Here is a 72,089-nt window from a genome sequence, read left to right as displayed (position 1 = left end):
GGGGAAACAGGAAGGTAAGAGGAATACTGACCAATCATTTTCTCCTTCACAAGTCCTTGTCTCTTTACTCATTAAGTGTGGGTGTTGCTCCTGCCCTTGGCCCTCATGTTTGACAAATCCTTTAGTCATATCATCTACTCTTGGTGTTAGTGTCTCCTACACATGAACTTTCAACTCAGAACTTTCTCCTGAGCTCTAGACCCATATATGTTCCCTATACATCTCTATTGAGATGCTACACAGATGCCTTGAACCTAATAGCCAAGCTGAACCCAATTATTCACTGATCTTCATAGTTCCTCATCATTCTTATCTTAAAGAATGATATCTTTGTTCATATGCTTCCTAAATGTAGAAATTTAGGATTCATACCACATCTCTCCCTTTCTTTCACTCCCATTTTGGCCCCTGCCTTCAGTTTCCATTCAGCCTGTTTTCTGTCTCCAAGGCATTTTCTGAACACATCACTTAGTAGATCTCATTGTTTTGGGAAAGCCATTTAATTTTTCTAAGCCTCAGTTCCCTGCTCTGAAAGTGGGGGTTTCATAAAGTTGCTGTGAAGATTAGCTTTACTATTCAAATTTTAGGAATGATTACTCATTAAAAGGCAAGTCCTACTGGCAAAGATTAAGTAATATTTGCCTATAATTTCCAAGAAAATTTCCTTTTAAAAATATTTTTATCGGTGCATTATTGTTGTACAAAATGGTGAGGTTTGTTATTACATATTTGTACACACACACAACATAGCAATGTAATTTGGCCAATATCATTCCCAAGCACTTCCCCCACACACCATTGGTCCCCTTCCTCTACTCTACTGACCTCCCTTCAATTTTCATGAAACATCCCCTGCCCAGCATTTCCATTTTCTTTTTCCTTTCCGGCTTCTACATATGGGAGAAAACATCACCCCTGACCTTCTGAGTTTGGCTTATTTTGCTTGACATAATGGTCTTAAGTACCATCCATTTTCCTACAAATGCCATAATTTCATTCTTCTTTATGTCTGAGTAAAACTCCATCATGTATTTATACCACATTTTCTTTGTTTCTTTTTATAGACTGCATTTTGATTCATTGTACACAAATAGGGTTATACCACATTTTCTTTATACATTCATCTGTTGATGGATACCTAGTCTGTTTCCATAGTTTGGCTATTATAAATTATATCCAGCAAAAATTCTTGATGACAGGCTCCTATGAAGGTATTTCAGACATAAGCCATTTTAGAATCACCAATGTGCCCATGATTTCCCCAGAAAGAAGAATTGCACCCCAGGAAAGGGTAAAAAAATATTTTTTAGCTGTCAATTGGTTTACTGAATGCTGTCAAGCAAACATGATTTATATTACAAGTCACTAGACAAATTGCCCAAATGTGCACTGAAGTGGTCTTAACCCAGCACCCCAATACTTACCTAGAGAATAAAACTGAGTCCATTAAATAGGGTTTTTCATATTGTGTGGTCTTTGCTGTCAGCAGCTGTTGCTTCATGGCATTTTGTGGGCAAGTAGTCTGACTTGTAGTGCTCTCTGCACTGGCCAGTTACTGGCCTGATCAGATTACCACTGTGGAAAAGGCTATTGTATATATCCTGAGCTCTACATCTTATTTCCTGAGCATTGTGGGTTCTCTTGTAATCCTTACTTCTCCTTCAGCCTCTTGGCTATCACTAAAAGGGAAGGCACACTCATCCTTTCAGCTTTTAGTGTCTTCTGATGTGATTGCCCAGGTTTTCAGAGCATCCTGGCCAGAAACGTCACTCTGGGAAGCCAGGGAAGTGTAATAATACTGTAATTACCAACCAGATGTCAAGAAACAAAATCTGTGTGAGTGAAGTTCCCCAATGCACAGAGGTCTGTGACATGCTTCAAGAGGTAGAGGCAAGAATAATGATTTCTTGGTTCTGGATGCTGCTTCTTTTATTTCATGGAAATTTCTAATATCCAGTTTAATTGTTCTATGGAAAATGAACTGAGGCTGTTAGGCAAATCATTTATGCTACCAGTGACCAGTCCCGTACATGGTTTGACTGACTGAGAAGACAAGGGTATTAGTATTATAAAGGCTTCAAAAGACAGTGGTGGCTTTGTGATAAGAGGACTGAGATGGGGAAGAATGACAGAGGAAGTACTGTTGAGAGAGTTGGGAGGCCATTTGTTCTGACAGTTCTCTGGACCATCATTTAGGCATTACTCTAGAAATAGAATTCTATCCAAACCTGGATTAAGTGAAGTGTGAGAATGGACTTTCTGTTCCTAGGTTAATCATCCCACAATTAGTTCAATTACTGGCATACCTTCAATGCAGGAGCAAAAAGGGAAATGAAAATGGAAGACTGGAGGTTTGAATTATAAGATGACCAATGAAAAAAGGAAAATTTGAGAAAAAAAAACTGGAGCCTGCAAATGCCAATAGTACAAAATTATGTAATTATAAGATGATCTCCAGATATAAGCTACATAATATTTTAAATCAGTCAGTGACTTCCCCCTGCTCAGATCAGACCTGAAAGCCTGGTGCAGTGATCAAGACTGGCAAGGATAATGACTCAGACTCTGTACCAAGTGGCCTTTACCTTGACTTACTGCTAACTAAATATGTGAAAAATAATTTCTAGGAAATCTTGAGATAAAGGGATACTCTTTCCTGTAGCTGCTTTCATTTTCATAGAGATATGTCTGAGCTCATAAGATCTTAGAGGTCTAGAGACTGGGGATAAGTGCCATCAGAATCCTAGACTCTATTCTATTTTGCTAGTTATCTATGCAGCCAATTCTTTGTGTGCTATACTGAGCACATTGCAGGCTTGTCCATAGCCTGCCACTGCAGTTAAAAAGGAAATCTTACAATTCTCTATATCTTCCCTTTATCTACCTCTCCAGTCTTAGTTAATACTACTCTCTGGTTCTCCATGCCTCAACTCCACTGACCTTTCAGTTTCTCAGCATGCCATGATGCTTCTTCAGGTCTTTGAATTTGCAATCTCTCAACTTCTTCCAACTCTTCCCTGTTTTTCATCCTCTGGGGTTCCACACTGGGATTCCATGATGGTTCTATTTAAAATAGGTATCTCTCAGACCACTAGAATAGAGGAAAGGGAGCAGGGTGAGGGAGGAGGGGAGGGAAAGAAGAAATACTGGAGAATGATATTGGCCAAATTATAATGTTATATTGTGTGTGTATGTGAATGTGTATGTAACATGAATCCTTCCATTCTGTATAATTAAATTCACTGCTATGGTTTAGATATGAGGTATCTCCAAATTTGAATCAATGCAAGAGTTTTCAGAGGCAAAATGATTACATTATGAGAGGTGTCACCTAAATGGTGGATTAATCCACTGATATGGAATTTAACTGGGCAGTAACTGTAGGCAGCTAGGGTGTGGTTGGAGAAAATACATAACTGGGACTATGCCTTTGGAATTTCTCTCTCTCTCTCTCTCTCTCTCTCTCTCTCTCTCTCTCTCTCTCTCTCTCGTGTGTTTGTGTGTCCTGGCTGTCATGTTCTAAGTTGCTTTCTTCTACCACACTTTCCACCTGCCTTACCTTGGGCCCAGAGCTATGGAGTTGGCTAACCATGGACTGAACCTCTAAACCATAAGCCAAATAAACCTTTCCTCCTCTAATTGTTCTTGTCAAGTCTTTTGATCACAATAACAAAAATCTGATTAAAACATGTGCCAATTAAAAATACGGAACAAAATCAGAAATGAATATTTTAAAATACAGTGGGTTTCCCTCATCCCTGTTGCCTTATGATATCACTATTTTTTGATCACCAGAGTTCCTTACTGTTATTGAAATATTTGCTTATTTAATCTTTTCCATCTTCCTGAATAGAATGTAAACTTCATAAGGGCAGTGTCCCTGTTTGTCTTCTTAACTCTAAGTTTTGAGAATTTACCACAGTGCCCGATGCATATTGAGAATTAATAAATGTCTTAGTGTGTTTCTTCTGCAATAGCGAAATTCCTGAGACTGGGTAATTTATGAAGAAATATTTTCTCACAGTTCTGGAGACTGAGAAATTTAACATCGAGGTACTGGCAGGATTGGTTTTCTGGTAAGTGCTACTGTTTCCAAGATGGCCTTATTGTTGCAACCTCCAGAGGGGAGGAACACTGTGTCCTCACATGGCTGAAACCAGAAGGGCAAGAGATCTGAATTCTGTGTGAAACCTCATTTATAAGAGTGACAATGTTATTCAAAATGGGAGGAGCTTTCATGGCCTAATCACTTTCTAAGACCCCACCTTTTAATACTATTACATTGGCAACACATTCAGACCAAGGCAATATGTAAGTTGGCTGATTGCCTTTTCTCCAAGAACCGCAAGAATTAAAAGAGGTGATATACCCCCTTACTGGTAATAGTATTATTCTTTTACATTTTTAAAATTTTATTTAAATTCCAATTAGTTATACATGACAGTAGAATGCATTTTGACACATTATACATAAATGGAGTATAACTTCTCATTCTTCTGGTTGTGAATGATGTAGAATCACACTGGTCCTCTAATCATATATGCATATAGGGTATTCTATTCATTCTACTATTCTTCCTACTTCCAGACCCCTTTCCCTCCCTTCACTCCCCTCTGTCTAATCCAAAGTACCTCTATACTTCCCTAGCCATACCCCCTATTGTGAATTAACATCCACATACCAAAGAACACATTTGTCCTTTGGTTTTTTGGAATTGCTTATATTGCTTAGCATGATATTCTCCAGTTCCATCCATTAACCAGCAAATGCCACAATTTTATTCTTTAAGGCTGAGTAATATTGCATTGTGTATATATACCACATTTCCTTTATCCTTTCATCTGTTGAAGGGCATCTAGGTTGGTTCCATAGTTTAGTTATTGTGAGTTGAGCTGGGTAATAGGACTTTTAAAAGAGTTTTATTTAATATCTTGATGGAAATTTTTCTAAATTTGTTTTGAAAGTAAATTTCAACATAAATATGCATACAGAAATATACTCAAAGTGGTTACTATATTGCAATTTAATTTAACTTACTCTATGCAATTTGGACCCAAAATTTGATATGTTAGTTAAGTTTAAAAAAAGAATTTCTGGTTTATTTTCATGTGTTATAAAGTAATAAAGATCCTCCTTCAAAAGCTGTTAAAGCAGGCATTAAGATCCATGAGCAATTTATTTTTGGTTTACTTCTGAATAATACACAATTTTCACTATAAAAGTTTAAAAGTTGGTGCCCAGTAAAACATTTTGAAATGTTTCAGTGCCAGCTAACATATTGCATAGTGGGGGAAAAGCCCATTTGTAACATGAGACAACTGTGATAGCTATCTCATTTTGATTAATATTATATGTAGCTTATAAATCTAAACAGATCAAAACTAATATACTTTGAACCTAAATTCCGGTGGTTTATACTATCTTGTGACATACAATTGTATATATTTTTTCCTAACTCCACTTTCATTGACATTAAGATAGTAACTTGAAACTGGCCATGGAGGGAGTATTTATACTATGGGAAACAGCAAATTCCACAAATCAGGGCTCTCTTGTACTCCCTCTTCACTCTGAAGCCAATCATTAAACATGTACTGGTATACCATATCACTGGCTAACACAATCAGTTCATCCTCTGTGAGATCAATAAGGAAATTCAACAAAAGAATTTTCAATTCTGGCTTTTATATAAAAAAGACATATGTTTCACTCCTAGGTTTCCAGTACAGAACTAAAACTACAGTACAGTCAAGGAGCATCCTCTGTATTCACTCTGCATTGTTGACAGGTCAGAGTCTATGTGGTTTGAAATTTGTAAGTAAAATCTTCCCAAAGTTCATGGGCAATGGGACTCTATACATAACTTTAAAAATAAATGTGTGCTTCTTGGAAGATTAGAACATAGATTCATAGTAAAAAGAAACTTCATAAAAACCAAAACAAGGAAGGAGCCCCCAAAGAAGAAGCAGCTCTAACAAAGGAGGAAAACATAAAAAAAAGAACTTAAGATATATTGGAAAACAACATAAACACTGGTTCAAAGGAGAGGACAGAGAAATACATTGTCATAAAACCACTAAATATTTGGCTTATACTGAACACTAGTGTTGTTAACTCACAGGCAGTAGATTTTAAAGAACCAATGGGTGTTAAATGACATCTTAATGAAGCTGAACACAAGTGGTCTATTTATTTCACTTTTCCCCCTCCTCTTCTACTTCTTTCTCTTAACAATTAACACATATATATTGGTGTGGGTCTAAACTACAAGTCAACATCTTTCTTTTTCTGTGAATAAATAAATATTTCAGGCTTGGTGGGCTATAAGATCTCTGTCACAACTACTCAACTCTACAAGCGCAGTCTGAAAGCAGTCATAGACAATACATAAATGAATAAGTTGTGGTTGCATGCCAATAAAACATTACAAAAACAAACAGCCTACTGGATTTGGCATGCACAGTCTCTGGCTTGCTGACCCATTGTCTAGACTGCAAAATGTGGGAGTATTCATACTGTTTGAGAAATGCTACTGTGAAGAGCAATGTTCAGCAAACAGGGGATGGGGATGAGACCTTGTATCAGAATTACCAGTCATTGTATCTTGTCTTTGTAGTATCTCCAATTCTAGATTGTTCAAAGATAGAATCCAGGTATTCCCTGCCCAATAACTATTTTAGCATTATTAGAAGGACTACATATGGCCTGCCTCCTAAACATATTACCAGAAGTATCCTTTCTCAAATCCTTCCCACATGATCTTATGAAGCATGACTGAAGAGAAGTTGCAACTGAGAAAATATCCAGGGCCACATGATGAAGTCAATTTCTTTCTGAGAAAACTGTCAGCTGTTAAATTTTAAACAGGAGAAGCTGCAGTTGTAGCTCAGTGACAGAGCACTTGCCTAGCACATGAGAGGCAGTGGGTTCGATCCTCAGCACCACATAAAAATAAATAAAATAAATGTGTTGTGTCCATCTACAACTAAAAGAAATTAAACAAGAAGTAAAACTTCCCCGATAAATAATATTATTATTTGGTGTATACACAAGTGTCCATTTTATTCCACTTAAAGGAACTGGAGGTACACAGTGAAAAGAGGTTAAAAAACAAGGAAACATACATGAATATGCCACAGTGAATCTCACCATCACGTACATCCACAAGACAACAATTAAAAAAAACTAAGTAAATAGCGAAAAGATCAGTAGGGTAGAGGGAAGGGAACAGGGAGAGGGAGGAAGTGGGGGAAGGGGAAATACTGGGGACTGAATTTGAACAAATTATATACCTTGTTTTTATATTTTTGTCAAAATGAATCCTAATGTTATATATAGTATAACTGAAAAGAACCAATACAAATACAAAAAGAGGGAATTAAAAAGTAGTCTTCTTAGAGTTCCAAACAGTGATAGGTTCCCCAAATGACAAGTGTAGCCACTAAGTGAAAGGCAATGTTAACTGGTGCATAGAGTAGAATCAAGTACTTTTCATGACTAAATTTTCAGCAATCACTTACATACAGTTACTGTGTGTCTGTTAATATTCACTTATTTTTCATGAAAGAGAGCTTAGCATTTCTCTTTATACAGCCCTATATCTGAAGCAGTGATTCCTAAGGGGACAAAACTGGGAGATTATTAAAATTATCTAGGGAGCTCACACTGCCAAAAGTCTGACATTCCACCTAAGAGGTCATCTCTTGCTCTCCCAGGAACTGCTTCAGTAAGCTATTATTATAGATGAGAATGTGGTTTATCACTGCATTGAAGAAGAAAACAATGTTAAAAACTGCTGATGGTAAATAGCTGAATAAACAAATGCATACATGAATATGAGGTTATGTCATTGATAAAAGACAGGACACATACTTACACCCACTGCAGGCAGGAAAAACTTTAGTAACTTCATTAAATAATTAAGATATGATGAATATATTAAACTGATAGTTCATTTAATCTCATTTTTTTATTATTACCATAAATGCTATTAAACAGGACTAACTTTTATAGCATTCTGGGAAGGCAATTGGGCCATTATAGAAGCACCAATACTTTGAATTTGGTCAAGTATGCTCAGTTAAGTTAAGCTATTTACCGTTCTTCCTTCCAACTCATTTTGATTTGTTAAGCCAAGATCCCTGTTCACAGGGCATCTGAGAGGGGAAATGAGACACATATGCAAAAGTTAATACAATGTAGAAGGTGACAATTTTCCCAAAATAAATGCAGAGCATCAGGGACATTCGAAGATGGAAGAGATGACATCAGGTTGAGTACAGCATCAGGTAAAAATCCCATCCATTTCAAGACCTCTTACCTCTTTTCCCAAACAGAAGGGCAGTTACTGGTACTTTGTGATAAATTAGACACTAACTTGCAGTAGTATTTATTATTTAAAAAGGTATCATTTACCCCTTTCAATGTGGGATTTTGGTAGTTTCTTTTTTAATGCATTTATTAGTGTATTATAGTTATACATATCATTGGGGTTCATTTTGACATAATCATATATGCATGTAATATAATTTGCCCCATTTCAGTCCCCAGTACTTCCTCTTTCTTCCCCTATTCCCTCCCCTAATCCACTTCCTTTCCTGCAATGTTCTACCTTCTATATTTTATGATAGTTTCTTAAATGTAACTTTGCTACATCTGGGACCCTAAGATCCTTCTGTTGGAGTGTTATCCCCATCAGACAGTGTAAGTCGGTTTGGGGAAAAGACATTTTCTGTCTTGCTCCATTGAACCATAGGTTCTGTCTGTTGTTTTAGCCATTTAGATCTGCTACTGAATTTTTGGTGGGGATGATTTAGGACTTTGAAAGAAAGTTAAGAAGAATCTGTGTTCCTCAGCAGGCATTTGGGCAGCAGGTAAGCAAGTGAGATAGATACACACTTCAAGCATGGGTGCACCTACACACACACACACACACACACACACACCACACACACACAGAGCTGACTTGGCAGCTGTGAGGTTGGAGGTGGGGAACTCAGTACCCGCTAAGCTAGTTTCCACTTCAAGTGCCTGCGTGTCTGAAGCTGTTTGAAGCCTCCAGCGTGGTTAGAGTTAATTCCCATTAGGTTGGACTCCGCCCCTCTCTCTCCCAAAGGTAAAGCAAGGTTTTCAGGCATCACTGCAAAGAGCAGCTGGGATTCCCATCCCTGTCTGACAAGCTGTGAGGAGAAGTTGTTGCTCAGATCTGAGCCCGAAGAGAGGGAACAAGTCAGTCAGTCTTCATGGTCAGAAGGTAAATATGCAACTTGGGCCAAATGCAATTGAAACAGCTGGATAAGAAACTGCTTTTCTCTCCCCTTGCTCAGCCCTCCTTCCCCTCTTCCTTCCTCAGGCTTCCTGTCCTTTCATCTCAAAGATCAGAGAAGCTGTTTTCTTCCCAAGGGCAGCCTGGTGTATTTTTACTTTCTCATAGTCTGTTGTTTGCACAGAGGCTAAGAGGAGTCAGAACTGGAATCTTATTTCACATTGACAAGATTTGAGGACCTAAGGGTTAAATGCTAGCTGGTTTTCCCAGGAGAGTTGGAAACCTGAGGAGAGGAAGCTTACTCTCTGGGAGTGGAGGAAGGGATTTTGTTCTGACTTGTCTATACAAGTCAAATGGATCCAGTTCCCCGATGTGGTAGGTTGATCTCTTAGACTTATTTAATTGGGGCTATGGGACTAAAATGGGGTGATGAGGCTAAACTGAAATGCAGATGTTGAGGCCAGTACAGATGGAAATAGAAGATGGCATTCATTTAGTAAATATTTAGGAGTTCCTACTATATGCTGAGCATGATAATTTCTAGAAGAACCTGAAGTAGTTTAACTATAAATTCATTCCTGCAAATAGTTCTCAGCTAAGTGGTGAGAAACTAAAAGCAGAAAGAACCTAGGAATGAGAAGAAAACTCTGAAAGAGTGAGTGGTCATGTGATGAGAGCATAAGAGGAGTGATGTTCCCCTTTTTAGGTGACTTCAAGTCTTCTCTATTACTTATGAGAGAATGGGGTCTTGTCTGGTAGGAATGGGGAGAATTGATATCCACCCTGGTGTTAGGCACACCACAGACATTATTTCATTTGAACTTATGCTTCATCATCTCCATTTTATAGATGAAACTGAAACTCAGAGATTTTAACCCCTTTGCCTCAAGTTCACATCACCTTGCAAGGGGAAGACCTCAGGACACAGTCTTAGATCTAATTACAAAAACTCTGGACTCTTTTCCATTAAAACAGTATTCCTCAATCATAAGTTCCCATCAGAATCAATTGAGTATTTTGCAAACTCCCATAAGTTCAAATTCAGTGAACCTGGGAGGGAGGGGTTACAGTCTGCATTTTGAACAAGCATCTCGGGTGATTCTGATGGACCGAGTTAGAGCTCCCACTTCTAGAAGCACTCTTTTCATTTATTATTTTCATTTGTTCTTTTAGATATACCTGACAGTAGAATGTATTTTGACATATTATGTATACATGGAGTATAACTTATTCTAATTAGAATCCCATTCTTGTGGTTGCACATGGTGTGGAGTTACACTAGTCATGTATCATATATGAACGTAGGAAAGTTATATCCAGTTCATTCTACTGTCTTTCCCATTCCCACTCTTGATACACTCTGCCACCTGCCAACTCCACTGAAATGATTGAAGAAGCATTCAGCCCGACTTCCCACACTGGCCAGATCTGCTCAAGGGAGACAGTCAGCTCTTGGTGGTATTTTATTTCTAGCTGAGGCCATGGAGGTAAATGAACTATTGAGGAATAATAGCAGCACCAGAACTATGAGCCTAAAGGTGTTGGTCATTCTTTACCAGTTAGTACATTGCTTTTTAAAATATATTTTTGTAGTTGTAGATGGACACAATACCTTTATTTTATTTATTTATTTTTATGTGGTGCTGAGGATGGAACCCAGTGCCTCACATGTGCTAGGCAAGTGCTCTGTCACTGAGCAACACTCAGCCCTAGTGCATTGTTGACAGGGCTTAACCAGGTCTTGCCAGAGCAACTGGCAGGGGGAGTTTCTAACCAGCTGAGGTTCTGATGTTGGACTCTTAGCCAACCAGTTGATCATGAAGGTAGGGGCACAGGTAGACTGTCCACCCAGATTAAAGTCTGAGCTGAAGATCTCTAGTTGGCAAAGAAGTCAGATGGGAGTTCAGGGAGCAGCATTTTGAAGGAAGGGAGAAGATCACGTGAAATTCTGGGAAATCATTGCAGTTCCTACATTTCCAACCTCAAATTCTAGAGAAAGAGAATAGACTTGGACCTGATGCAGAGATTCATTTTATTAGCACTCTCTGTCTCCTTCTAGATTTTTGATTGCTCATTTGGTCCTCTGTTTCCATGTACTCTTTGACTTCCTGACTTTTGGTGCCTTGCTTGCTTGTGAGCATCTCCACCTCAGGATTATGACAGCAAATAAATATATAATTAACTAATACAATGCAACCAGTTTTGCTAGTTTCTAGCTCAGACAAAAAGAGGAGGGAAGTGGAAAGAAGGCCTGGAAGGAGGTTTAGAAAGTTTGAAAGTAAACCTCAAAAGTGAGGTCTTCCCTCTTAAGTGGCAATTAGAGGAGAAAAATGTTGGGGGGAGTAGATTCCATTCTAAGGAATACCATTAGAATGGAAGGAGATGGGATAGGATGGGAGGATGGGAGATGGGAGGTATTGGGGAGTGAAATTAATCAAAGCATATGTGTACACACACACACACACACACACACCACACACACACACACATGGGATTAAACCCAGGGGCACTTAACCACTGAGCCACATCCCCAGTTCTTTTAATTTTTTTTATTTTGAGACAAGCTGCTAAGTTACTTAGGCCCTCACTAAATTGCTGAGATTGGCTTTGAACTTGCAATCCTGAGTTACAAGGATTATAGATAGGAGTGTGCCACTGCACCCAGGCTCAAATCATGTTTTTTATGTGTGTGTAAATAAATCACAGTGAAACCACCATTCTGTATAATTGAGATGTACCAATTTAAAAAGAAGTGAGGTCTTTTAGAATCACCCAGATACAAATGGAAAATAAAGCCCTTTGAGTGACTACATTATGGGATGATTTCAGGCACAGGAGAACTTGGAACAACTCCCATAGTGGAGATATCCAGAGGAGGAAAAACTTCTAAGGGATGCAAGTGGCAGAAAATGTGGAGATAAATTTTTGGGACATGATAGTAGATTTTTTTTAATGGAGTCTAAAGTAGAAAGATCTAGAATGGTTGGGTTGCTAATGTGCCCAGCTTGATATGCTGAGTGACATTGATCAAAGGCATTTCTATGGAGTGGGACTCTTTACATAGTAGATACACATTCTTACCTATCTTGCTTATTCCTAGAGAAGTCTCAACATCAAGATGTATTTGTAACAAGCAATGCACATGGGGGACATGGGAACATAAGGAGAAAGGCCTGTTTGAATTTCTTTACCAACATGAGTGCCAATAAAGTAGCTCCTCACAGACCTGTTCTATGTAAACAGTTTTGCAGCCATGTTTTCCTTAGCAGCTATAAGTCAGAGGCTCCATTCCTGACCACTTCCTGTTCTGATATTTAACTCACTGGCTCTTTTGACTGGACCTTGGTACCCTTGGTAAAGGAGTGCTTTCCTTAACTCAGAATTTATACAATAAGCTCCAGTGGAAACCAAAGATGTGTCTTTTCTTTGGTGGGGGCTGGAGAGAAGATGAGGTAGAGAAAGACTTGGTTTATTTTCTCCACTAAGAAAATTATAAGACCAATGTTTCCAGTTTCATTGACTCTAAGTGCCTACATATGAGTTAGGTACATATGAGAGCATAAAAGTGATGGAAACAAAAACAAAGACTTGGTCATGGGACACCACAAGAAAAGAAGAGTGCTCATTTTGGGTGAGAAATGGCTAAATGCAACCTACCAACAATCAGAGTTAATGAAGGACTCTAATTTGGAGGACAGTGACCAGTTGTTCTCTGTTCTGTCTGAGGACCCAACAAAGGCCTTAAGTTGCAGCAGAAAAAGTTAATAAAGAGATATAACAAGTGAGTTATTGACAGTGAGAGTGATTAAGTTACTATGAAAATTTGTAAATGCCCCTTTCCCTAGCTTTCTTTAAAAGTAGTAGAGTTGACCATTTGATATATACAGCTTATGGCTTAGGTGGGTTTCCTGCATCCTATGGGTTGGGGTGACTACCCATGAGGTGATGTTGGAGTGGCTAGCATATCTCCAAAGATTAGTCAACATTAGGCTTTGAGAAGGTTAGTGAATACAGGAGAAACTCCATGCTTCCGCCCTACTTATTTCAACTCTCTGACAATAGTACATCTCATACAACAACTCATAGAAACAGGCATATGACTCATTGAGCAGATGGAAAAACTGAGGGAGAAAGACAATGTCATACCTAAAGAAGGAGATTCAAATGCAATTTTATCAATGCTTGGTTACTGGACCACTCAGCAGGAGCATTATGGTGAGTTCTTGACTCTCAAAATCCAGTGTGACTGTGAGACTAGACATTTCAGGAAAGAGAAGGAAAGCTATTGCATACAAGAAGCATACACAAGGAATTAGGATACAATGAAGTATTGCATTGTTTGTGATTTTTGTTGATGTGAGTCCAAAAGTGACTTAACCAGTTTCTGGGAATAAACTTCAACCACTTTGACAGACTGTCACAAAGAGGATTACTTCACTGCAGGTGATGGAATAAAAGCATTTGATAGAATGGACCTCCCTGACTAGCACATGTGCACTGGAGCAGTGTGCACGCAGACTCCATATGCCCTGTTGCCTTCCTACTCAAACACGGGAGAAGCCAGGATGGAGCTCATATGCTTAGAAAATAATGAGTGACTGAATCTCTGAAATCTATTCCTTGACCTCATGAGGTCAGTCTGTGCTTCATAAAGGTTGCATTCAAAGTTTAGAAGCCTCATGTCTCCAATGTGGAATTCCATGGTCATTTTAACTTCATAGAAAGAAAACATTAGAGAATTATCTGGGGCAGTGATTCTCATGGATGGTTCCGGTTTACAACATTTCTGGTCCTAAATAGAAGAAACATCTCATCCCAGGTTGTTTGAGACTTTCTGAGTTTACCACTGAATGTCGCACATCCCAGAACATTCTTCAGTCCCAGGCACACTGGCATGGTCGTTCATCCTAGTCCTAAATGAAATAAGAACAATGAGGTTTATTTTATTCCCCTAAAATTGAAAGTACTTGTAATAGTGAGGGTTCTCTAGAGGAACAGAATCAATAGGAAGTATGATTATAAAAAGGGGATTTATTAAATTGACTTACATGACTGGAAGCTGGATAGTCCACAATGACCATCTGCAGCTGGAGAGCTGGAAGAACCAGCAGCTGTGCAGTCCTAGAGGCAGAAGCCGCAGAACAAGAAAGATCAACAGTGCTACCCTAGTTGGAGACCAAGGCTTCTGGAAACAACCTGGAGAATCACTGGAAGAGCCTATTTTGGAAGAGTAAAGAAGTGAGAGTTCGATATCCTCAGAAGATTGAAGCAGCAATCAAGAACCCATTCAAGAATAGATTTATACAAAAAAAAAAAAAAGAAGAGCCGAGCTTGCATCGCATCTGCTTCTTTGTTCTTCCAGCTTTTATTCCATCCAAGCCACCATCCTATTGGGTGGTGCTGCTCACGCTTAGGGAGGGTCTTCACTTCAGTTCACTACCCCACATTCCAATCATTCTAGACACATCCTCATGGACACACCCAGAAGCCTCTTAATCATCATCAGCATCCCTTAATCCAATCAAGTTGACATTCAATTAACCGCTACAGTACCTAATTCAAATTCTGAAGGACAAATAGTTTTCCTACAGCTAAACACATTTCAATTGAATTTTGAAATTCAGCCTCCTATATCTTGGCTTCAGAATGCCACTTATAAAACGAAATCATAGTGAGAGTGGTAGATAGTGTAGTAGTTTATTTAATAGCCTTATTTTCACAGATGAGGTCAACCTTATATCAATCCTTCCCCTTTTTTCTATCATAGTCTGGGTGCCACTTGCTGATATGTAATCTCTTCCTCTGCCTTAGGTTCTCTGCCCCTCCTACTTGTTGTCACGTGGGAACTTTTGATCTCAAGGTTATGAAATACACAGGGGACATATGGGGCTATTTCAGATTACAAGTACTAAACTTGAAAAAGGTAATACTTTTGTTCTCATGGTATATCTGGGGAAAGATATACCTTCTCCTACCTTCCCTGTCTTCTTTTCAAATTCTTCCCCAATTCTTAAAGTTTTTTGACATTCTGGATGGAAGTCATGGAGGTTTTTAATTATAATACTAGTGGGGTGATAATCTAATGCTATTGGGGTAATGCTATGGGGGAGGACTGCAGATGAAGGAGAGGCAGGAAAGTCACCTAGCTTTTGGACCCTCAGTTTATTATTTTGTTAATTGAGGGATAATACCTGCTTTCTTACCATCCTAAGAAGATGGTTCAGCAGAGCACATGAAATAATGTGTTCAAAAGGGATTGTGATGATGCTGCCAGTAACCATTTATCAGCCTTTTTCTCTCCTGTTCTGGCCTGGGTTTATTCATCAGGAAGTGAATCCATAACAGAGAGCTGCCTGTGCTTTTCATAATCATACAAACTCCAATATAACTTAGCAGGAGCATTACCTCATTGTGGCCAAGCATACTTGCTTTTCTAACAGCAATTACTCAAAACAAGTTCCATTTCTCCCCCTATTGCCTTCAATCCCTCATCACATCTTTCTCTCATTCCCCCCACTCTCAGGCACAAGCCTTATTCCCAGGGGCCCAGCTCAGGGCACTTTCTTCCCAACGCTAACATTCTGAAGTAAGCACCTGCAATTTACGATCTCTGCTCCCTTCCTGCACAAAACACATAGCACAAAATACATATGCATCAAGAGGGGAATTGTGGTGGAGAGAAAAAAAGAACATTATACTAAGAATCAAATAACTGGGCTCTGGTTTAGCCAGTGTACCTCGCTAGCCTTTTACCCTCGGGTAAATCATTTCCTCTCCATTTTCCCATCTGTAAAGTGATGGGAACCGGGGTTAGCATTGTGTGGTAGCAAAGTGCTGGCCTAGGAATCTGCAGATCAGGTTTCTGGTTCCGGTGTTGCTGCTTGCTAACTGCGACTGGGGAAAATCACTTCCCCCTTTACTGGTCCAAATTCCCCCCATATGTAAAACAAGAAGGTTGGATTAGGTGATTCATTAAGGTCCCTGCCAGTCTGGAAATTGGATGATTCTATGAAAGAGTTTTATTAAACCCTGTGCCAGGCACTATTTGATGATACTAGTGAGAGGGCTCATGGTTGAGACCTTGAGACTCTGAATACAACTGCTACTTGCTCCTGTTCACCACCCCAAACTGGCAATGTGGTAACCCCACGCTAGTTCCTTCCCTTCTCCTTTTTGGGGTCCACACTACCATCTCCCCTCCCCAGCCTCACTACCTATAATGTTAAGCAATGGTGATGAATAATGGAGAAACATACTCCACCATCTGTCTGCTGGAGACATTTACAGTGCTGTCATCAAGCTACAGTGTGGTCTCCAGCCGCCCTAATAGAGACCGGAAAGCAATGGCAGATTAATGGATTGGGAGGGAAGTGGTGGATTTTTGACAGAGAGGTCTGTGAAAGCCATTTATGAGCTGGGCTGAGGAGACTAGATCTGAAAATCTCTCAGCATCTTGAATCTGAGATGACTTGTTCTGAAAGGGACCTTGAAAGGTTCTAACACCAATGTATTCTTGCTACAAGGCAGGGAATGCCTGATTATGATCTGTTTGAGAGACTTGAGAAACTTTCTTAACTATAGCTAGCAAATGATGAGGAGGCTTTTATTTGTAGCCAGTCTAGAGTTAAACACCACTGGTTGGAAAGTTGCCTTCCATTTCACTTGTGTGAAAAGTGACTGAATGGTGCTCTCTCAGTGACTGGAATAGGGTACAAGACTGGGTATCTTCATTTTATTCTATCCATTTTCAACTTGACTGATGTATCCCAGTGAAAAGCCTACAGTAACACAGATATCCTACCTAAGTCAAATAGAAACATCTCATAACTCCATGGTGAGCTCACCTGCCCTCTTACCCCTTCCACAGGGACAGGTCTGTGACTCACCTTCCTTCCTTCTTCACTTTCTGAAAACAACTTTGTTCCTCGCCCTCTCAAGATATTGCCTGTTTCCCAGGCCTCCAGACCGCAAAGCATTCAGCTGGAATTCCCATGGACTCATGAGGCAGTTTTGTTTTCCTTCAGGTTCTCTTTCCACCACTAGATCTAAGCTGTATACCACAAGTTATAAGCTGGCGAATCCAGCTACATTTGGGTTGGCAGAGCAGTCACTAATTCAGTTCTATGATTATTCCATTGCAGTTAGTGACTACAGAACTCTGAACCAAGCAGAAAGAAAGGAAGATGGAAAGCAGGATTCCAACAAGGACCTAAATGATCTTTGAGAGGCTAATCTCATGCAGAAAGCAAGGGGCCAAGTGACACATAAATGAACCCCAGCACTGGCCAATCAGATGAAAAATAAGCTGGTGGAACATACATGCTAACTTTACCATTTGGTGCTGTGACCCAACCGATCTTCCCATCCCTGCAGAGAAGCCTGAGACCATGAGGAGCAGCTTGACCTTGGTTGGGACCCTCTGGGCTTTCCTGTCCCTTGTTACTGCTCTGGCCAGTTCTACCAGTTACTTCCTGCCTTATTGGCTCTTTGGATCCCAGTTGGGGAAGCCGGTGTCATTCAGCACATTCCGGAGGTGCAACTATCCTGTGCGGGGAGAGGGTCACAGTCTGATCATGGTTGAAGAATGTGGGCGCTATGCCAGCTTCAGTGCCATACCAAGCCTGGCCTGGCAGATGTGCACAGTGGTGACAGGTACTGGTTGTGCTCTACTGCTTCTGGTGGCACTGGCTGCTGTCTTGGGCTGCTGCATGGAGGAACTCATCTCCAGAATGATGGGCCGTTGTATGGGAGCAGCACAGTTTGTAGGAGGTAAGACTGTGTCCCTGGGGTTGAGGAAATAGGAAAGTCTTGAGATGGGGAATATGGGGATTGTGGTCTTATGGGAAAATCCACCCACATCTCTTCTACTTTGTCTAACTCTAAGGTTATGAATGGGAACTTTTTTGAAATCTCTATCTAAGAATTCCCAGGGTACAACATATATCAGGGTTTATTCACAGCAAAATTGGGTAGTAGGCAGAGTTGATATTTGTTGCATGACCTTTATTTTGTCACCTGCAGGGTATCCATTAAGAATATTATCTATTCATCTGTTGAAGGGCATCTAGGTTGGTTCCACAGTCTGCTATTGTGAATTGAGCAGCTATGACATTGATGTGGCTGTATCTCTGTAATATGCTGATTTTAAGTCCTTTGGGTATAGGCCAAGGAGTGGGATAACTGCGTCAAATGGTGGTTCCATTCCAAGTTTTCTAAGGAATCTCCACACTACTTTCCAGAGTGCCTGCACTATTTGCAGCCCCACCAGCAATGTATGAGTGTACCTTTCTCCCCACATCCTCGCCAACACCTGTTGTTGCTTGTATTCTTGATAATCGCCATTCTAATTGGGGTGAGATGGAATCTTAGGGTAGTTTTGATTTGCATTTCTCTTATTACTAGGGATGTTGAACACTTTTTCATATATTTATTAATCACCTGTATGTCTGATATATAATGGGAGTGGGAGGTGTGGAGTGAGAGAAGAATGGAGGAACTTTAGATTATGTAGAAGGAAATGAGAGGGAGGGGGTATGAAAAATGGTGGAATGAGACAGAAATCATTAACCTATGTACATGTATGATTACACAAATGGTATGAATCTATATCATGTACAACCATAGAAACAAAATGATGTACCCCATTTGTGTACAATGAATCAAAGTGCAGTCTGTAAAAAAATAAATAAATAATAAAAAAGAGTATTATCCAGAAGTTGATCTCAAAGTAAAGGAGAGTACAATAGTGGTCCTCAGAGGCCAAGAGGGGGAAGGGGAAGTGAGATAGATGGAGGTAAGATAATTTAAAATATAGTTAGCTAGGAGGAATAAGTTCTAGTGTTCTATAACATGGTAGGGTGACCATAATCCACAATTTATCATATATCTTATATAGAACTTGAGATGAGTTTGAAGGCCCTCAACATAAAGAAAAGTTTAAGGAGATGGAAATGCTAATTCCCCTGATTCGATCATAATGTGTTGTATACACATATCAAATTATCACACTGCACCCCATAAATATGTGTAATTATTATGTGTCAATCAAAAACAAAAAAATGGGCTGGATTGTAGCTCAGTGGTAGAGCAGTTGCCTAGCATGTGTAAGGCACTGTGTTCAATTCTCAACACCACATAAAAATAAATAAATCAAATAAAGGTTTGTGTCCATCGACAACTAAAAATATTTAATGAACGAAAAACAAACAAACAAAAAAAAACAAAGCAAAATCCCACTTCATTATGGACTTCACTGTTTGGCACAGTTAAATTCACTATAATAGAACTGTTCTCAATGCAAAAAATTATAAAGACTATATTATCCACTTCTGCCTTCCATTGACAGCAACACATGCTCTTGTACTGCTCCAACATGAACTTGATCCTAAAGAGCCCTGCTCTCTGGTAGTTATCTCAGAGGACAGTGATCTGATAAACACATACACTCAGGTACTAATTACTAATAGTTCTCATTGAAGAAATATATCTCTAACAGTAAAATGCTAAGTACCAGACAGAATGTAGGTGACTCCTTTATCCTTATTGGACAAACATTCACAAAGTCTACTCAGGTTTCTTATTACCCTGATCTACCCTATTTGTCCTTTCCCTTATCCAGTCTCCCCTTAATTTTAGTACAGATAACCTGGGACACTGGGAGTCTATGGATGGGCTAGGAAAGAGCAAAATGCCATAATGGCAGACTGCAGGAAGGCAATGGGAGCCAGTTAATTTGAACCATATGAGAAAAAAATAAACTAAATTGGATAGATAAATATGTGTGCATATTTGTGCTATTTTTTAAGCTTAGATGGTACACTGGGAAGAAGTGCTAGTAGAAACCACTGCTAAAATTCATTGTTATTTTAGGATTTTAGAATCATTTATCCAATTCATTAACACTATCATCTGTATAAGCACCACAGACTAGAATCAGGAAACTTGGATTTCACTTTTCTTTCTTTTACTGCATTATAGTATGGCTCTTGTGGGCAAATGATGTGACTTTCCTGTGTTTCATTCCTCTTGTATTTGCACCCTTAGCAATTCAGTTCAGATATGAATTTTCTTTCCTCTCTCCAATGATGTCATTCAGTTAATTGACCTTGGAGTGAGATGGTAGTGATGAGCTTAGGCAATGATTCTCAGCAACTAGGGATAGATTTGTATCCCTTTCCCAATAGAGGAAATCTGATTAGGCCTGGAGACCTTTTTTGGGGGGTACCAGGGACTGAACTCAGGGACCCTTAACTACTGAGCCACATCTTCAGTCCTATTTTATTTTTTATTTTGAGACAGAGTCTCTCTAAGTTGCTCAGGTCCTCGCTAAGTTGCTGAGGTTGACCTCAAACTTGCAATCCTCCTGCCTCATTCTCCTGAAGTCACTGTGATTACAGGTGTGTGTCATCAAGCCTGGGTTGGAGACATTTTTGGCTATTGACATCAGTGGGTAAAGGAAAAGGCTACTGCTCATCATCCTATAATTCAACAACTAAAAAGTATCCTGTCCCAAATGCTGATAGTGCCAAGACTGAGAAACCCTGGACTAAAATACCATGGCTTCCTGGCCTGCGTATATAAATCACCAGATTCTTCTTGTTGTACCAGTTGAGGGTATGTTTTCTGGTTCTTTCTGTGAACATACTCTAATTGTAAACCTTACATTTTAGTCACTAATGAGTTTTCAGGACACATTGAAAGCTTAATTAGAATAGTTTCTTTCATTTCCTTAAAAAATATGGTATCATACCAGATGCTAACACTGATCTAAATCATTGATTTTATTCCCTTTGGGAAATCCATAGGTACCACAAATGAGTCTTAGGTTCACCTTTCACTTATATTCTTGGGTATGCTATAGTTAATTGAATACTTCTGTGGAAATGTTATTTTAGCAATTGACCCTTGACTGACAGGAGAGATGGAGGTCCTTCCCATTTATAACTATAGCCCCAGGGCACAGTTCAGTGCCTGGCACAGAGCAGGTGTTTGGTAACTGTAGAAATAATGAATGCACACCTAAAGCAATATCTACAGTATGTTGGGATATGTAGGACATGTGAGATCTGGGTTAGTTTACATCCTTTCTTTTCTTCAGTTTTCTAGTTAGAGCTATTAGCCCCCTGAGCTCTCTTGTCTTCTGACAGGAGAGTGACAGCTTGTCCTGCTGGCCTTTTTAAGAGTTTTAAGCAGAGAGGGAGGAGTGTCTAAGGGCAGGAATCAGAAGAGAAGTAACAACAGCCTCCATCAGACTTCAAGCATTAATAGCTTGCTTCCTCTTGGAGGCTTGACTGAGACTTTTAATGGAATAACCCTCATAGCCCTCCATACAATGCATTTTAGTTGATTCCACCTCCTAGGTCTAGAAAATCAAAGGGAATTATTGAAGCAGGATATGGGAAGGGATGGGGATTTGGACATTCCTAGATTGAGTGGGACAGATGCTTGATTGAGGGGCAAGTGTCATACAGAAGTCAAAACATGAATTCCATTTTAATCTCAAATGATTCTGCCATTCTATATTCCCCAAGATCTTTGCACACAGGAATATGGTCATGGTATTCACTTTTTGATGAGTGTCTTTAACATTCAAGATTAAAGCATCTCTTGATAGTAATCCTACAAAGGGTCAAGAACAAGGCTATGGTACCAGGTTTATCCCAGGCATGGGAATGATATGGGGCAGATTGCTAGACTTCTGCAACTATCCCATCTGTAACACTGGCCAAGTAACAATCATCCTGTCTCCTTTAGAGAGACTGGTGGCTGTCAAGGTTTTATCAGATGTGAAGGAATGGTGAAGACTGCTTGGATGTACCATATTTTCTAGGATTCCCTTGGCACACGACTATTACCTATTGCTCTTCACAGATTTTGGATCTGATTCTCAGAGATGGGTTTTGACAGTGGCAGGAAGTCAAAACTGGGCAGCATTTGGAGCTCCATGGATAAAGACACAAGAGAAAGAGCTCTGGGGGTTAAGTTTATGCTTGTTGTTCAGATGAGGGGAATTGATTTTGTTTCTCTGGGCCTGGCTGCTTCTCGGCAGCTAGTGCATTAACCGAAATACAACAGGGGAGGAGTCAATTTGTTTCAGGTCTGGATTATCTTTGCCAGACCCCAAACCACTGAAGAACTGGAGTATCCATTAAGAATTACCTCCTCCCCTGCCTGACTCTTGTTCCCAGGTCTGGCGGCTGCCCACAGAGATGAGTGGTGGAAGTGGGAGGAGACAGGAAGAAATAAAGAGCTGCTGGCCTGAGTCATACTCAGCAAGGTGACCTGATGGGGCCCTTGGGTCCCATTTGCTCCACCTGCAGCTGATCCAGCTGAACAAGCCTAGGGTCCAGAGAGCCTTCCACTGGGACCTTTGTGCCCTGCTCTGACCGGTGAAGGAAACATCTGGCCAGGAGATTATTTCAACACTGGGGATGCTGAGCTTTCCAACCAGCTGGCTTCCCTGGTCCCTGAGAACATGGTCATTATTCACATTCCCCTGTGTATATATATGCAGGATGCTTGTGAATTATCATCTATCTTCAGTGAGAGTTAAACCAAGAAGGAATAGGTGAGAAGTAAATATAAGGAACTTCTTGGCAGGAAAAAAGTGTAAGATCTTGGATTGGGTTACTCAAGGGAGGCCAAGAATCTTTCTAGAGCAGAGAATGTATTGAAATCATCTGGAGTGCTTAAAAGAATGCAAACTCCCCAATTTCCATTCTGATATACACAGCAACAGGTGGAAGGCTGCATGTTTGGGAAAATGTCCCCAGTGACTCTGATGTATGTGCTGCGTTTCCTTTCCCCAACCCAAAGGCAGATAACTACCCTGGATATTTTTGGTTTGTTAAGGGGACAGAATGTAACATGCCCAGACAGACCTTGGAATACTGTTCTCTATGTGAGATCCTCATGCTACATGCTACAGGCTGAAAGAAAGTTGCAACTGGAAACAGATCACTGAAAACTTGATTTTCAAAAAGTTGCCATCTTTCTAAAAACTATAATCTTTCAACATATGTAAAATTGTATAATGATAAAATCAGGGTAATTAGCATGTATATAACCTCAAACATCATTTCTTTGTGAAGAGAGCATTCAAAATCTGCTCTTCTAGCTATTTTGAAATATACAATGGTCATAGTTATTATAGTCATTGTTAACTATATTCACCCTGCTGTGCAACAGAATGCCAGACCTTATTCCTCTAATCTAATCATAACTTTGCACCCATTTATTATGTGTCAATTTTAAAACATTATCCTCATCAGGCATGGTGGCACTTGCCTGTAATCCCAGTGGCTCAGGAGGCTGAGGCAGGAGGATCACAGGTTTGAAGCCAGCCTCAGCAACTTAACAAGGGCCTAAGTAATTCAGCAAGACTGTCTCTAAATAAAATGAGCTGGGGATGTGGCCCAGCGGTTAAGGGCTCCTGTGTTCAATCCTTGGTACAAAAAAAATCCTCTCTGGAAACCATGTGGTTCCTGGAAGTCTTTCCAAAATTTCACCAGATAGTATATCATTTATCTTTACTATGTTGAGCAAGTGGCTTTCTGTTTTTGAAATGTCATTCGAGGAAGTTAACCTACTAGCAAAGACTCACATAGCAAACTGGAGCAGAGCAGAAAATATTGTCCAGAGCTTCTGACTCCCAGTCTTGGGTTTTATATACTGGTGCTCTTGATTTTTCTTCTTTACTTTCAGAAAGAACTGCTATCTCAGTGTTTTTGGGAGTGGTTCTTGAACCACTTGTATAAGAATTACCTGTACTGTCAGTGCAGATTCCTTAGTGTTTTGGCATAGGTTAGGGGCCTGCTAATATACATTTTACACAGCCTCTCAGACTGATTTGATTTTGAAAATATATTATGAAATATTCAGGTGTATATACTGCTCAGCTTAAAAAATAGAATATTGCCAATAGAGTTGAAGGTGTTTTCATATCATCATCACATTCCCTGGTCCCCACAGCAAAGGTTACTGTCTCATATATCTGATTTATCATTTCCCAGCATGATTTCAGTACACACTAAAATTTAAGAAACCCTGTTCAATTTTGTTCATGGTGTTGCTTCTTTCTGGAATTCCTTTTCTTACATCTCTGCCTATAAATATTTACCCATCTCTCAAAGGCCAGGTTCCATGCAGTCACTCTGTGGAGCCTCCATTGATCTACTTTTGACATCTCTAGTAGATGTGATCTCTCCTATAACTCTGAGAGGGAATATGGGATCAAATGAATGGAGAGGTGGGTGGAGTTCCCTTGGAAGGGAAAACTGAGATACAGTCAGAGGGCAGGCTGTAAATTTTCCAGAGTTATATTTATGCTAAAGTTGCTGTAAGTACTATAAACTGAGCAAATTAATAACAAATTAACCCATACTATGCTTCAAACTACCTAATGACAGTAAATTCAAACTACCTAATGACAGTATTTGGAAAGGAGAATTGGCAGCCAGGCATATACAGGGAACATGGAGATAGGGAAGGAGAGTGTAACAAAATGGCTGCTCACTCAACAGTTGTACTTGTGAATGGGGAGCAGGACAAAAGGGGTTGTTAACACCCAGCAAGGAAACTAGTGCTGTCCAGAGATAGAGATCTGGAACTTAATTGAGAATGTGCAGTTGGGATGGAGTTATACTGCTATTAGGATATGAGAAAATACTTGTTCTGGGAGAAGGGTGAAGGTTGAGGGCAACTGGGATATCTGGAGAGAAGGTTCTCAATTCTGAGATTTTACACCTGAGTATTTGTATTGGTGTTAAAGTTGCTGCAAGGGCTGAAGCTAAGTAAGTGTCCAACTCCTCAAGTCTCTGTTTGGTCAGTGCAGGGTGTTCAAACTATAGCCACCACGTTTGAGAAGGACATCTGGTACATTTTGTGATAGGTGATTCTTACAGAGGAGAGTAGGTGAGGAAGGGAAATAAGATGGCAGCCCATTTATATCTTCCCCTGTATGGTAGGAAAAGAAGGTTAGTAGCACACTCTATAGGGCTTTCTTACCTTTCTGAGAAGCAGATGAGAACAGAAAAATGCCTAGCTGATAAATGCACTTAGGACAGACTTCTCCAAGTGTTATTGTTGGAGGGGAAATACATTGGGAGTGAGCAATGACATGTAAGAGAAGAGTGAGCCAGAACTGTAGCTCATGTGTGGCAGGACTGGATTTAAACTGTTGTTCTCTGCCACCAGAATTCCTGCTCTTAACATTTTTAGTGCTGCTTTTCTCAGGTGTTGTTGCCAGGACCAGATGCATTAATATCACAGAGTACTTTTAAAATTCCTATTACTGGGCTCAGTTACTAAATTAAATTTAAAGTCCAAGTATGCTCCTACTCTTCCAGAAGGTGGCAGGACCTGGCTCTGGCAAATGACTTCCCTGTTGATATTCATAGCATATCTTTGCAACCCCAAACTGATGAGAAGAACTGTTGGGGACAAACATAATTGAGGATGAATTACTCTGTGACTTCATTTTTATTTTTAATATGTCCCCCAAGGCATCTCTTTCCAGCTATGATCAAATGTAATGGACTCAGCTGTCAGTTACAAGTCAAATATCTTCATGAAGTATGTTTACAACCTAATGTGCTCACTTGTCTAAAAGACAGGATGAAGGGTGGGGGTGGCATGAGGGCAGATTGGGCAGAGTGGGGAGCTATATGCACTGGGGCAGGATGCATTCCTGATAGATTCCTGGTCTCTGACTAGGTACCTCTGCAAAATTGCAGGCAAACAACTTCAATGGGACATCTTTTGAATAGAGCCCTGTTCAGCTTTTGGCTTTTTATCTGTTATGAAGATAGAGAAGTGAAGAACAAATTAGCACAGGGAATATACACAGAAACTGGGAGAAGAGCCTCAGGGAGAGGAAGCTGTTAAATAATAATAAATCTTTGTTGAGTACTTTCTATATAGAAGTCACTTTATGTGCATTAATCTGGTTGATTATTGGAACAGCTGTGTAAGATACAGTACTAATATTGTTTCCATTAAAAATGACGTAACTAAGGCACAGAGATCAAGTAACTTCTCTGAAATCACACAGCCCTTAGGTGGCAGTGCAAGAATTTGAACTTAGGTCTAAGCCGACTCCAGAACCTATTGTCTTAAACTATCATGTTTTGCTGTTTTTTCTGATCCAAAGTCTGCAGGATGCCTAGTGTTTGTTAAAGATATTCTTTCCAAAAGGTATTCATTCCTGAACAATCATCTGTAGAAAAACATAGCCTTTAATGGTTGATAATCTCTCTGATCAGTGAGAAAAAGTGTTGCCAGTAACTGACTATATGATCTTGGGTAAATCACATTTCCTCCCAGGGCCTCAATATCTACCTCTGTAGATCTGTAACAGGGAGGGATTAGAGTAGGTCATTACAAAGGTCCTTTCTAAGCTTCTATGACTATAGAAGGAGGTTGGATAGGTATCTAGGATGATCTCCTAGATACTGTGGAAGTCTCTTCAGATGTTCTGCCCCTTGGTGAATGTAGGTTAAGGAAGTAGACTACTCTGAAACAAATACATTTATTGAGCACTTTTATGTAACAGGTGCCAAGGATATAGAAATGAAGATAAATATAGCTGTTGCCTTGCAGGGATAGCAGAGATACACACTCTAATGAGGAAAACAGTTGACAAACCACTGTGAATATACATTACGGGATATTTTAGTCAGTAGAGTAAGCACAGGGTGCTATGGGAACCAAGAGTAGGAGAAAATATCAGTCAGGGATTTGGGGATGATGAGTGAGGGCTTCAGGGAGCGGGTACTTTTGACCTGGTCTCTGCATGGTAAGGTCTGAGGAGCAAAAGGAATGAAGAGGGAGGAAGTTTTCTCACTGCTGTGCCAAGAAAGGCACTTGGCCAACACTAGTTCCTGCTTGAGAGGTCAGAGTTCTTACCAGTCCCAGGGATCTGAAAGTGGAGGTTGGATAGTAGAGCTGACATTCTTCTGTAAAAGTGTGTTCTTTTCTCCCTTGTCTCTGTGGGAAAGCTCAGTCTTTATTTACTCTTCCCACAAAGGGTAGACACTGTAGCAGGAAAACACTTAGTTTTCCTTTCCAGTTTTGTCTTAACCCATTGTGCATACTCTGGACCACCTCCTCATAGCATAGGATTTTAGTTTATCTGTGGTTAAAAACAGGGGTATTGTTTTACTGCTCCTGGACAAACTCCAAAGCCTAGAAAGGTCTTTGAGCCACCAGTTTCATTTCCTGTAAGGCTATGAGACAGATAAGAAAGCTTTTTAATTTTAAGCTTTCCACTGAAGGGAGTTTTCAACCTTCATTGGTCATTCTTTGCAGTTCTAAAACTGTCATTTAGTTCTCCCCATTTCCCTATTTAAGCCCTCCTTGATATTCTTAAGGTCCTCCTCTTCTTCCATGGCCTCAGTAAGTAGTGGGAAAACTGGTTGCCATGTGGCACACAAGCTTGGAGATTACTTTGAGAACTTCTTCTAAAGAACACATCCTAAGGCAAAGAGAGTTTTTGAGCTTCTTAGCATGCATATGGAATCTTTCTCAGTGAGGAAAGAGGTGCAAATGAAGCCAACAGTCCATGGAACAGCCTGCCTTTCACTGTGTCACTGATCACCAGAGCTCTGGAACCTGTAACTATGCCATTCAGGTACCATCCACCAAGCACCTGACCTGTGGCAATTCTGCATCCACATTCATGGCAGGTGTCCCTTTCGTGTCCTTTGGTATGGCACCCAAGTATGTTGGTCTTACAACTAGATCCTCTTGGTTGTAAATAGCAGAGACTCACTTGCTTTGCCTCAATGAAAAGGGAGTTTATTATAACATAAGGAAATCAACATTGGAAACCCATCAAGAAGGACTAGCTTTTCTTTTCTCTGTCTCTTTCATGAACAATAAGGAATTTTTCCCATGGTGTGTTTTGTTCATGTCACTTTTCTATTTTAATCTCTCCCTCTACCCATCAGTTTGCTCAGCAGACCCAGAGTTGATGTTTACCCGTAACTTTGAAACTGGTTTTGCTTAAGTGATTCTACCTCTTGGTGTTTCTTTTTCCACTATCTGTTCATTAACTCACGGTCCCCATATTTCTTGATTAAAATTTTCCAAAATAAAATCTAGTCCAGTTCATCTCTTCATGCCAGACTACAGTGTCACACTTACTGACCACCCAATGAATTTGGTTGCATTTTTTCATCAGGTGCCCATTCTTGACTAAATTTTCTGTGGCTAAAGGCAGAATATAGTCATAGGTTCTCAAATGTGAAAGTGTAGGCAGTAAGAAAGAGCTATGGGTAAGGCAGTTGCCAAGCAGACCCAGATTTGTGTCTCTGGTTAGAAGAATAAGATTTCCACTAGATCCCACAGAATCTCTGTAGTTCCTAAATGACCTAAACCAAAGGGGAGTAAAGGTAAGGGGCATGATGGAAGGTATTAGAAGCCAGAGAAGGGAGGGATGATTTGCTTGAAGCTGAAATTATTTTTTTGAAGAAGGGGGAATGTGGTGCCCTGATCAACAGAAGAAATCTATTCAGTGTGTATGCTCTTCATAGATCTCAGTTTAACTGCTAATTACATATTAAAAAACTCACGACCCACTTTTAGCTAGTAGGGTCATAACTGGCACTTAGAAAAAGTTTAATTTTAGGAAATAATAGTGGCCTCTACATTGTTCTTTCTTTAAATCAGACCAAGTTAGAACAGGTTGGAGAAGACTTGTAAATTATTTATCAATAGTATCGACTCTAAAATATGTATTGACCTGTCTCAATTTCTAATCCTACCCTCCCTTTAGGAGTTGTCTCCTGAAATATTTACTGCACTCTGTCACCAATGATATGGCCAAGAAATCCTGCTGAGTTGGCAGTATCATGGGAATTTTGAGTAAAGCGGGAAGGGGAAGCTCTGAGTGGAGGAGGCAGAATTTGAACTGAGATCATTCAGGGGAATGGAGGGGTAACAGAAGACCTGTTGTAGGTGTTGGCGAGGATGTGGGGAGAAAGGTACACTCATACATTGCTGGTGGGGCTGCAAATTAGTGCAGCCACTCTGGAAAGTAGTGTGGAGATTCCTTAGAAAACTTGGAATGGACCCACCATTTGACCCAGCTATCCCACTCCTTGGCCTATACCCAAAGGACTTAAAATCAGCATATTACAGAGATACAGCCACATCAATGTTCATAGCTGCTCAGTTCACAATAGCCAGATTGTGGAACCAACCTAGATGTCCTTCAATTGATGAATGGATAAAGAAACTGTGGCATATATATACAATGGAATATTACTCCGCCATAAAGAATGATAAAATTATGGCATTTGCAGGCAAATGGATGAAATTGGAGAATATCATGCTAAGTGAGATAAGCCAATCTCAAAAAACCAAAGGACGAATGATCTTGCTGATAAGTGAATGATGACACATAATGGGGGGTGGGAGGGGTTAGTGTTAGGGTTAGAGTTAGGGTTAGGGAGGGGGGCAAGAATGGAGGAAGGAAGGACTGTATAGAGGGAAAAGAGGGGTGGAAGGGGTGTGGGGAAGGGAAAAAATAACAGAATGAATCAACCAACATTGCCCTATGTAAATTTATGATTACACAAATGGTATGCCTTTACGCCATGTACAGACAGAGAAACAACATGTATCCCATTTGTTTACAATAAAAAAAAAGAAGACCTGTTGTATTTTTTTTGTACCTGTGTGTATGCTTTTCTTTCCAGGACTCCTGATAAGCTCAGGCTGTGCGTTATATCCCTTAGGATGGAATAGCCCGGAGATAATGCAAACATGTGGGAATGTCTCCAATCAATTTCAGTTAGGTAAGGTGGCTTGGGCAGAATGACAGTGATGATTCATGGGAAATCTGTTTTTCCAAAGTGCTTTACCTCTTGGAGGGATCTCTGCTTGGTAGCTGAGGTCTCACACTATTAGCTTATAGAAGGTGGTGGCTTGCCCAGACTTATCTGGCTTTGCTAACTCGCAAGAATAGACCATAAATTCCACTTCTTTAAGTATTTTCTATACTGCTTATGAACTTTTGCTCAGAATTCTTTGATCAGCTTTGGATAACTCTATCTAAATTGCAATTTTGATTTGCTTTTCCCTGATTACTGATAATGTTAAGCATCTTTTCATGTATTTATGTCTATATCTTCTTCAGATAAATGTCTAGTCAAATTCTTTGCCTATTTTTAACTGGGTTATTTTTCTCTTTTTTTGTGTGTTGTTAAAGTTTTTATTGTGTTCTGGAAATCAGACCCTTTTCTAGATATATGACTTGCAATACTTTCTTCCATTCTGTGGTTCTTTTCACTTTCTTGATGACATCATTTGAAGTACAAAAGTATTTAATCTTGATATCATTCAATTTATTTTTTCTTTTGTTGTTTGTGATCTTGTTGTCATATTTAAGAATACATAGCTAAATGAAAGTCATGAAAAATTTACCCTATATTCTTGTAAGAGTTTTATAGTTTTTGGTCTTATAATTTGAATTTTTGTTCCATTTTGAGTTAGTTTTTGTATATGGTGTAAAAGGAAGACCATATTCATTCTTTTGAATGTGGATAGCTAGTTGTTGTAGCACCATTTATTAAAAAGTCTATTATTTACCCCCATTGAATAGTCTTGGTGTCCTTGTTGAAAATCAATTGATCATAGATATAGCAGTTTATTATCTTACTCTTGGTTCTGTTCCAATGATGTCTATCAATATGCCTATGCCAGTACCACACTGTCTTAATTACCATAGTTTTGTAAGTGCTGAAATTGGTAATTTTGAGTGATTCTTCTTTTTCAAAAGTCTTTTGGTATTTTGGGTCCTTTGTACTTCCATATGAATTTTTGGTTAATATTGTCAATTTCTACATAAAATACTGCTGATATTTTGATAGTGTTCAATCTGTACATTATTAGTTTGAAGAGTATTGCTATTTTAGTGATTTGAGTTTTCCAATCCATGAACATGAGATAACTTTCCATTTATTTAGACCATGTTTAATTCCTTTCAATGATATCTTGTAGTTTTCAGTAAACACATTTCCATGTCTTTGGTTAAATCTATTCCTAAACATCTTATTGGTTTTTAAAATTTTATTTTTAATGACAAATAATGATTATATATTTATGGAGTACCATGTGATGTTGTTAATCATGTGTACATCATAACATGATTAGATCAAGCTAATTAACAGAATTATTTCCTTAATTTTATTTCCAGATTGCTTATTTTTAGTGAATAGGAATTCTAATTGTTTACCTTGCCAAACTCCTCTATTAATCCTAATGATCTTTTAGTGTATTCCTTAGAATTTTAAAATAGAAGTTCATGTTATCTGAGAATAGAGAAAGTTTAACTTCTTCCTCTCCAGTCTGGATGCCTTTTGTTTCTTTTCTTTGCCCGATTGCCCTAGCAAGAACCCTTAGGACAATGCTGAATAGTACTCTTGAGAGTATAAATCTTTGTCTTAACCCTGGTCTTAGGGGTAAAATTATTAACTACCCTTAAGTATTCATACGTTCAATCAAGTTTATCACAAAATTGTTATTTTTCTCCTTCTTCTTTTTTATTTATTTGTTTGTTTGGGTTTTGGTTGTTATTTGTGCAGTGCTGGGAATCAAATCCAGGACTTAATGCATGCTATGCAAGTGTTCTACCCCTGGGTTACATCACAGCCCTCTCTTTCTTTCATGTGATTGTTTAGTGTCATTTCTCTCTCCATTACATTCTCTTTCATTAGTTGTATTCTGTACAATATGAGCTCCCCTCTCCTTAAGGCACTGGATACCTTGCTGTTCTGTGAATCCCTAGAACTTAAAGGACTCAAGTAGGATTTAGTCTTTGTTGGACTATCTTTGAATTCTTTGAATCTCTAAAGTGTCTTTCATCCCTCCAGTATCTGCACTTTCTGACTATAGTCTCTAGTTCCATACCCCTATACTAGAACCTTTCTGATAAATACTGAAAGGAGTAAAAACCTGTGCCATCCTTGATCCTTTCCTGGTCAGCTGCTAAAACATACATGACAATATCAATTATAACAGTTGTTCTTTTGCAAAGTGGAGATGCCAGAAGAAACAACAAAACAAGGGATAGAATTAAAGAAAACTTTATGATGCATTAGTAATTCCATACTTAGAAATAACCAAGCTTAAAATGCCAATGGTAGAAATATGGTATTTCTCCTCAGACATTTCTTTAATACTCTGGGTATTCTGGCAGTGCATAAGCATCCTTGAAACACCATAGGTATTATGTAGTTAGATGACTGAGATAGGAGAAAATTATCCTGAGTGTGTTCCTCTTCCCTTACAAGGCAGCATATTGAACTGAAAGATCATAGTCTTTAGAGTCAAGGACTTCAATTGGCATCCAGGCTGTGCTACTTAAGCTGTTTTATGAGATAAAGTTGCTTTTTTGTGTCTCAGTTTTCTTCTTTGCAAAATGTGACCAATAATAATATTGGTTTCAGTATCATTGTTAGAATGGAATAATAAACAGTATATTAACTACCAAAGGCAGTACAATGTTTGGCTCAAAGAAACTGGCAACCTTTTTAAAAAGACAGAGTAATGTGCTAGAAAATAGATTCTCACTTGATAGCATTTACTTTGACTACTGTAGACTCCACACACTATTATGTGCTCCTTTGTGCTCCTTATTTTGGAAAGAGAGATGCACTAAGCCAAAAACACATGGTCCCTTCCACAGGAACAAAGCTCTTTACCTGATTTGCTTGAAAGAGATGATTAGCTAAGGAAAATAGATACAGGCATTATCAATCATCAGAGGAATTAAATTAGATTTCTCACCTTGACATTCTGTGTTATGGTTTGGATATACAGGTGTACCCCCAAAAGCTCCTGTGTTGATGTAGGAAAATTCAGAGGAGGAGAGAATGGATTGCAAGAGCTATAACCTCATCAGTCCATCTCAGTTTGAATGAACTGACAGGGTGGTAGCTGTAGATTGGTAGGGTGTAGCTGCAGGAGGTGGGCCACTGGGGGTGTGCCCTGGCAGGATGGATCTCCCTCATGGCCTCTTCCATCCTCTCCCTCTCTCTACTTCCTGGCTGCCATGAAGGAAGCAACTTCCCTCCACCACACCTTTCACCCATGATGTTCTGCCTCACCTTAGGTCCAGAGAAATGAAGTTGGCCATCTGTGGACTGAGACCTCTGAAACCTTGAGTCAAAATAAACTTTACCTCCTCCAAGTTATTCTTATCAGGTATTTTGGTCACATTGATACAAAAGCTCACTAAAACACTCTTATAGACTTCCAATAGCCTCCAGTTTGAAGGGGTCATATTCATGTTGTCAACTACTCTTATGTTTCTATTCCAGTTATAATGAACCATTTCTGTTAGTCAACTTTCCATTGTTGTGACTAATACCTCAGAAAAATAACTTGGAAGAGGAACCATTTATTTTGGGCTCATGGTTTCAGAGGTTTTAGTCCATGGTCAGCTGGTTCCAATGTTTTTGGCCTGAGGTAAGGCAGAAAAATCATGGTAGAAAGTCCTTGTGGAGGAAAACTACTCAGCTTAGAGCAGTTGGAAAGAAGTGGGGAGGAACCAGGAAGAGGATAAACCCTTCCAGGGCAGGACCCTTGTGACCTACTTTCTCCAACTCAGCTCTACTGCTTACAGTTTCCACCACATCTGAGTGGTCCATTCAAATTATTAACATATCAAATTGTTTGATTTATTGATGAGGTCACAACCCTCATGATTTATTTCCTAAAAGCCTCACCTCTGGACATTGGTACATTGGAGACCAGTCCTTTAAGTACATGAGCCTTTGAGGAACATTCCAGATCCAAACTATAACACCACCCATGCTATGTGTTTAAGTTCTAACTTGAATTATTAAAGATACAATTTCTATTAAGGCACTAATCTTGATGCCTGCATTGGATTAAAACTAGCTACAAAATCTTTGACTGTCTTCTCACAGAGAGACCAAATCTTTGTCTGGTCCCTGTCCCCCAGATCTGGGCTGGCCTTTAACAACTTTAACTTAATCTAAGTAAATCTAATTAGAATTCTGTTGAGAATCTCTTCTCTGAAATTCTTGGAAACAGAAGTGTTTTGATTTTTTCTTGATTTTGGAATGTTTGCATGTATATAATGAGATATCTTCAGGTTGTAACTCAAGTCTAAAAATGAAAATCATTTATGTTCCATATACACATTATATATTTAACCTGAAAGTAATTTTTTATAATATTTTCATTGTACTTATATTTTGACTAACTTGTCACATGAGGTTAGGGGTAGAATTTTCCACTGGTGTGTCATGTCAGTGTTCAAATCATTTGGATTTGGGAGCATGTTGGATTTCAGATTTTTGGATTAGGGATGCTCAAACTATATTAGACATAATATTCTAATTAGCTTCTTTAGAGAAGCTAAGTAGAGTATGGCAAATGTGACATCAAGCTTGTTCTAGGCCTACCTTCTATAGAACTTGCTCTTTCCATCTTAGTTTCTTGGAGCTCTGAGCCATCATACAATATGTCTGACTATTCTGCTAGAGAGATCTCATGGAAATTCTGCAGATATCTGAAGATAGAGGAGGTTCAGTTGAGTTCACCTTTATAGCCATTCCTGCCAAGGCAACAGACATGTGCATGAAGATGTCCTGGATCCTCCATACCAGTCATCTGAATATCTCTGAATGACCCCAGTTAATGCCTTAAACTATATGAATTGCCCAGCTGAGCCCTGGTCAAATTTTGATCCACAGAATTATCAGACATAATAAAATAGTTGTTTTTTTTTAATATAACCCTTGCTGCTTATTTTATTATTTTATTTTATTATAAACAAATGGGATACATGTTGTTTCTCTGTTTGTACATGGAGTAAAGGCATACCATTTGTGTAATCATAAATTTACATAGGGTAATGTTGTTTGATTCATTCTGTTATTTTTTCCTTCCCCCCCACCCCTCCCACCCCTCTTTTCCCTCTATATAGTCCTTCCTTCCTCCATTCTTGTCCCCCTCCCACCCCCCATTATGTGTCATCATCCACTTATCAGTGAGATCATTCATCCTTTGGTTTTTTGAGATTGGCTTATCTCACTTAGCATGATATTCTCCAATTCCATCCATTTGCCTGCAAATGCCATAATTTTATCATTCTTTATGGCTGTATATATATATATACACAATGGAATATTGCATATATATAATGGAATATTATATATATAATGAAATATTATATATATTTATATATTAATATATATATACAATGAAATTCATTTATGTTCCATATACACATTATATATTTAACCTGAAAGTATTTTTTATAATATTTTCATTGTACTTATATTTTGACTAACTTGTCACATGAGGTTAGGGGTAGAATTTTCCACTGGTGTGTCATGTCATATATGTATATATTTATACATATATAAATATGTATATATATATATATACAATGGAATATTATATATATAATGGAATATTATATATATATACAATTATACAATATTATAATATATACAATATTTTTTATATATATATATACAATGGAATATTTTATATATATATATATATATATATATATATATATATATCACAGTTTCTTTATCCATTCATCAATTGAAGGGCATCTAAGTTGGTTCCACAGTCTGGCTATTGTGAATTGAGCAGCTGTGAACATTGATGTGGCTGTATCTCTGTAGTATGCTGATTTTAAGTCCTTTGGGTATAGGCTGAGGAGTGGGATAGCTGGGTCAAATAGTGGTTCTATTCCAACCTTTCTGAGGAATCTCTACACTGCTTTCCAGAGTGGCTGCACTAATTTGCAGCCCCACCAGCAATGTATGAGTGTACCTTTTTCCCCACATCCTCGCCAACACCTATTGTTGCTTGTGTTCTTGATACTCGCCATTCTAATTGGGGTGAGATGGAATCTTAGGGTGGTTTTGATTTGCATTTCTCTTATTACTAGAGATGGTGAACATTTTTCATATGTTTGTTGATTGCTTGTAGATCTTCTTCTGTGAAGTGTCTGTTCATTTCCTTAGCCCATTTGTTGATTGGATTATTTGTATTCTTGGTGTAGTGTTTTTTTAAGCTGCTCTGCTCGAGAATAGTTTGTTATACAGCAATGAGTAATCAGAAAAGTGCCCAACTTTCTCTATATATTTAAGGCTCTTATTTTTATTTTTCTCTTTCCACATTTTAAGGCTGTTATTTTAATCAAAAGTAGTTCTCATATGTTACAAAAGAAAACAGCATATACATCAAAGTTTAAAATGTAAATTAAGACTTTTCCTGACCTCAAACCCATTCTCCCAAAGGACTATTAAGTTTCTTTTGTATTCTCTAGAATGTTTGATAAATATAAAAATATGGATTTTCCAATGGGGATTACACTACCTATCTAAATATCTAGCTATATAGCTGTCTATACTGTTCGGTACTTTGAAGTTTTCATTTATCCATATCTCTTGGAGAGCTATACATGGGTCTTCCTGCTATATTTTAAGTATGCCATATTTTTCCATTTTAGAGATAGCATATGCTTCATGAGGGCATGGATTTTTGTCTGTTTATTACTGTCTCCCCAGTGCCTGCTTGAACAGTACCAAGGAGTAGGCACTGAATATTTGTTGAATAACTGAATCATATAAATTTTAACCACTCTTTTATTTATGCACATTTAGGCTGCTTTCAGTTTTTGGATTTGCCAAAACATATTTCAGTAAAACACCTTATGTATATGTTTTAGCATGCTAGTATATCTGGTCAAGTTCTTAGGAGTAAAATTACTGGATTAACATTTACATATATTTTAAATTTCCAAAGGTTACTATGAATGAAATGCCTTCCAAAGCGGTTATACTAAGTTATTCTGCAACCACCAGTATGAGATTGCCCATTGTTCTTCAGACTTCTCAGTATTGGGGATAATCAACATTTTAATTTCTTTCACTCTGGTATCTTGTTTTAATCTGCATTTCAATAATTATGAAGAGGATTAAGCATCATATGCTTTTTATTGGTCATTTTCAAACAATACATTCAATTAAAGCAGCTTAAAAGGTAACTCTAACTTACAATTACAAATCTTAAACATTTTTAGCTTTCATTAATTTATTCTGGGTCTACTTTAATTTTGAACTCTGGGGACACTGAACAGAATGTTTCTGAGATTTGATTTGGCATGTATTAGAGGACCCCATGGTGCTTCTTGTTGAAAGGATAGTGTGGGTATTTGTTATTTCTTCCTCTACCTAAGGAGGAATGCAAAAGGAGGGGCCAGAAAATGGAGATCTGCTTTATTCTCTCCATTCATCTTTTTCTCTTTTCTGTACATGGTATGAAAGAGAATAAAAACATTAACAATGATAATCAAGATGTTTTTGAGCATTTGCTATATTCCATGCATTGTATCACTTAACCTTTGATGACAGGAAGAGAGAAAATAAGGAACAAAGTTCTTGAGAAGGTGGTTATTCACTTGTCCTTGGGCACAGGGTTTGAACTTGGCAGAATCAGGATTTGAACACAGGTCCAGGAGTCTCCATAGTCCAGCTCTTAACCACTACTTAGGTGCCATGATCCATAGGCATTAATAACTTCTATCATTTGTTAATCACTTACATGTAGGAATCATGTTAGTTACTTTAAAATTTTGTACAATATTTTTAAAAGGTAAAAATTAATACAATGAACATTCATGTACCTATCATTAATTGGGTAGCTACTTATGGTCACTCAACTGGTAACTTAAGAAGTAAAACCTTGGGTTGGGGTTGTGGCTCAGTGGTGGAGCACTTGCCTCACATGCATGAAGCATTGGGTTTGATTGTCAGCACCACATAAAAATAAGTAAAATGAAGGTATTGTGTCCATGTACAACTAAAAAAAATTTAAAGAAAGAAAAAAAGAAATAAAACTTTACTAGTATGATTGAATCCCTTTGTATTCCTTGTCCCAATTACATCTCCCTGCCTTTCCAACAGAGATAATTATTGTCTTGAATTTACAGATCTTTTTTTGGTGCATTATTATTACACATAATAGTCAGATTCATTATGCCATATTCAAACATGCACATAACGTAATTTGATCAATCTCATTCCCCAGTCCTTTCTCTTTTTCCTCCTCCTTCTTCCCCCTGATTTGCTTGCTCTACTCTAATAATCTCCCTTCTATTATTATGCAGATCTTAAATGTATACACTCAATATGGTGATTGTGCTTTGAACTTTATATTCATTATCCTTTGTTATTCTTGAAACAACTCTCTGAGTTTGGTTGTATCTATTTGTTTTATCCTGAGAGGAAGAATAAGAGACCCTCATATCCCTGTACTCAAAGTAAAAATCAATGGTGTCATTTTAAATGAGGTGGCTCCATCCTTTAACACTACTTGGCATATTTAGCTACAAATATGTAAGTAGCATGTCTGAATAAAAGAATCTTAGTTATTATCTGGATTTGACTGGTTCCTTATCACCCTTCATCTTAAATCACAAGCTCAAAACTCCCACACCACCATATTTTTCTATCACACCGTCTTCTTGGTTTCGTTTGTAGCACTAATCACAATTTGCAACTCTGGTTTGCTTATTTGATTACCCATCTCCCTAAACTCCCTATTGGCAGAGACCTCATCTACCTATCCTTCCTTAATATTCAAGCAATATTTATTGAGTGAATAAGTCTGGTACAACCTCCTCAGTTTAAAGACAAGAAAACTGAGGTCTGGAAAATAAGTTGTTACAATCACACGATCTTGGTTTCCTGACTCAGACAGGTGCTCCTACTCAGGTAGAAGAGACAGGGAACACAATGGTTAACAAAATGGTGGTTGTCTCCCTAATTACAATGTTGATATGTGCTACAAAGGAAAAAGGTAGAGTTATGTGAGAGAGAATAATAGAGGAGCATCTAACTTCAATTGGGGAAAATTCTAAGAAGGTGAGGTTTAAGAAGAAACCTGAAGTGTAGATACGCTTAACCAGAAGTGCAAGAAGAAGATAATTCCACACAAAGAAGCCAATATGCTTTCAAGGCCCTAAAGTAAGAAAGCAGTTTTTGTGTTGGGGAACTGTAAGACCAGTGTCACAGGAGAAGAGCGAGTGATGATCTCAGAGGCATAGGAAGCAGCCAGAATTTACATGGGTTTGTGTTTTATTCTAACTACAATGGGAAGCTGTTGGATTTTAAGGACAGAGATAGAATATGACTTTTTAAAATTAAATTGATCAGAATTCTAAAATCCAAGCGTCGCATTTATTTCTTCTTTTTTCTTTGTTCTTTTTAGATCTATATGACAGTATGACATATTATGCAAACATGGAGTATAACTTCCCATTCTTGTGGTTGTACATGATGTGGAGTTTCACTGGTCATGTATTCATATATGAACATAGGAAAGTGATGTCCAATTCATTCTACTGTCTTTGGGATATAATTTAAAATCTAGGAAAGTTCCTCTGTCAAGATTGTGAAGAAAGGCTATGGGAGTAGTGGCAAGAGTGGAAACAGGAGCCCCAAAGGGAGGCTAGAGCCACTGGCTAGGGAAAGTGATGATGGAGGTACAGGTAACAGTGGAGCTGAGTAAAGTAGACTGATTCAAAATATTCTTGATCCTCCATGTCCAGATCCAAAAAATTTCATCTGTGGGTTCAATGAACAATGGATTGAAAATATTGGGAAATTTTTTCAACTGTCCTGACAGGTACAAACATTTTTCTTGTCATCATTCCACAAATAATACAACTCTTTACATAGCATTTACATTGTATTAGATATCATAAGTAATCTACAGATTATTTAAAATATACAGGAGGATGTACACAAGTTATATGCAAATACTGACATTTTATATAAGAGACTTGAACATCTGTAGATTTTGGTATGTGGTTACCAAAACCAATCCCTTGTGGATACCAAGGGACAACTGGGTATTGTAAAAGTGTAATCAATTAGAGAAGGTGATAAGCTTGATGTGGGTAAGAGAAGAGATGTCAAGAAATAAGATTAGAGGAGAAGCAATTGTGGCTGTGATTGGGAAGAGAAAAAAAGAAACAGTGTAGATAGGTTTTTCAGATATCTCTTGGAGGAATCCAAGTGGAGGTCAAGCAAACAGTCTGGAACTCATTGAAGAATCCCAAGGAAGTTTAGAGTCCTTAGTACATAGATGACACTTAAAAGTTATGGGAATAAATGATTGTTATAATTATAATGTCCATCAGGCTTTTTTCAAGTATTTTGAATGTATCATCTCATTTAATATTCACAGCAACCTAGTAAAACAGATGCTGTTATTATATTCATCTTTTGATGAGGAAGATGACTTTATAGAAAAGTGAATATGAGTTTATCTAGGGAAAATGAGTTGAGTGAGAATAGAAGAAAGGCCAGTCCAGATCATGGGAAATTTCCAACATGTAAAAATTGGGCAATAATATCAAATGCCTATATGGCACTCACTATATGTACAAGAACTCATTACATCTGAACAACAATCTACAAGGGAAGTATCATTAGCCTCTGCCTTAGTCCCTTTTGTGTTGTGATAACAGAATGCCTGACATTGGGTAATGTATGAAATAAACAGGTTTACTTGGCTCATGATTCTGGTGGCTGAAAAGTCCAAACAGCATAGTGTCTGACTGTGTCGCAATATGATGGAGAAAGTGGAAAGGAAATTGGTTATGTTCTGTGGGGTCATGTATATAAACAGGAAGCAAGAGAGTTGGGAGGGGTCAGATTTCACGTTTTATAACAACTTGCTCTCTTGGGAATAATCTGTTCTTGAGAGACCTGACTCTGTCCTGTGACACAACATTGATCCATTCCTGAGGGTGGAGCCCCATGACCTAATTACCTTCCACTAAGCCTCACTTATTGAAGGTTCTACCACCTCAACACTGCCACACTGGGGACAAGCTTCTAACATATGAACCCTTTGGAGAACAAACCATTTTCAAAGCACAGCAGTCTCATTTTACAGAAAGAGAAATCACGGTCAAGAGAGTTTAAGTAACTTGTCTAAGGTCACTCAGCTGGTGGAATGGTAGAGCTGAGGTTCTAATCCTAAAAATCAGCACCATCCCATAGAAGTCTATGCAATGTTGGAAATGTTCTGCGACTTGCTGCCCAATGTGTTGCTAAGCCACATGTTGTTGTTAAACAATAGAAATGTAGTTGATGGCTGAGGGATTGAATTATTAATTTTAACTTCGTTAAATAAATGTATAATTTTCTTAATCTAATTTAATTTTGTTAATATGAATGTAATAGCCCTGGTATGACTGGTGGCTACCATATTGGACAGTATGACTTGAGAGTCTGTGCTCTTAGCTGCTCTGCTCCTCTGTAGAGGCATCCACTAGGAAGACTCAGAGGGAGTTTCTGGAGAGACATAAAAAGACAATCAAGACTGCAAGGTCATAGAAGCTGAAAAGAAAGTATGTCAAAGAGGTTGTAGTCAATTATGTTAATGCTATTGCAAGTTGCTAGATGAGGATAGAGAAGTGTCCACTGGAGTTGGCTGCACAAAGGTAACCTAGAACAGCAGTTTTACAGGTTTACATATTGGAGATAATGTGAGATGAGGAAAATGAAGGCAGTATGTCTAGACAACTCTTTCAAAAAGTTTTGCTGCGGGACTGGGGGTGTAGCTCAGTGTTAGAACATTTGTTTTAACAAATGTTCCTTGGATTTGAGTCCCAGCACCAAGAAGAAAAAAATGAAGAAAGAAACAGTTTCGCTGTGAAGGAGAGAAGAGAAACAGTAAGATGAAGAGGAGCTTTTGCTAAAATGGCAAATGTTTGAATGCTAATGGGAGTGATCGTATAGTAGAGGTGGATACAAAAAATCAAGATCCTTGAGCAAGAGAAGGTACAAAGAAAAAGTAGTTTTCTTTTGTTATAAAGAAATGTAAGAAGTCCCAGTAAGGGCCTTGAATAGAGAACTCAACTGAATTTGTAGTATACATAATTCAGTTTGGTGATACTTTAAAAAAATCCTCTTACGTTCATAAACTACTAGAGAATTCCTTCATATCCAATGACTGGTGGACAGGGGACAGGTAAGTAGGCTACACTGAGAATTCAAAGGAGTAAATACTTCTAATGAGAAATAACTATTTTCAAGCAAGCTTATACAACCACTGTGTTTGTTATCAATAGCACTTCTTAGGTAAGGTCTGTGTCATCGATATCAATGAACCATATTCACAAAATGTTCTCATGAATACAATCTAATGAGTTTCTCAAAAACTCGTGCATGGTTGATGGTGAAATTCTGTTCTTATGAGGAGAAACTGAGACATGGAGAGGCAAAGTAATTTATATAAGGTCACACAGCAAATTAAAGGTAGAACTGTGAAAAGAACCTCTCTCCTATTTCATTTTCCTCTTCATTGTGAGGTATATATTAATTCATTTGAGAATTTTAAAAAGATACACTTTGGGTTTTTTTTTTCAGAAATAAATGCCTGGAATATCCAATTTGCATCCCATCTCCCCATCCCCATCTTCAGCCTCAGTCCCCTGTCAATCTTTTAGTATAGTTGGAGTAAGACTAAATATGCTGGTGGTTAGACCTGATGGCATTCTGGAAGAGGTTTCCAGTGCAATAGAGATATACATGGGAAATTTTAAAGTGCCTGCAGATTTGACTTGTACTAATAAAGGTGTCTAAATTGTCTTGCCAAATTTGATAACAGAAGAGAAAAAGAAATTTTTGTGTTCCATATATTCTAAGATAATATTCAGTCTACCTGGGACCTCTCTCTGATTTTTTGGAATGTCTGCCTCTTATGTACCCATTATATGTCTTCCTTCTTGATGGAAAGAGATCATGTGTGTTTGGGGGTGGGGAAGATGAATAATTGGAAGAGGGCTGGGGAAAACAGAGCCCTGAAGACAAAAACTTGAAACTGCAAAAGGAATCCTAAACTCCTTGCCCACCAAAAGTTTGACTTCCAGAGCTCAGATTTATTCTCATGTGTCCTAGCCCTCTTTCTATCCTAGTACTTCAAGGTGCCTGCCCTAAAATCACTTAACTGACTCACCTACTAGGGTCTTCAGTTAACAGTTTAGAAAATTGACACCTTTTCTTCTTTTTTTCATGTAAAGAAAAAACTAACAATCAGATATTTAAAACAAAATATCAAAAAAACATTAGGCACAAGCTTGTCATGGAACCTACAATGGGAGGAACCATCTAGATCTATCAGTGGGTTCCATTATAGCTATTGAGACCCAATAAGGCACACAACAAGTAATCTAAGACTAACTTCCTGACCCTCAGGAACACTGTAGATGCAGCTCAATAGTAATCCCATATTTGTTGAGTGAATCACCCATTCATTAAGAAGGTAAAAGACAGCTGGGTGTGGTAGCACACACCCGTGGTTCCAGAAGTTCTGGAGACTGAGGCAGGAGGATAGCAGGTTCAAAACTGCCCTCAGCAGTTTAGCAAGACTGTAAGCAACCTAGTCTTAAAAAAAAACAAAACAAAACAAAAAAAAAAACAAAGAAAGCCAAGCAAGGTCTCCCAGCCACAACCCTGTCAAATAAAATGCTTTTCTCATACCTTAATTTTCTCAAGCAAATGAAAGATTAAAGCTGATTAAATCCAATGTGAAGATGATGCATTTAACTCCACCTCCTAGCCATCCTTCACCAAGCCTCTAATTGGCATCAAAAGTAGTGGAAGCCAGGGAAAAGAATCCCGAGAGGAGGGCTGGGTATAGATTGCATTGTGGTAGGAATGGCCTTAACATAACTATATCTTTGGATCAGTGACCTGGGGCAAATTATTCAGCACTGTGAGCTTGTCACCACCTCATAGGGTTGTTGAGATGATTAAATGAGATAATGAATGAAACACAGTACAGTGTTCAGTATATAGTAGCCAGTCAATAGTTACTGTCTGTTATCATCATTATTATCTTGATACCAGTTTTCTATATGAAAATGTCCCCAGTACTTCAGTTTTCAGAAAATGGATTGATTGGCAAGAAGTCAGTCTAAATTGCATGAAGATAAAAACAGATTAAAAGTTTAAAGACCTGCATTCAAAATTTGTGCTCTGCCACTTACTCCGTGTTTAACCTCTATGTCTCCCTTGGTGAAGATCGGTAATATTATTTTTCCTCATGGGATTATTGAGATGATTAAGTGAAGAAATAGATACATACAAAGCACAATAGGTTGCATTAAAGGTAACTTGTTATTAGTAGGTATTCAGCCAAATTCTCCAGAGCTTCTTTGAAGGGATGTCCCAGGCTCGGTTTCTCGGAGGGAAGGAGGGATCCAGAGGAACCCATCCAACTCTGTCAACTCAGCAAAGGCTTGCAAGAGAGGCTACCCAAATGCCATGTGTGTGCTCCCTGTGTTTCCTCTCCCTGAGGCTCATTTCCTTTGTTGTCCCATCATTTCCTTTCATTCTTGCCAGTTCAAAGCCTTTTACAGTGACTTGGGGTTGGCCTTTGTGGGTTCAGTTTCCAGGCATTTCCTGTTACCTTTCCTTTTTGTCAGTTTTCTTCTTTATGGACAGACTGTTTTCTTGTGTTCACCAGAGCACAGTGAGGCAAGCTTAATATATTCTTATGTCCACAGAGGGGCAGCAGAGTGTGCTGGAAACAGGCCTGGCCAGGGTTACAGGATACCTGGGTTTTAATTTCCCTAAGCTTGCTTGGGTACATCACTGTCTCAGTCATCTTTGGTTTCCCTGTTTTTACAATAGAGAGCATTGAACCAGATGGATGAGTAACCAGAAGCACCAGATATCTACCCAGCTCCCTATTGTGAACTACCTACCCTTTATGGCAAGACTTTCAATATAATTTCATATTTATCTCTTTTGTTCTTATAAAGCAGAAAAGCAGATTTCAAGTGCTTTTTTTAACATGCATGTGTGCATATAGGCACGTGCGTGCACATACACACTAGGAGATGGATATGTTAATTTGACTGTAGTAATCATTTCACTATACAAATATCAAAACATCATGTTATACACATTAGATACACACCATAAATATGAACTGATCTGCCTAAGATAGCCCTCTTAAAGGAAAGGAGATGTTAAGAATCATTCACCCAATAGGGGTCAAAGTTTGGCCAAGGGGTTTATCCAAAGCAACTCATTTCTTGGGTCAGCATCAGCTAGAACACTCTGACATCCAGTCCTGGAAAATTCATAGCTCAAGGGTTGCTTAAGATTTTGTAGCCTCCATCCGGAGGAGAAGCTGGAGGAGGCAGGAGGGAATCAGTGATTCAGGGAGCAAATTAAGTTGACTGAATATCTCTGGCAGACTCTTGTCACTCTTATGTGGAAGGTAGGATGGTTCTGTTGCTTTGTCTGTTTGGCTACAGACATTTATTTCACTTCTTTATACCCATTTCCCCAGGACTAATGTGAAGATGATATTACCTATCTTCAGAAACTGTTTTGGCCAGGAAATGGAAAAGCATACATAAAAGGACTTTATAAAACCAGTGTTCTACATGGGTAAGGGTTAAGAGATTTGAAAACTAATGTGTTAGATTTTTCTCATGGATCATCTTCTCTATTCAAAATAGTGAGATGCTTAAAGTAATGAGACTCTATACCTCCCAGGGGACACGAAGCTATTTTCATTTTGAATAGAGAAAATAATGATGGTGTTATGTACATTTTTCTCTTTCCTGAAATAGTCTGCATGAGAAAAGGGTGTTGATCCCTAAAGTGCCTTACAGCTTGGTGACTCCAGAGAAAGACAAAGACTTTTACAAAGTCCTCAAAGGCAGGTTCTCTGCTTTACTTGGCATTATTTCCCAGTGTCTTGCAGAAGGCCCAGTAGGCTTGCTAATTGAAATAATGAATGCACAACTGTGAGCTGGTTGTCTATACATCAGAGCGCCACACGATGGCGGTAAAGTCAGGCAAATTCATCTGGTTCTTTGCTGTTTTCTCAGTCCTGCTTCTGACCCTCATGGAAGAATGTGAATCACAATTTCTTTGCTTCCATTTCTTCCACTGGTGTCCCTTATGTAAACCTCACTGTTGGTTTCCTTTTCTTCCTTCACCATTTATTGTGAATTAATTTCTCCTGTCTACTGTAGAATGAAATTGTCTTAAGCCTTTGTTTAAAAACAGAACCTATCTTATTTTTAATTTTTTCATATTTTTTATTGGTGCATTATAATGATACATAATAGTGGGTTTTGTTGTTACATATTTGTACATGCACACACTGTAATGCAATTATTTGGTCAGGATCATCATCCAGTGTTTTCCTTTTCCCTCCTCTCTTCCTCCCCTTGGTCTCTTTCCTCTTCTTTACTGATCTCCCTTTGATTTTCATGAGACCTTCCCAACTTTCTTTTCCCTTTCCTCTATAGTTTCAACATATGAGAGAAAACACGTGAACCTTGACTTTGTGGGTTTGGCTTATTTCACTTAACATAATGCTCTCAAGGAGCAGAACCTATTTAAATGGGTCTGGAGGTAAGGATGGGCCTGCACCCAATAAGCATTAAGAGTAACTGCTACTACTATGATTGTTGTGATAGGTCAAACAAACCCAGAAGGTTTATTAACACAGCTGATGGGTTTCAAAGACAGGGGCAAGGAGGAAAACCAGGGACAATTGCAATCCTAGTAGCAATTTCCTGCCTAGAGTTATAGGGGTGAATATTGTGTCTGTATTATGTGTCATAATTTTTTTCAAGCCATTGTCACCAAGCTCCATCCAAGTGAATTGTGACAAATGGTGAGAAACATTTAAAAGTTATCTCCCAAGTGAAAGCCCCTAGCACTGTGTCAAGTACAGTGTAGACAGTGTGGAGTCTCAATATATGTTGATTCCCTGTGGCTTTTTCTCTAAAAGCTCAACCAGTGTGGGTTGCACATAGAGTCATTTGGGCCCTTTCCCACAGATATGAAACCTGTACATATAGAGCAAATCCTAGGAATCTGTGTGTGTGTGTGTGTGTGTGTGTGTGTGTGTGTATGAATGTGTATACATATATACATTGAAACCCTGAGCCATATCCCCAGCCCTTTTTTAATATTTTGAGACAAAGTCTCATGAAGCTGCAGAGGCTGGCCTCAAATTTGTGACCCTTCTGCCTCAGCCTCCGCTGGAGTCTCTGGGATTACAGGCCTACACCATCACACCCAATGAGAAATCTGTATCTTAAAGCTCTCCCACACATTTTGGGGAGCTGATAGACCAGTAGACAGTGTTTAGCTGAGAGAAAGAGGAGCTGAGAAATATTCATTGTTATAGACTCTGTGCTAAGTGTTTCCATAGCTAATGGGCCATCTTATTTGATCCTCCCAGCTATTAAGTGGCATCACTTCTGAAACTCAGAAAGATTAAATGACTCGCCCCAAGGTTCAGTTTATAAGTGACATGGCATGGCTTCAAATATAGTTCCCTGTAAGTCTCATCCCAGGCTTTTCTCTTTGTATCAAACTGACTTCTCTAGCTCACAGAGGCCTTGGTCAAATCTCTGTACCCTTTCACTCAGTGGGGACTTTGGTCAGATACTTTATGTGGTTGCTCAGTTCTTTCCTGTAGAATGATGTTCTTGCTTCTAGTTGGTACTTAAAATGAATCAAACAAATGAAAGAGGACTAACTGAGATAAGGATGGTAAAAATACCTTGCAAATTGTAAGGTGCTATATTCATAGATGGTATTATTTGTGGCGTGTCTTATTACTCAGGGACCTAGTATCCAGCATAAGTCGCTATGGTATATATCCCATTGGCTGATGGAGAATGGATGGAAATAGTCGATGCTTAATGCTGGCATTCCTGCAGTTGGGCTAAGTCAATGGCTGAAATGAAGGAGCACTCACTCTTGAGTCCTGAGGCAGGTCAGCTTGCGGAGCCTGGTCTTCCAGCATTCTTAAGAATTTGAGGATTATGTCAAAATGAATAACAGTCTCTCAATTAGTATATTCTGGTTATTCACTATATACAAATGCTGAATAAGGCACTGTAAAAATGCAAAGAATTCAACGATATAATCTTCAAGGAGCTTGTAGTTTATTTGAGGAGACATTTATATAGCTATCTAACAAATTCAACCGTAAAGATGTCAAGCCAAATTTACTTCTTCATCAAAAGGAGTGAACACTGTCACAATGCTATGACACACAAGGAGAACTCTAGACACTCGTTTTTCCCTTACTGTAAGTTCTTATCTGGATTACTGGAATAGTCCCTGACTTCCTTCCTCTTCGTAGTCCCAAAATGTTGTACACCACCCCTTTTATCTACCTCCAATTACATGGCCAATGTGATGTTGCTAAAATTCATATCTGATGCCATTTATTCTATAGTGATAGTTGCCCATTGCCTTCAAATAAAGTCCAGACTCTATAGCAAGGCCTGCAGGGACTATCACGTCCATCACCGCTCTGTCTTCTGCTCTTGCCTGGTCTCCTTAAAAATGTCATTTTCTTTAACAACTTTGCAACTTTACAGATGTCACACCCTTTTCTAGGAATACCCTTCTCCCTTTCTTTGCCTAACCAACTTCTTACTCTTCCTTGAAACGTCTTTTCCCTCTTTAAGCTGGATTTAATACCTGTTATCTGCATGCTTGTAGCACTCACCATCATAGCACCTGCCACACTAATAGCCTGTTTACTTGTCCAATTTATGACTTCCTTTCACTTATCTGGCTTATTGATCTTACCTACATGGGAAAAACTTGTTTAAAGAGTTTAATATAGCCAGACTCAGTGGTGCACACCTGTAATCCCAGGGACTTGGGAGGCTGAGGCAGGAAGATCCCAAGTTTGAAGCCAATCTCAGCAACTTAGTGAGGCCCTAAGCAACTTAGTGAGACACTGTCCCAAAATAAAACATGAAAAGGACTGGGCATGTGGCTCAGTGGTTAAGTGCCCCTAGGTTCAATCTCCAGTGCTGAAAATAAAACAGCTTACTACACTGCCTGACATGTGGAAGCATTTGATTGATATTAGCTACTCTTTTCCAGTTCAAGTGGTGCTGAGAAAGTTTAAGTGGATATAAGCAGGGGGCTATTAGGCAGATGTTAAGAGGAGTGGAGCCAATTTCTTAGAAACCAAGTGTCCTAGAGAGCTTATGCTGAATCAAAGAGGTTCAATATTTGGTTAGCTGATTTTTTTTTATCTGTCTCCTTGGGGAGAGTGCCCAAAGCTATTCTGAGAAGCTAATTCAGGTATGGCTGATAGGCTGTACAAAGGGCAACACAGGGTAACAGGGAAGTTTTTCCACAGGCAGGTGGGGTCAATCTGAGAAAGACCAAGAAATACAATTTAAGTTGGCCTGAGACATTTTAAAGTATCCCAAAGGCGATAGCTATACAGGAATGAAATAAAAAGCAAATATAGGCAAAACCTGAGGACATCTCAGAAGCAAACACTCAATAGTGACAGGGAAGGTTTCAATAGAAGGACTCAGTTTGCTTGGCAGAACTGTGCATGAGAGATGTACTCAGTCAAATAAGGACATCTCTGTCATCATGAGGACTTGACTTTTCACTCCTCACACCTCTGACTTCTAGAAAGTACCCTGGTCTTCTATAACCTTTCAGAGCCTTGGATGGGACCAAGATGAAGTTGGGAACCCAGAAAGTCCTACTTCTGTAACAGATCTGACAGGGTTAAAGCACCAGTGCCTCCTTGCAATAACGTGTTTACCTGAACAAGTGAAATTTTCAGAATTTTTTCCTTCATCTCTGCCAAGGATCCTGGCAGGCTTCTGGAATATTCACTAGGTTCTGGGCCTCCAATCTGGGCTGCTGGTGACACTCACACCCAGGCTGGAGTGTGAGAAGAGAGCTGTTCTCATAGCTTTGGCTGTCTTTTTACGGGGACTGTGGTGGGGGTGGTAGGGTGTTTGGCAATTGCTCTTGAATTTGTTGGCTTTGCTTTATCTTTGAAGATTATTCATCTGTTTTCTGGAACCTAGTGGAGAAAGTTCTCTGCTCATTTAGCTTGGCGCATTAAAAATATTTTTTATGTTGCTGCCTATGGAGACCCTAAAGTCACCTCTGAACAGAAGGGACCACCAGCTTCTTCCTAAACCCTACTGCTTCCATTGTCATAAAATTCAGGTCTCTGTGGCAAAAAAATATGCCAAATCAGCAAATAGCAATCCCCTCCCTCCCTCACCACCCCTACCATACACTCCAAACAGCAGTTTAGGAGATAAGTTGTAGCCTAATTTCATCAACTTAAATGGTGCCACAGTGATGGGAAGAATGGTTAGCTTACCTGAGCTGAATTTGCACTTGAAAAAATAATACCCTCACTAGAAGGAGGTCTGGTTCCTCCCACTTCTCAGTCCACACATTCCCATGATCTTAGTGTTCTTTGTTAGTCAGCATTTTATCCCTGAGAATATCAACTTACAGGAAGAAAGTTATTTTGGCTCATAGTTTAGAAGTTTCAGTCTATTGTCAGTTGGCTCCATTACTTTGGGCCTGAGGTAAGGTAGAGCATCATGGTGGAAGGGCATGGCAAAGGAATGTTGCTCAGGTTATAGCAGCAGGGAAGCAGAGAGAGGAGTCAGGGGAAAAAGATATAATATCCAAGGGCATGCACCCAAGGACTCACTCGCAATTAGGCTCCTCCTCTTACAGTTTCTACCACCTCCCAAAATTCTGTTTAGCTATGAATTCCTTAATGGATTAATCCACTAATGAGGTCAGAACCCACATGATCCAATTACTTTCCAGAAGCCCCACTTCTGAACATTGCTGTTTTGGGAATCAAGCATTCAGTACACCAGTTTTGGGGGACAATTCATATCCAAACCACAACATGTTCTAATTTTCTTGCACCTACCCATTGACCCTTCATTAGTCTCCTTTTGTTCTTTGATCTCTACTTCATCCCTTCACTTTCTGCTATTAAATTCTAAAATTTCCTTGGTGTCCTCATTGTAGCTGAGGGTCTTGCTATAAGAGACAGTATAAACAACCTGGTTTGATATGGAGAAAGTTGTGAAGGCTTCCACAGATGGCTCCCAAACAGACATGTCTACATATCTATCTTGACTCCTTGCACTGGAAGGTGAGATTGAGGATGATAAGCAGGTTCTCACAGGTGTTCTTATGACCTTGGGCTCACTTCTTGCCTTATATTGCCTATATAAGGCCAGAGCATATCTCACCAACTTTCTAGTTACTGGAGTACACAAGCTGCCAAAAGATGTTAAACTTCTCCCCAATTTCTTGACTCTAAGAATTCAGATCTCACCCTTGTAGAGAAACACCACCTCCTTTACACTCTAGAATCATTCATATTCTCCGAACAGCTTTATCCCTTCTTCTCCCACTCTGAAACTCCAAGTTCCTTACAATTTCTATCCCTTCCCCTCTCAGCAGCCTCTCTCCTAACATACCAATATCCAGAGATTCTTACCACTGATCGTAGATTGCAAGCATGGTTTTCTAAGAGCTATAGCTCTCAGAACTTGACTGTTGGTAATACCTGTGTCAAATCGACCTTCAAATATCTGACTGTTTCATTATATCACCTCTAGCTGTAGTCAGTTTGGGAGGTATTAGTTGTCATAATTTGCTTCTGTATTTCTGCCCCCATCTCTTCCTCTTACTTTTCAGGTTTCAGGTTCCATCAGATGATTCTCTAAAAGAGAAGATTCAAGAAACTCAAAAGGTAGACTTATCTCATTCTCTTTGTATGCCTTTTTCAACATTTCAACATTTCATTTCATTTTCACTATTTGCTTCCCTCTTCTTCCAAGGAGGACCCCTTGCTTTAGATTGGTTCTCCAGCATTCATGGCTTCTAACCTGGTATTCTGAACATGTCCTCTGAAGGTGGAGTCTCTCTGTCAGACTCTGTCCTATTGTAATTTCAACTCTGATGCCCACATCAATACTAGGTCCTACTGCAAGCATTAGTTTTGGGCTAACTCCTCCCAGTAGCTTATCAGTATCACTTGACAGCTGGCTAGAGAGTAGACCTTTAAAGACCATAGGACTGGGGTTCTATAGAAAGTGGTCAGTTAAAGTGACAACCAGTGACAATTTTTCTCTAAACAGTAGAGTTATAATAATATAATTTAATGCTGAATCAAGGAAACAGAGTCAAACTCCAAACCAATTTGATTTGCAACTTGGAAGAAAAGCAACATGTCTTGATTTAAATGTCAGGCCCACTGCTGAGTGATGATTTAATAACTTTTATGAGGAATCCTGTCACAGCAAATTCAACACTGGAATAGAGTGACTCACAGATAGGGTGTTAGAAACGATACAGAAGCACACAGAAAGGAACAGGCTTATCTCAGGGCTCATCCAGAAACTTTGCATAAAGCTAATTTGCAGTTAGAACCCTTCTCTCTCTGTCCTGTCATGCAGTCTTTTGCTTCACAGATATTCAGGCATGAATATAGATGTGATGTCAGCTCACTGCAATACTTTCTGAGGACAAAGGCCCTTGAAACAAATCTAGAGTGGAGGTTAAGAATCTGTGCATTCAACCCAAAGGCAAGGTAGCAACAAGTCTGGCTCTTTCTCAAGGTATTACAAGAATTCATCTGGTCCTACTGCCCTGTCTTTGGGAGGTATTTAATTATCCCCCACCCCATTTTCAGGGTGAGAGAGTTTAGACCCAGTGGAGTTAAAAGAGTTTTTCAAAGTCTATGGTCCTAACTCCCAGGAAATCAGAACTTCCTCCTCAGCACCATGTAGATCTCTCTCTTGACCTTCTCCAGTTTTCCAGGAAACTTCAATCCTGGTCTGCTTCCCACGTCAAAAAGGAACCACGCATGGCCATTCTTAAATGAGGACATTCCATTCTGTTGTACTAATCCTTCAGTGGCCAAGGTTCATTTTGAAGGGAATTTAATGTGTAATGTCTGGTGTTTGCCTAGAGGAGAGTTGCTCAACCTCCACAATATTGACATTTTTGGCTAGATCCTTCTTTGTTGTAGGAAAACTGTTTTATGCATTGTTGGATGTGCAACAGAATCCTTGGCTTCTAGTTAACCGTTTGTCTCTTTTCCAAATCTTTTACACAGGCTTTCAGGTTAATATTCCCAAACTATACCTCTAACAGGGTGGCTCTCAATGAGAAGAAACATCCCCTACCCCAGGGACATTTGGCAATGATGTCAATATTTTTCTTTTCTTTCTTAAATTGTCTTCTCTTTTAAAAAAGCTTATTATTTATTCACTTATTTGTGGTGTTGGGGATGGAATCCATGGCCTCATGCATGCTTAGGCAAGCACTCTATTATAGAACTATACCCCCTACCCCTTTATCATTTCTGGAACAGGAAGGGATATTTGCTGTGGACATCCAGTAGGTAGAATCCAGGGTACCACGATATACGGGTAACTTCTTTCCACACATTTCCCCTCCCCACCCCAGCAAAGAATTCTTCAGTCTGAGTCAGGTGTGGTGGCTCACGCCTGTAATCCCAGCAGCTCAGGAAGCTGAGGCAGGAGAACCTCCAGTTTGAAGCCAGCCTCAGCAACTTAACAAGGCCCTAAGCAAGTCAGTGAGACCCTGTCTCAAAATAATGGATGAAATTGGAGAATATCATGCTAAGTGACATAAGCCAATCTCAAAAAACCAAAGGGTGAATGATTTCGCAGATAAGCAGATGGTGATACATAATGGGGGGTGGGAAGGAGGCAAGAATGGAGGAAGGAGGAACTGTATAGAAGGAAAAGAGGAATGGGAGGAGATGGGGGGAAGGAAAAAATAACAATGACTCGAATACCATTACCCTATGTAATGTATGATTACACAAATGGTATGCCTCTACATGTACAACCAGAGAAACAAGTTGTACCCATTTCTTTACAATTAAAAAAGATTTATATCAAAATAAATAATAAATAAATACATAGGGCTTGAGATGTTGCTCAGTGGTTAAGTGCCCCTAGGCTCAATTTCAAGTAAAAAATTAAAAAAAATTATCCAGTCTGAAATTCCAATAGTGTCAAGGTGGAGAAAACTTGCTATATCAAATCATCTCTTGGTCAAGAACATTCCATTGTTTTCTGCTACTTTGAGAAAGATGACAGATTTATGAACATCTCTGATATAGATATGGCTTATTATATGCCAACTATTGCTCCTTTACTAACACAATTCTGACTGATATGCTGCTCCTGAAACATGTCATCTGCTTTCTCACTCTTATAACTTCCCTCACACTAACCACTCCCTCTGTCTGAAATGCCACTTTCCACTTTTAAAGCCAAGTTGAAATGCCATCTCCTCTATAAAACCTTACCTGAGCCTGAATTCTACTAGCTACAAATAATTTCTCTTTTCCTCAATATTCTTATAATCTTTTCTCATGTGTCTCTTAAGCACTTATATTCATAGCATAATGGCAATTTGAATTGGAATGGGCTTTTAGAAATTTCTTTAGTAAAATTTCTCCCATTTAAAGAAAGGAACAGAGGCCCAGAAATGTGATGTGATCAGTTGAAGGTATTGTACTTTCCCATAAGATTTAGACCATAATAATTTGTGTCCTTAACTTTGTTCTGACATGATTGACATGGATTGCATTGAGCTTTTAGGTTTGAGTTTTGAGCTTCAGATGAGGCCTGGCCTTCAAACCTAAACACTGACACTTTCAAGTAATAAGTTTCATTTCTAACACAAGTTTTCTTTCCTTTCTGAAACTCACATCCTACCACCATATATGGAAATAATTAAGAGAGTTGTGAGAATCAAATGAGATGGTGTATTCAAATGCTTGGCACATAGTAGTCCCTCAATAATTATTTGTCAGAAGAATATAAGGATCAACAGTACTTTGATGGAATTTCCTAAAGCATGATTAGGGGCAAAGAGTAGCAGACTTGGTCTGGATCCCCTGCTTTTATCTCTTCTACTTCTGAGTGATTTCCTAGAGCTATTCCTGAGCCTTATATTCCAGCCTGTAAAGGGAATACAATAAAGTCTGCAGTCCTCCTCCCAGTGACAGAAATGATGTTAATCTCCAGAGTTTTCATTCTGTGAATTCCATAGCCATTTTATAAAACACCTACTTGAACAAGTAAGTGTATATGTATGTGTGTTGTATGTGTGTGTGTGGGTGTGTTCGTGTGTTTAGGGGAGATGCAGTAAGAAGGAGGATACAGATCTATTGGCTGATGACTTCAATATGGTATTCTTCAGTCTACTCTTCCCAGAGTCTATCACTGTTCATATCAAGGCACTTTGGAGATAGTTGGATTCCTTTCTCTAAGGAGGCTGCTCTTTCAAATCTGTCCTTTCTCTGGGAGACTTTCATAATTTTCATAGTTTTATAGTTGGATTTCACCATTGAAAGCACCCAGAAACCACTTTGGACGTGGGAACTCACGCAACAGATTCTATTAGCAAACAGGCAGTGTCTCCCTGCAGGGTGAGAGAGAGAAAATGAGAGGAAAAGAGAGAGAAAGTGCCGCAAGAGAGAGAGTGAAAGCCAGGAGGAGAGAGCATGAAAGCGAGGAGGAGGAGAGAGAGAAAATGGCAGGGAAGCTATTCTTAAGTAGTTTGCAGGCTAATAACAGACCAATGACTGATGAGAATGTTCACAAACTGACAATCTGGACCAATGACTGCTGAGAATGTTCACAGGTTGATGAGTGGACCAATGACTGACTAGGATGTTTGCAGACTGACAATCTGAACCAATGACTGCTGAGAATGTTCACAGTCTGACGAATGGACCAATAGCTGGCTGGGATGTTCACAGATTGACAATCTGGGTTGTAAAATGGTATGGGGGAGGGAGAATAATAACAGATATGATGCCACAACCATGATTTTGGGTGAGGACACAGAATTTAAGAAATTTATAATACTATCCAGATCTGTTGGTAAAATACTATCTCCTCAGAAGGACTAGCTCTTTACCTTGTACGAGAGCATCTGATGAGGGAATTTTACTTAGCAAGTCAGGAAATGTTTCACAGAGGAATTAATGACTGTGCTGAGCTCTTAAGAATGATTGTCTAGGAGCTGGGGTTATAGCTTAGTGGTGGAACACTTTCCTAGCACATATAGGCACTGGATTCCAACCTCAGCACCACATAAAAAATAAATAAATAAAATAAAGGTATTGTGTCCATCTACACTAAATTTTTTTAAAAGAATGATTGAATAAGCAAGAGAATGGTGGGAAGTATAGACATACATGTGCACATTCAGTAAACATTTTATGCAGAAGAAAGAATGTGAAGAGCCTTCTGGAGGAAAGGTTCAGGGCACAGTCTAGAAACAAATAGAATACTACTTACCCATTTCACAACCCTAATTCAAAATTTAAACCAGAGTTTTGGGTGTTGAAGGTCAAATATGCAAGAGTACCCAGCTTCAAAGTTCTATTAGGCTAGATTCATACATATTAAATTGTACCCACTGGGGAAAAGCACATGAAGCATTATCAAGAAAAGAAACAATCTAAAATGGAGGAAAGGGCAGATGAAAATATGTGAAATATTAATATTCCTCCTAATGTTTTGCTTAACAGCTATGTATGAGGTATATGGACAGATTTCTAGATAGCTGCTTGGTTGAGGTGACTTGAGAACAATGAAATAAATCAGGCAAGGTTTCCAGCAAATGCCAATTCCTAACAGTTTTCTGTAAAAGGTATGAATTGGTGAATAAGGAGAGAAGGTGTTTCTGGCAGAGGAGACAGTATGAGTGATGACTTGGTGGTACAAAGACTATTTCTGAGGTGGGAGATTTGTGATAATTAGATTGACATGAATGGAAAAGCAAAACAGCATTACTTGGGGCCATCTCAGAGTCTTTCTATGACACATCAACTAGTCAATTAAAATGAGGAAAATTAAGGTTCACTGGGTACCATGAGAACAGAAGAATGCTTATTTATTTGAATTAAACCTTTAAAGATAAACTGTCATAAATCTCAGTCTTGACATCCTCAACTGAGCGTAGTCAATCTAGCTTTCTGCAAGACTGTGAGGTAAGTGAAGGCTGCTGCCTACTTCTCTTCTCAGGACCTCTCTGCAGTTTTGTATAATTGGACAACTACCACAATTTCTGGAGTCCATTGCTTATGCACTTTATTTTAGCAGTTAATTACTCTGATACCTCATAAAATAATTTTTTATACCTCATAAAATATTTTTTCCTGGGCTTCAGTACTTTTTGAAAGATTGTTGAAACAAAATACAAATCCTTTGAACAAAGGAATCTACCTCTGATAAGATGGTAGCTGGTGGGATGAATATATGTGAGCAGATACCCTTTCCCATTACTCTTCAAATCAAAACTATCTCCTAGAAACTTGGCTTTGATTCCCATGTATACCTCTCCTCCCAAGTGTTGAAAGGCTGGATTAGGAGACAGACATGTAGTAAGAAAGAAGGGATTTCATTTTGTCTGTCAAATCTCTTGATTACTCAGCATATGGCTCTTTGAAAGCAGTCCATGTACAGAGGTATATCACTCAGGTTAAAAGCATGGAGATTTTGCTGGATGTGGCAGCACCTCCTGTAATCCCAGCTACTCAGTAGACCTTGGCAGGAGGATTGCAAGTTCATGGCCAGCCTGGGCAACTTAGCAAAACTGTCCAAAAATTTAAAAAAAAATAACAGAAAGGACTGGAGATGTAGTAGAGCACCTTAGAGCTCAATCCCCAGTAACACAAAAAGGTGTGAAAACTTGAAGTCATCATGCGCCATGGTTCATATCCTGACTGCCACTTTCTAGCTGAGAGAATTTTTACAGCTAACTTAACATGTGCCTTGGTTGCCTCATCTTTTGTTAAGAACAAATAATAAGAGTTCCCATATCATATATTTACTGTGATGATCAAGTGTAAACAAAACAGCTTAGCATAATGTTTGACACTTGATCAAGTTGCTGTGGTCATCATTGTCATTAGCAGCATTGCCACAATATCATTGCCCAACCACCCCAGTTTAACTCTCTAATAGGAAAATAAAATTTTGCAGTCTTTTGCTAAAGGAGAAACCCATAGTCAGCAAAGAAAGACAAAAGGAAATAGGAAATCCAGTTGCATTCACTATTCCTATTGTCACCCTACCTGTAATAATAACCCTAACCATAATAATAAAAGAGAATGTACAAAGACTATACTTACACAGGATCATTTCTATAGTTTGTTACCAAAGAGAATGTATGAGAAGACAATCCAACCCTTATGTCTCTGTCCCTGTTTCCACAGGTACCTGTCGTCTTGGCTGGGCCTATTATTGTGCTGGAGGTGGAGCAGCTGCAGCTATGTTGATCTGCACCTGGCTCTCTTGCTTTGCTGGAAGAAACCCCAAGCAGTCATGTTGGTGGAAAGCATCATGAAGAACACCAATTCGTATGCTATGGAGCTTGACCACTGCCTAAAACCTTGAGCTTGGAAGAAGATTGGTTGGAGAGGGTGGGAAAGGGGAGGGAAGGGAACCTGAAGGAAATATTAAGACTAGGCCCAGTTGGCACCCACCTGCCAGTATCAGTAGTGTAGCCTAGTGTTTGCATGTTTTTTTAAAACCCAACTGCCATTCTTTTTTTTCCCTGTAAGCCAGTGAGCCAGTGGCTATTTACAAAATTCATCTAGAGCAATGATTTTCTCAAAATTTACTCAACCAGGGTATTTACAGACCCCCAAGTCCTAAGTGTTCCTTAGCAAAATAAGGAGAAGATCTCACCTGAAGGTAATTGCCACAATCAAGCAGCCCTTCAGAATTCTCTTAACTCCTGTCTTCCACTTACCTTAAAGCTTAAAGGTAAGTAAGAACAATTGTACAGGGAGGGACCAGAGATGGACAGGGCTGGTTCCTATCACTCTGTTTATATGTCCCTCTCCTTAGTATTTTTTGCACTGCCAAATGTCTCTGGAATAATGCTTCCCCAATTTATTGACTTTCTCATGACTATACCTTCTGTATTTCTTCCTTCTAGTGTGGGGAAGCTTGGTGGGAGAGAAACTTGCAGTGGAGAAAACATTAATCGAGAATGTTTGCATACAATCTGGACCCTTCTGCACACATGCTTTAAAATATTCATTTTTTTTTGTTGTATTTGGGTGACTGGCATCAAAATATAGTGGTAAGTCTCCTAATTCCTTATAGACACAGAAATGATGTTCAACTATTTTGAGAAGATACTACATTTGTTGGGCACTCAATAAATATGAATTCAGAGTGATGATGACAAAGATGTTGCTGCTGGATCCTTATTAAATTTCTATCAGAGTTCTTATAATTGACTAGGAAATCCGTAGTGGCATTTGGCCCCTATAATCATTCCTAGCGTGATACAAGTTTCTCAGCCTGTTTCAATGACTGTTCATCAAATGATCTCGCCTCCATCTGGGGGTGAGTTAGACATGAAGAACACAGCCCTGATGTCACCTAGGGCTGATGTATTTTTAGGCCTGGCCTCTCTCCCATCTGCTCAAGGCTGACTGATGGTGTAGAAGAACTTGGTATCTCCTGGGGGCAAAATTAGTCTCACCCTCCCTGCCCCTCCCAGTTAAGTTCAGGCCAGCTCTATCATTCCATAACTACAGTTTTAAGGACTGGGGCGGGGTCTGTGACTCAAGCTCATCGTTTCTATTCTTAATCATTCCAACTTGATTTGTGTACAGCCCTACCTCAAGGGAGAGGAATGGAAAAACTGGCTTCATGAGTTATAGTCCATCCTCCAAAGAGTCAGCATTCTTATATTGACATTATGTAGTCAGCAATTCAAATACAGTGTATTCATTCACAGTTCTATTCATTCATTTATTCACACATTCAGGAAACATTTCTTGAAAATCTCACTAATATGCAAAAGTACAGAGATTAAAAGACACAGTTTAGGGTGAGACAGTTTCTCACCCTAAAAGGGATAGTGGTAAACTAGGAAAGTGGGAGAAGGGGAGGCAAAAGAATCGTAGAGGGACCACAGAACCAACTTGGGGCATGGGGGGATTCATGAGAAAGATTTCTAGAAAAGACAATACCTAGGATGAGTCTGGAGATGAATAGGGGAGTTAGTGAGCAAAGGTAAAAAGTGCACTAGACAAGCAGCAGTGAAAGTGAAGGCATGGAGACAGTTATGAGGATGATGATCAGGTATAAAAGGGCAGGTGATAGAAGTTGATGCTGAAAAGGGAATTGGTAGCCAGGATTCTGTGTCTACTCCAGGACAAAGAGTTTAGATTTTTTCCTAATAGGCAAACTGAAAGAGAGGTGATATGATCATGTTTGTGTTTTTACAAAGATTAGTTTGGCTATGGTGATGAGAATTAAAGAGAATACAGGGAGACTAGAGATATTTTCATAATCTATGTGTAAAAGAATCAAATTCTGAACTCAGGTATTAACTGTGGGGCTGGAGTAGATGGATAATTTGAAAGAAAATACAGGCTGAGCATCCTAATATGAAAATCTAAAATATAAATGATCCAGAATCTAAAGCTATATCAGTGTCATGTCCATGCTTGAAAAGTTTCAGAGCATTTTAGATTTTGGATTTTTAGTATAAGGATGCTCAACCTGCAATTATCTATGTAAGTATTGCAAAATCTGAAAAAACTCTGAACTCTGAAACATTTTTGGTCTCAAGCATCCTGGATAAGGGATACTCAACCTGCACTTAGGAGTTAATTCCACAGGATTTAATATCTAAGGACAATGCAGATGAGGGCAAGTGACAATTTTGGGATACCTCTCTTGGTGGTTCCTATACCAAGATGGGGAATACAGGAGGAATGAGAGAGAAGTGGTTATTGAATTCATGTCAAGTATTATCTCCCATATGGAAGTGAACAAAGTGTTTAAGGTAAGGCAAGTTGAATATATCTCAATAGAAGAGAAAAAAGGTGATTGGGTTTGTAGCAGTCCCTTTCTGTAAGAAAGATGATGAAGAACCGCTGAAATAAATTGGAACCAGATCAAGATGAATTTTTATTGTGTAGACACAGGTAAGACAACTTTAACTTAGGAGAGCACAGTGTGTGGTAGATATGTGAAATGTTTGGGAAAAGGCAGATCACTTTCTTTAAAAAGGTAATTCAACTAGGTTATCTTTCTTCTAAGACTAGGGAAACTTATGGAATTCTAAAGGAAAGAATTTGTGGAAGTGAGTATATACATCAGATTCCTGGAAGAAAGAGATGGTATATTCAAGGAGTTTAGCTGAGATGAGTTTAATGCATGAACAATTTATGGTGATGTGCTTGGGGTTAAGGGAACCTACCAGTGATGGTTAGGCTTAGAAAGACTATGAATATTAGATAAAGAAAATGTGGTATATATACACAATGAAGTATTACTCAGTCAGAAAGAAGAATGACTTTATGACATTTGCCAGAAAATGGATGAATCTGGAGACTATAATGCTAAGTGAAATAAACCAATCCCAAAGAAGTCAAAGGTTGAATGTTTTCTCTAGTATGAGGATACTAACACACAATGAAGGTGGGGGAAGGGAAGAATACAAATTTAGACAGAGGGGAATTAGACAGAGGGGAATGAAGGGATGGGGAATGGGAATAGGAAAGAGTAGAATGAATTGGACACAACTTTCCTATGTTCATACATGAATACACGACCAGTGAAACTCCACACCATGTACAACCACAAGAATGGGATCCTAACTAGAATGAGTTATACTCCATGTAGGTATAATGTGTCAAAATACACTCAAATATTGTGTACATCTAAAAAGAATAATAAAAATAAAATAAAGAAAGACTATGAATAGTGGGAAGCCATCATCTTCCCTAAGATTGCAGAAGCAAGGGAAAGAATAGTATTATTGGAAGCCATCAAGAGCTGTAGTATGTGAGAAGGGTGCTCAATTGGCATTTTGGCTTTGGGTAGCATAATATAGTCTCTGCCCAAATGCCACACAGTAGGGAAGGAGAGAGGGGAACAAATACCCAGATTTCACTCTTTTCTTGCTTTCTGATCTTCTGCCCGTATCTACCATTAGCCATACCCAGCCAGACACCAATTGGAAAAAAAAGCTTTCTGCTACAGTCCATTGAGGTCAGCTTCCTTTGGCACAGAGTATAGTAGAAGAAGGCAGAGACTGGAACTTGGGGAAATGGAAAGTAACAGCTCAAGTGTTCTTAGCCCTCCTCACTACCATTGCCTTAAGTAGGACTTTCCAGGAAGTATATCTTTTGCTGCCTTCCCTAACTCAGATACCTAAACACACCAGGAAGTAGTTGTATTCTAGAGAAAAGACTAAGAAGGAGGGGGTTGATTTGAAAGAACCATTAAAATGAACTGTCACGGCACAGATAGAAGTTAGTTTGAATATTTTCTATTTTCGAGGGAAAAGGAACCAGATCTAAAGAGATTTTTTCCTTGAAGAAACCAGGCCTGCAGGGGCTTATATTCAGAGGAACCAGACCCATGTTTGGTTTGAATTTAAATTCCTCACTCCTGTGTCTGGTTTCTTTACTTGCCAAGCCTCGTTTTGGCATAAATGTCTGGCTAGCCTAGTTTTTTTTTTTTTTTTATCCCTTGTGGCCTGGAGCAGACTCTTGGAAGGTAAATCTGCTTCTTTTGGCTGATGTTGTTCAGAAAGGAAGGAGAGCCCATGAGTCAGGTAGAAGGTCGAATGAGCAAAGTGAGGGCCTCAGACAATCTGTAGTTTATCCCATGTCTGGCTGGCTGACATGCTCCCATCCTGTGTTTGCAGGCTGAGTGCTTAACCATGGGTCCTTTGTGACCCTGGCAACCACTTCCACCTTGAAGAGAAATTGATAGGTGGGAAGCTATTCATCTGGCCTAACCCAGAGTTGACTAGTTATTGAGAGCTCATTTAGCAGCACACTTCTTTGAGAAAAGAATGCTGGAATGGTACAACTTCCCAGTTGGCATGTCTTTGTATCTAAAAGTTTGAAATTCCTATACCTCTGTGGCAAGTGTTAAGTCAGTCAGATCTGTTTGGGGTGATGCCCTCTAATGTCAGCCCTTGCTACCTTCCTCACAGGGGAATAACTGTCTCATTCACTTACAACTGCTGGTAACTTCCAGGCAATGGGTTCCCACTTTGGGAAGATGTGCACCCCCGCAAGAAGTAGAAAATTTCCGGTCTCTGGGAAATGGAGTTATGGATTTTGTAAAAGTGGGTTGCAATAGGAGGTTCTGGCTAGATGAGAGAAAACCCTGGAGATGAGGGAACAAAGGAAGCTTCTGAAAGCAGAGGCTTTATAAACTATCAAATAAGCTGCACTAAAAGGGAGGGTCCTGCCACTTCAAAATGTTATAGGAACACCATATTAGTTAGATTCTTATCACTATAACGAAATACCTGAGACCAGTTATATGTGAAGAAAGAGGTCTGTAGGTTCAAGGGTATGGTGACTGCATTGGCCCGTTCTGGTGAGTGCCCTCTCAGTTGTATTACATCACAATAGATGGCAATGGGTGGCAGTACATTTTGGGAGCAAGGATTACATCTTGATATAGGAAGCCAGAGAGAGACTCAGGGATCAGGCTCAGGCTTTATAACAATTGTTCTCACCAAGGACTACAAGAAGTCACAAGCAAACTGCCTTCATCCCTTCCAAGGGTAGGCTCCCAGTAAGCCAAGGACCTTCAACTAGATCCTAGCTCTTAAAGGTCCAACTCTTCAAATTGGTCGCACTAGGGATAAACTTCCCAATGCATAGACCCTTGGGTGGGGAAAAACCACATCCAAACCATAGTAGAAACTTTCGTCAGAGTCTGGCATTTACTCTCTGTAGAAATGCTAATGTAGAGAAAGCATGAGGATTAATTTGGGTCCTATGACAGGCTGACCATGGGGAAAAATGAAAGTCTCAAGAAAAATAATAGTGAATGCATTTTATAAAGATGGAAGACATTGCACTTGGTGACTTGTGGAGAAAGTTGTGCTATTTCTAGAATTCACAATCTCCAAGCAGACCTAGTAAAGGGTTCTTGCTAGACCAGAAGGCAAGACCCTTCCAAAGGAATCATCATAGTCCTGTGTCCTTGGTTTAACAGCATTTCTGAGCTGGAGGGGGACAGAAATTGAAGAATATTTAATACTGACTTCTCCATTAGATGTAGAGAGATATATTTTCAGGTTCAATTTCCTTTTTGTCTTATGAGATTATGCTCCCCCAGGTTTATCTCCTCTCTAAATGCATCAGACCCCTACTGATTCCTCAAACCTAACAGAAATCAACAGATTCTATGTGTGCAAACAAATGATTTAGATTTTCATTATACAGAGCTGCAGATATGCTAGGAGGCAGAAGTAGAGGGAGACAAAATGCTGGTTTTGAGAGCAACACTTTTTTCCTCTAGAGAAAGGAGGCCCTAGAGGACAGTACTTGGGAGAGGGGCTCATTGAGGCCAGCTGGCATCCATGTGGACAGTACTGGAATGATGGCTCCCTTTCAGGTATTGCCTATGCTTCCTGAAGAAATGGTGGTAACCGAGGGTGGGAAACAAAGTTCAAGAGGAATAAAAATGGTAGATATGGAAGTAAATATCAGAAATCACTGCACAGAAACAATGCTTCCTCCCACTGTGGCCTATTAGACTCTTATTTGGGGGCATTTTGACTTTCTTTATGAGATATCTCTTATATCCCAGGTGCAAATATTATTGTCCTTCTACGTGACATGGCAAAGTAAAGACAGTCCCAGCTTTGGAGCCAGGCAGATCAAGGTTTGAATACCAGCTCAAACATTTCTTAGCTTTGTGTCCTCAGAAAGTTACTCAACCTCTCTGAGTTTACTAACTTTCTAAGCCATTTTCTGTCATACTCTCCAGCAGCTCTATAAGGTATTCATTTAATCAGGGCCACATTCCTTTTAATTTGCGCTGATTACCAACTGAACTCTAACATTGTGGATTTTAAATCCTGGTTCACAATAGATCTGGGGCACCTTTCAGAAAATTTTGATGCTTTTGTCCCATCCAGGTCAGAGTTAGAATCTCTGGGGGCCACTAGACCATACCCACCCCGTACTCAATATTGCTAATCATCTGCTGGATGCCTAGTATCTTTCATTCATCTGAGAATTTTAGCACCTGGATCACTCTCTTCTATATATGATCATTTTGGAAACTTAAAAACAGATGTGAACCCCTCTTCCAACTTCTTGGCCTCTAATTTCTTTGACTTCCTTACTGTCAATGATATTTTTTCTTCCACCCAACTTCTACTGCTTCCATTTTTGATGTCATAAATAAAACTATTGCCAAAATCTTGATGTCAAGTCTCCATGCCTTTCCAACCCTTCTCACTCTTTAGCTTGTCTTGTTTAAAATCCACACTCTGCCTACTCTTTGATCCCATACTACTAGCCCAATTCAGTCATATATTTGTAATTGCCCTTTGCAAAAATGTTCCTCTCTTTAGTTCTTCACTCACCCTGCCATGTATTTGTTCAACAAAGCCCTAATCCAGATTAAATTTAATAATTTGCCTATTCTGTGCTTACTCCATATCCCCAGTCATTGATGAAGAAAAGCAGTAACTACCTTCTTACACCTTTTCTCTGTTTCCACCTACTGCATTGGTGAGTTCAGCTGACCTCATAGCTTTCTATACCTTGCTATTCTAAGTGTGGATTATGCTTCCAAATTTTCAGCATCGGGGTGGGAATGCATTAGAAATTTAGAATCTTGGACACCACCCCAGACCTGCTGAATCTGAATTTGCATTTTAACAAGCCCTCCTCCCTGTGATTGATTTGCACTCAAGTTTGACAGGCACTGCTCTATACCAATGGATCTCAGCTCCAATTGCAAATCAGAATCAACTGGAGAGTTAAATTTCTAATGCCATTGCCCACTTTCAGATTTGCTAAATTAACCGGTCTAGGGTAAGACTTGGACATGTATCACTTTTTATGTTAAAATATGGTCTTAAAAATTTATTTGTTTGTTTGTTTATTTTTACCTATTTATTTAAGACAGGGTTTCAGTATATTATAACCCAGGTTAATCTTGAACTCCTGAATTCAAATGATCTTCCCCCTCAGCCTCCCAAGTAGTTGGGACTATAGGAACACACCACCATGCTGAATACCATGGCTGTGACTGAAACCCACTTTTTAAAATACTGTGGTCATAATGATACATGACCAGTGAAACTCCACATCATGTACAATCATAAGAATGGGTGGGATCCTAATTAGAATAAGTTATGCCCCATGTGTGTATAATATGTCAAAATACACTCTACTGTCATGTTCTAAAAAGAATAAAAAATACTGATAATTCCCTAATTAATCTCTCCAGTGCAAACTTCTCTGAACTCTAGACTCAAATGTCCAACTACCTACTCCTTATCTATATTTAGGTGTCTGTGGGCTTGACAAATGTACATGTCCACAACCATGATCCAAAACTTCCTCTAAACCTATTTCTTACAATTATCCTCTAGTAAATGGAAAGATACTTGGTCCCACCACCTCCCCCGACACATCTTCTTGAGGGCCTTTCTTGGGTTCCTGTGTCTCTGTCTAACCTCTTTTTTGAGGGACAGAGTACTTGGGATCAAATCCAGGGCCTTGCACATGCCAAGCATGTACTGTTATCACTGAGTTATACCCCAGCCCCTTTTCAATCTCCTAAAGTTGAAATGTTCCAGGGTACATTGCTCCTCTTCATATACAGAATCTACCCAATCTCCCCAGAGGATCTCATCTACATGCTGATGAGGCTCTGCTTTAAACAGTCAGGTTTCTCAAATTTAACTTGTGCCGAAGGAAGTTTTCTCTTCCCTCCTTCACCTAGTTGCTCTTGCCAAAAGCTGGGAGTAATTCTGATTCCTTTCATTCCCTTGGCTCCTACCTCCAAACCATGTGCAAGTCCTATCAATCCTACTTTCAAGATAAATTCCTTATCTGCCTACTTCTCTTATCTCTACTACTACCACCCTAAGACATTAATGATAAAATAAATTCTTAGCAAACTGGAACCCAAAGGAAACATTCTACTCTGAAAAGGGTATCTCTCAAGCCTTCAGCAAATATCATACTAAATAATAAAATTTTAGAAACATTTTAATTTAAATCAGAAAAAGAACAGGGAAAATATTAAAGTCCACTATAGCAATGGAAAACTGAGATACTCAAGAGTAAATATTTCAAAAAATGCAGAGAAATAAAAAATTATTGAAGGACATGAAAAAGACAAAAAGAGATAAATAGGGTTCATGAATAGAAATGTTTGATATCTTAAGTTTGTCAGTTTTCTTTAAATGATTTTACAAATCCAATAGTTCCAATAAATAATCTCTTTTTAGTGTTAACTTTACATGCTAATCTTCACATTTGTATTCAGATATCAAGACATTGTAAAGCTTTAATGATTAACAAGTATGATATTGACACAGACATAGACAAATAGATGAATGGAACATAATAGAGAATTTAGAAGCAGACCTATGATTATAGGGAAATAAGATACACAATGAAAATTGCATTATAAACTATTGAGAGAAGGATAGACAAATCAGCAAATGGTACTTGGAATACACTATCCACTTGGAAAATAAAATTGTATCCTTATCACAGTCTTTATAAGAATCTAAATTCCAGATGGATTAATGACCTAAATGTGAAAAACCTCCAATTTTGAAATATATTTACAATTTTATGGTAGAAAAGAAGTTATATAAAAGGCACAAAAAGCATAGGCTATAAGCCAAAAGAATGATATGCTTGACTGTTAAAATTCCAAAATCTGACTGATTTTTCTGCCCCCCCCCACCTTATGTTGGAGGAACCATGTGACTCGTTCCAGTCAGTGTGTTGTGAGTAGCAATGATGTGCTGCTTCCAGATGGAGGATCAGTGTTGTCAGTGCGAGGACTTCAAAGCTCTGTCTTCCTCCCCGCCATGTTAACAGGCAACATTCTGTTGAAGGAGTGAGGGTGAGATAGAGCAGCACTTCCAACCATCCAGAGATGCCCATTTGCTATTATATTAAAGTCTCAGCAATGAACCTATCATAAACAAAATGAAGGGGTAAGTTTCAGACTGGGAGAAGATATTTGTAATAATGAATTGATATCCAGAATATCTAAAGAACTACAAATCAATAAGGAAAGTAGAAACAATTCAATAAATACAAGCAAAAAATATGATTACTGACAGAAAACCTGATAGGATGCTCAACTGCCTACAACTCAGGAAGATCAAATTAAAGCAACAGTAATTCAATACAGCCATACCATTTCATATCCATTGGATTGGTGAAAATGTAAAAGTCAAATTATAGCAAGTATTGGGGAGAAAAGCAACTATCATCTCTGCTGTTTAGAATATTAATTGGTATGATCCCTTCGGAGAAGAATTTTTCAATATCTAGTAAAGTTGAAGATAAAGTTGTATACTTTCAATCATGATTTCATCTCTTTGAAAATGCTATGGAGAAACTAATACAACAGTACTGTCAATGTCACTGGTTTTCTGGAATAGAAAACATAACTGTGTATCTGTAGAGGAGTAGAAAAAAAAATTTAATACACTGTTCCAATGGAAGTTAAAATGAATGACTTGGAGATGCATGTGTGAATATATCTAAAAACCATAATGTTGAATGAGCACTTTCAGAAGTACTTCAGAGTACAACTTTCATGTATATTTTGAAAATTACAAAATAATTCTATATATTTACTATAGATTAGATTTTTATTCAGAATGTATTCATTCCTTGTCTAGTCACCTCTATTGGAGGAATATTCCCTGGTCCACTGATGGCTTGGCCATGAGGTTTGCTTTGTCCAGTAAAATACGTGGGTAGAACTGAGTGTGAGAGGCCTGAGTCAAGGCCTTAAAGGTCAGTATATCTTCAGTTTGTTCTTCTGGGAGCTTCTGACCTCTGCAGAGCATGTTCCCTGAAGCAGTCTCTTCAGCCTCAGTCACAGAATGAAGCTATATGGAGAAATGTTATTCTAGCTGAAGCATAGACCCTAAAGCAGTGGAATAAATGCTTGTTGTTACAGGATACTATATTTGATATTTAGCAAAATCTGAAGGATGCAATTTTTAAGTGTATATACAAGTTATATATAAATATATAATATGTACTTTGTATATATAATATGTGTTTGTGTAGTAAAAATAGGAACAACAAACAATAAACTCAGGAGAGTGGAGAGTGTTTGTTTTGAAGAAGGAAAAAGAATCCTTATCCCTTTTTTCTATTTTAATTGTCTTTACAGCCTGTGTTTACTTACTGTTTCCCTCTCCCTCCCACTAAAATGTCAATTCTACAGAAGCCAACGAAGTGTTTTTTTGACTAGTGTGGCCCATGCCCGGTACACTGTCTGGCACACAGTAGGCACTCAGTAAACATGCATTGAAAGAATGCAACTGTTTACTTATCTGTAAGTAGAGCAATGCTTAATGGTTTTGCAGAGCTATGCTGAGGATTAATGGGGAGTAGACCAGAGAGCATGAATGGTGTTGACCTCCCTGGTCCTTAGGCACTCAATTATGTCAGTCTTCTTTCTTTTTCTATTCTGGATATGAAGTTTTCCTGTTGAGCTCATGTCAATAAAGTATAGAGCACTTAAGGTGTAGGTTCCATTGCTTCCTGGCTGTGCAATCTTAAATTCAACATCTCTATGTTTCAATTTCCTGATCTGCAGACTGGAGCAATAATACCTACTTCAAAGGTTTATTGAGAATAGTAAACAATAAAATCATATGAAGCACTTATCACAGGGCTTGACACATAGGAAATATTGAATAAATGCTGCCACTACTACTACTTCCACTACTACTACTACAAAATAGTTGCCTGTGCAGTATAAGTTCAAGAGTATTTGGACAACTGCTTTAGTAAATAGTATCTTCCGTACCAGTTTGTCATTTCCATCTCCAATTTCACCATTTTGAGTTCTTTATGTTCTTGTCCACTCCAGTGGAAATGTGCTGCCAACATTTCAGTATGATTAATTTTTTATTGTAAACAAATGGGATACATGTCGATTCTCTGTTTGTACATGGAGTAAAGGTGTACCATTTGTGTAATCATAAATTTACATAGGGTAATGGTGTTTGATTCATTCTGTTATTTTTTCCTTCCTCCCCCATCACTCCCACCCCTCTTTTCCCTCTATACAGTCTCTCCTTCCTCCATTCTTGCCTCCCTCCCAGTATGATTAATTTTATGTGCTACCTTGTTTGCCTCAATTCCTGGACATATGGACACGATGAGGGCTCAGGACACAGATTTGGTAACAGAAAAGAAGAAATGAATTCCAAAAGCAATGCTGGGCTATTTTCCCCTTTTCCTTAAAGATGGCTTTTTTCCAGAATTATTCTAGTCATCACTCTTGCTCTCAACAGGAGTCAACTCTACTTTCTGCTACTTCTGATGTAGGTGAGAGATTAGAAATCTGTGAAAAGTACTTTCTTGTAGAAGTTCCAAGTGTTCCATTTTCTGAGGACTATCTCTGTTTTAGGACCCCTCATCTTCTCCATTGTTGGCAATCTGTGAAGAGAAATCAAGTTCAAACTCATTATTCAGGTACTATTGGCAAGACCTCTTTCTGGACCAGGGAATGTTATCCTTAACTGTTGCTCATAAGGGTGTATTATTTAGTACATACCTCACTTTCAGGACATGTGCTGCTTAGGAGTCCTTGAAGTGAACTGGGGATAATTATAATTCATGTCCAAATATGTACAAAAATTTGTGAAAATATCCATGCCTGATAACCTCTAAAAATGCCAATATTCTTAACATGTACTTTAAATATGAAATTTACTTGTTTTAAGAGTATGTTTAATTTATTGTTCATGTTTAGTTATAGATGGACACACTACCTTATTTTATTTATTCAGTTTTATTAGTGCTGAGAATTGAACCCAGTGTCTCACATATGCTAGGCAAGCACTCTACCACTGAGATACAACCCCAGCCCATTAATTTATTTTTAATAAATTTATGGAGTTGTGTAACCTTCATAACAGTCCAGTTTTAGAACATTTATGGTTGTCTAGAAGTCTAGAAGTAATACATTCTATCAATACACAGTATTCTTTTTGGGAATCCTAGAAAACATCTAATTTTAACTGTGTAATTTTGTGGAATACAGACCTTCCAACAAAATGATATAAATAAATTTCTGTAGAAGAAATATCATTTTATCATCAAACATCTTATGTCATTAGAAATGCATTTAATGATATACATGATAGGAATAGGGGAATCATGCAAAACATTCACTGAATTGGATATTTTCATGAGAAGAGGATTACATTTGGGTTAGTAATAGCTGACTACCAGAAAAAGAAAAAAAAATCTAGTTAAAATTTTATAGTATCTCAATACAATGAAGTTTATTTCGACAAGTCCAGTGAGATTGATGGGAATTCTCCTCTAAGTAGTGACTTGAGGATTCAACTCCCTTGATTTTGTGACACTACCATCTCCACATATAGATTCTAAGACCACAAGAGGGAAAGAGAAAGGTAGAGGGACACCAACTCTTAACCTCCTGAGTTATACTTATCACTTCCATTGGTCAGAGCTAGCTATGTGACCCCACCCTAAGTGCAAGGGAGTTTGGGAAATGCAGGTTAATACCAGATAATTTAGTGAGCACTTCTTAGGTATGAGGGTCAAGCCGCTGGTGCTTTATCTTTCTCCTTCTGCCTCTTCCTGAAGTCCTAAGAATGTCTCCAACATCTTGCAATCTTATGATTCCACAGTTTTCTCTTCTAGAGATTAGATTTGCTCTTGGTCACTTAAAACATGCAGTTACTTTTTTGCAAGGGACTATTTAGTGAACTTCTCCTTGGTAGTTTATCCACAACAACTAAAATCAGCATACTATAGTGATATAAACACAGCAATGTTTATGGCAGTACAATTCACAATAATCAAGTTATGCAACCAGTCCAGATGTCCATCAGTA

The 72,089-nt window shown here is 38.8% G+C and overlaps 1 protein-coding gene across 1 annotated transcript; it reads left to right on the top strand.

The window, feature by feature from the left end:
* The first annotated feature begins 17,652 nt into the window (after nucleotides 1-17,652).
* On the top strand, nucleotides 17,653-58,548 carry Lhfpl1 (LHFPL tetraspan subfamily member 1). The gene is made up of 3 exons (XM_047537142.1): nucleotides 17,653-18,034; nucleotides 29,965-30,063; nucleotides 58,418-58,548. Exons 1-3 carry the CDS (start codon nucleotides 17,653-17,655, stop codon nucleotides 58,546-58,548), a joined length of 612 nt encoding a protein of 203 aa, XP_047393098.1.
* Nucleotides 58,549-72,089: the final 13,541 nt, after the last annotated feature.

Source organism: Sciurus carolinensis, chromosome X, assembly GCF_902686445.1.
Source record: "Sciurus carolinensis chromosome X, mSciCar1.2, whole genome shotgun sequence".
Lineage (NCBI taxonomy): Eukaryota > Metazoa > Chordata > Mammalia > Rodentia > Sciuridae > Sciurus > Sciurus carolinensis.
The sequence above is the reverse complement of the archived record's forward strand: the minus strand, read 5'-3'. Positions and strand labels throughout refer to the sequence as shown.

Coding starts and splice junctions, on each gene's coding strand:
- Lhfpl1 (XM_047537142.1), top strand. CDS start 17,653: ATGAGGAGCAGCTTGACCTTGGTTGGGACCCTCTGGGCTTTCCTGTCC. Junction 18,035..29,964: donor AGCAGCACAGTTTGTAGGAG/GTAAGACTGTGT, acceptor TTTTCTTTCCAG/GACTCCTGATAAGCTCAGGC. Junction 30,064..58,417: donor CTCCAATCAATTTCAGTTAG/GTAAGGTGGCTT, acceptor CTGTTTCCACAG/GTACCTGTCGTCTTGGCTGG.